Source organism: Psammomys obesus, unplaced genomic scaffold, assembly GCF_907164565.1.
Source record: "Psammomys obesus unplaced genomic scaffold, mPsaObe1.curated_primary_1811, whole genome shotgun sequence".
Lineage (NCBI taxonomy): Eukaryota > Metazoa > Chordata > Mammalia > Rodentia > Muridae > Psammomys > Psammomys obesus.
In genome coordinates this window covers 10,681,825-10,747,529 of record NW_026596240.1, presented here as the reverse complement: position 1 = coordinate 10,747,529, position 65,705 = coordinate 10,681,825, and the positions used below count along the sequence as shown (strand labels likewise).

General features: G+C 40.5%; 1 non-coding gene and 1 pseudogene across 1 annotated transcript; both read left to right on the top strand.

The window, feature by feature from the left end:
• Positions 1-13,238: 13,238 nt before the first annotated feature.
• LOC129668395 (AN1-type zinc finger protein 6-like) lies at positions 13,239-13,803 on the top strand (annotated as a pseudogene).
• Positions 13,804-56,267: 42,464 nt separating this feature from the next.
• On the top strand, positions 56,268-56,377 carry LOC129668479 (U6 spliceosomal RNA). The gene has a single exon (XR_008718918.1). It is a non-coding gene; the product is annotated as a U6 spliceosomal RNA (small nuclear RNA).
• The last annotated feature ends 9,328 nt before the right edge of the window (positions 56,378-65,705 follow it).

The following is a 65,705-nucleotide window of genomic DNA, read 5'->3' as shown; positions in this document are numbered from 1 at the left end:
ATCTATCTATCTATCTATCTATCTATCTATCTATCTATCTATCTATCTATCTATCATCTCCCTAAGTCATTTATATCTATGTAGATACATATATCTTTCATCTATATCTATGTATCCATATTACCAGCATCTATGCCTACATATATTCTCTTCTTGCAACAGTGTATTTCTTTCTCTCCCTGGCCAGGAATATGCCTGCCTTTGCCTCTCTAGCGCAAGGGTTACAGACATGTCTCCATTCTTGTCTAAGCCTAGATCTGTGAGCTTGAGGACAAACATTTCACCAACAGAGATATCTCCCCCAAACTTGTAAAGTGTTTTATATGCATCGCGAACAGTCCTCTTATTCTATGCAGGCAGCTTTGGAAAAGAGTGCCCAGTTAACAAAAGCAGGTTTCATCAGCCATACAGTATATCTGTGAATTCCAGACCTCACTGAAATGGATGGGAAAACAGGTGTCTGAGAAAGGGACTTGGTACTCCAGGAGGCTGTAGAGAGTATTTATTCTGATTTTTTGTTTGTTTGTTTTTGTTTTTTGTTTGTTTGGTTTTTTTGGGGAGCAAACAATGAGAAGTTTTCTTTGCTGTAAATGAACACTGAACTGTCATCCTTTTCTCCTCAGTGGTGGTTTAAACTATAATTTTTCTTGCTTTTTAAATGATTGTGTGTGTGTGTGTGTGTGTGTGTGTGTACACAACACATGTGTGCAGGTGCCTATAGTGGCCAGACGAGGGTGTAGGCTGGGGCTGGAGTTACAACACTGAGCTACCAGATGTGGCTGCTAGGAACTGATACTCTGGAAGAGCAGCCAGTGTTCCTTAGTACTGAGGCATCTGCCTAGACCCTAGGTGATGGTTCACATGACAGCCTTTTCAAATGGCTTACTCTGCTGCTCCTGACAGTGTGCTTCATCCTGCCACTGGGCCTAACATGCAGAAATTCACAGCAGCTTGCAAACTTCAATTAACCAAACCTGTGTGTGTAAGGATTCCCATGTCCTGGTTCTCTCACAGAAACACAGTAACTGTCCTCAGATTTTAATGGCATTTTAAAGTGTAGACTTGAGTAGTCATTGAAAATTTGCATCTATGTGTAATTTCTCACTTTATTGGAATGTTTTCTCTTTAGTGTAAAATTAAATTGTTCTTTTCAAGCAGTTCCTGTTTAAAGTGGCAAATTAATTTCGAATTGCTTATACCAAGTAGAGTTTTAAGTGTAACTTTTCTGCATAAATTTGCTTAGCGAAATCACGTCTATGCACTTAGACGCCGTATGCATCATTTTAATTAGATTACTTTCAGATTACTCCAAGATAGCAACTTCTCGGTAACTTACCCAGTGTCTTAGTGCAATGAAGAGGGTAGAGTGCTGTCAAAGACTCCTCCCTGGGCCAGATGAGGAACGGTACATATCTCATGTTGTCATTTGGGGGAAGTTGGAAAGAGGAACCACAGCTTAGTGACTCATCGTCAAATGCGCATTTTTACCAAGTGATGGGAAAAGTAACTTTAAAAACTATTGGACTTTGAGGAGCTGTAACTCCACAGAGAAACAGGATTAGCTCACTGTGAAAAGAATGCATGTGGCACCAGATACCAAAATGTTTGCATCGCATGTTGGCGCTTTGTCGTGTTTGAGAATGGAGTACGATTCCCCAGTCTAACTAAGAAAATTAAGCCCCTATGCAAGTAGAGGCATCTGAATACATGTGCTGGAAAGTTAATTTTCATTCTTCTATTTTAGTAAGTTCCCAGGCAGGATGATTTACTCAAGTCCCCGGACGAGACAATCAGAGTAAGTGATTTATTTCTTCAGTGCCAGGACGAGCCTGCATGCTCCTTTGGAAGAGAATTATGCACAAAATGCGCTTTTATGGTGTTCTTTAGAAGTAATGCTTTCCCTCAGACTTCCTCTATTTAGATCTCATCTAATGGTGTCTCCTGTCTTAAGATGTCTGCTTAATAAATGGACCAGATATACAAATATGTTTTCCTTTCTGAGATACAGCATAAGAGGCTGGAATGCACCAGCACTGTGGTGATGTGGTTACATGGTGATTTTTATAATTTTTGTTCAGCAATATTATGTGACTTCTTTTATTATTTACCTTTGAACTTGTTTAGCATCAAGCGTTTCACCTTTAAGCATATAGGGAGCTAATCTGTCACAAAAATGGGGGAAAATGAAAAAAAATTGCAAGTGGCAAAGATAAGGCAGATCAATCTACGGTATTATTGATGGAAGCATATGTCTGCTCATCTGTGTGAAAAGCTGGTCCGCAGTTATGACAAAGATGATACCTGTCCTCTAGCGTGAGACTTGCTGTTTTTGTTTGTGTGTATACGTATGCACAGTTTTGTCCATTAGTGTGTGCACATGTGAGAGACAGTAGAAAACCTCAGGTTTCCTTTCTTAGGGCCTCTCCACTTCTTTTTTTTGAGACAGCCTTTCATTTGGCTTGGAACTTGCCAGTTCAAATAGGCTATCTGGGATTTTTTTCTTTTTATTATTATTATTATTATTTATTATACTTTATTCATTTTGTATCCCCCCATAAGCTCCTCCCTCCTCCCCTCCCAATCCCACCCTACCTCCCATTTCTGCATGCATGCTCCTCCCCACGTCCACTGATAGGGGAGGTTCTCCTCTCCTTCCTTCTTTTGATGGAGACTGCATTGAATCTGTACATTGCTTTTGCTGGAATAGTCATCTTTACTATATTAAGCTTACCAATCCATGAGCCTAGGCCATCTTCTGATAGCCTCTTCAGTTTCTTCCTTCAGTGTCTTAAGGTTTTTATCAGAGAAGTATTTCACTTACTTGGTTACTTACCCTAAGATATTTTATGTTATTTGAGGCTATTGTGAAAGGTGTTTCTGTGATTTTTTTCTCAGACAATTTGTCATTTGTAAGTAGGATGGCTACTGATTTTTGTGTGTTAATTTTTTTAGTTTATTTTATGTATTTTTGTTATTCAGATATATTTTTATTAATGTGAGTTAATTTTATATTATATACAAATATATTATATATAAATATATGTTTTATATATATTGCTGAAAGTGTTTATCAGCTGCATGAGTTCCCTGGTGAAATTTTTAGGGTCACTTATGTATAATATCATATCATCTGCAAGTAAAAGAAACTCTGACTTTTTTCTTTGCAGTTTTTTTCCATGGCCTCCTATTGTCTTGTTGCTCTAGCTAAGACTTCAAGTACTATACAGTGATGGAGAGAGTGAACAAGGTGTGTTGGCCATGGTTTAGTTGGAAACGCGTTGAGTTTCTCCCAATTTCAGCTGATTGGGCTACAGGCTGACTGTAAATTGCTTTATTACATTGAAGCATGTCTGCTTTATGCCTAATCTTCCAAGGACTTTTATCATGAAGGGGGCTTGGATTTTGTCAAAGGCATTTTTTAATTAAATTTTTAATTTTTATATTAATTACAGTTTATTCACTTTGTATCCCAGCTGTGGCCCCCTCCTTCCTTCCCTCCCAGTCCCACCCTCCCTGGTCTCCTCTCATTTCCCTCTCCAAGTCCACTGATAGGGGAGGTGCTTTTTCCCTTCCCTCTGACCCTAGCTTATTAGGTCTCATCAGGACTGGCTGCATTGCCCTCCTCTTTGGCCTGGCAAGGCTGCTCCCCCCTCAAAGGCATTTTTTCTGCACTATTGAGATGGTTATGTGCTTTTTTTCAGTTTGCTTATATGGTATATTCCATTTATCAATTTATGTATGTTGAACCATCCATGCATCTCTAGGATGAAGCCTACTTGATCATGGTGACCAATCTTCTTACCGTGTTCTTGGATTCAGTTTGTTAGTATTTTATTGAGTAATTTTTTACATTTATATTTATAAGAGAAATTGATCTGTAAATCTTTTTCTTTGTTGGGTCTTTATGTGGTGTGGGTATCATGATAACTGGGGCCTCATAATATGAGTTGAACAATGTTCCTTCTGTTTCTATTTTATGGAATAATTTGAGAAGTATTGGCATTAACTCTTTGGAAGTATGATAAAATTCTGTGCTAAAATCCTCTTTCCCTGGGCTTACTTTTGTTTTCTTTTTCACTAGAGCTTATAGGTCTGTTTAAATTGCTCAACTGATTGTGATTTGACTTTGGTAAGTGTCATCTGTTGAGAAAATTTCCCATTTCTTCTTGGATTTTCAATTTGGAGTACTACAGTTTTTTTTTTTTTCTTATCTCATACAATGAATCTTGACTGCACCATTTCTCCTCCCCTCCTCCCAGTCCTCCCCATTCACCTGTCTGCCAGATCTACTGTTCCTCCATGTTATCTTCGGGAAGGAATAGGCTTCCCAGAGACATCAACTCAACTTGGCAGAACAAGATGCAATAAAACTAGGCATATATCCTCACATCAAAGCAACCCAGGAGGAGGAAAAAGACCCTACAAGCAGGCAAAAGACTCAGAGATACTCACACTGCCATTGTTAGGAGTCCAGCAAAGACTTCAAGCAAAACTGTTGGAGGTGCCCTGGTGGTTGAGGTTGCAGTTCTTGCCTGGACTGGATAGCCATTATGAGCTCATTGTTGAAGCCAAAACTCCCTCCTCTCGGTGGAGTTTGCCTGACCTCATTTGGAGAGTGTCTTTAGACACAGACTCCCCTAACCACACTTGATGTATGGACTCTGACACAGCTTCTTGCTAGCTCTACCTTCGCTGTGCTTATATGTTATTAGGTACTGAGATACTATTTTATTTATTTATTTTACTTTTTAGAATTTTATTTATTTATGTTATAATTACAGTTTATTTACTTTGTATCCCAGCTGTAGCCCCCTCCCTCATTCCCTCCAAAGCTCACCCTTCCTCCCTCATCTCCTCCCATGCCCTTCACCAAGTCCACTGTTAGGAGAGGTCCTCCTCCCCTTCCACCTGACCCTAGCCTATCAGGTCTCATCAGGTGTGGCTGCATTGTCTTCCTCTGTGGCCTGGTAAGGCTGCTCCACCCTCAGGGGATGGTGAGCAAAGAGCCACCATGAGTTCATGTCAGAGACAGTCCCTGTTCCCATTAATAGAGAACCCACTAGGATATCGGGATGCCGTGGGCTACATCTGAGCAGGGGTTCTATGTTATCTCCATGCATGGTCCTTGGTTGGAGTATCAGTCTCAGAAAAGACCCTGTGGCCAGATTTTTTGGATCTGTTGGTCTCCTTGTGGAGCTCCTGTCTCCTCTAGGTCTTTCTATCTCCCCCTTCTTTCAGAAGATTCACTGCACTCTGTCCAAAGTTTGACTATGAGTATCAGCATCTGCTCTGATATCCTGCTGGGTAAAATCTTTCAGAGGCCCCCTGTAATAGGCTTCTGTCCTGTTCCTCGTTTTATCACTCTTCAGATGTATGATATCTGTCCCATTTGCCTTTTTGATTGGGGATTGATCATCTTACCCAGGGTCCTCCTTCTTGCTTAGTTTCTTTAGGTGTACAGGTTTTAGTAAGTTTATCCTATATTATATGTCTAATATCCACTTATAAGTGAGTATATACCATGTGTGTCTTTCTGCTTCTGGGATAGCTCACTCAGGATGATCTTTTCTAGTTCGCACCATTTGCCTGCAAATGATTTCCTTGTTTTCGATTGCTGAGTAGTATTCCATTGTGTAAATGTACCACAATTTCTGTATGCATTCCTCAGTTGAGGGACATTTGGGTTGTTTCTAAATTCTCGCTATTACAAATAAAGCTGCCACAAACATGGTTGAACAAATGTCCTTGTTTTAAACTTGAGCATATTTTGTGGCTAAGATAAAAAACTCAAGTGACAATAATATGTTCTGGAGAGGATATGGAGAAAGGGGAACCCTCCTCCACTGTTGGTGGGAATGTAAACTTGTACATCCACCTTCGAAATCAATGTGGCACTTTCTCAGACAATTAGGAATAGTGCTACCTCAAGATCCAGCTATACCACTCCTAGGAGATTTTATTCCTAAGATAAGAGTGTGCTGTGTAGCACAAACTAAGCATCTCTGAAGTGCCTAGTTCCAACCAGTTATGTACACCTGTTCTTGGGGCCCCCTGCCCACTCCCAGAGGGGTATATAACCTTTGTTCTCTGGAATTAATGTTGAACTAGTCATAAGCTGTTCACTGGGTGTGTGATTCCTGTAAGTTCTTGAAAGCCATTCCAGGCACTCTTCTCATCTCCTGCCCCTCTTGACTTCCTGGGCTGCTGGGAGGCAGACCCCAGGCAGAAGGAGAACCAGACCAAACCACTATAGCATGTATGCAGAGGGCCTGGTGCAGGTCCATGCTGACTCTCTGGTGGCCACTTTCAGTCTCTGAGCCCCTAGGAGCCTTGCCTGGTGGATTCTGTGGGCCGTGTGCATGTTTATGTTTCCCTGGATTTCCTTAGTGTCTGCTGTTTGCCCCCTTTTCTTCTCTAATTTTGTTAATTTGGGTCTTCTTGTGCCTTTTGGTAATTTGTATAAGGGTTTGTGAATCTTAATGATTGTCTCAAAGAATTAACCCTTTGTTTCATTGATTCTTTATATTGGCTTATATTGTTTGTTTGTTTCTATTTTATTGACCTCAGCCCTTAGTTTGATTATTTCTTGCCATTTACTCCTTTTGAGGGTAATTTGAACTTTTTGTTCTAGAATTTTAAGGTGTGCTATTAAGTTTGCTAGTACTAGAGCTCTTGATTGTGTGTGTGTACGTGTGTAAGCACTTACTGTTACAAACTTGTCCCTTAGTACAGTCTTCATTTTCTTCCATAAGCTTGGGTATGGTGTTTTCATTCAATTATGGAAAGTCTTTGATTTCTGTCTTGACCCATTTTTCATTCAGTAGAGGCTTGTTCAGTTAAATTTTTGTTGTTGATATCTAACTTTAATCTGTGATGGTTAGATGAGATGGTGTTATTTTAACTTTATTGTATCTACTGAAACTTACTTTGTGTTGAGTATGCAAGAAAATTGAAGTAACACCCTGCATCCTTTTGTGTTTGGGTGAAATGTTCTGTAAATATTAGTTAGGTCCATTTGAGTTATACCTTCAGTTAGTTCTAGCATTTCTGTTCAGTTTTTGTCTGGATGACCTAGATGTCTCACAACAGAAGAATGAATAAAGAGAACATGGTACATTTACACAATGGAATATTACTCAGCCATTTAAAAATGGCACGAAATTTGCAGGCAAATGAATGGAACTGGAAAATAAGACATCCTCAGTGAGGCATTTCAGACCCAGAAAGATAAATATTCAGTATAACCATCATCAGAGAATCATTCTCCTGTAGCAAATGGAAACACATGTTGAGACCCCAGCCAGACATTACACAGAGTGAAAGAAATACTTATGCTATTGTTGTTCAAGGCTTGTTCAGTCTGCCTTCTTATAAAATCAAGGACCACTTGCCCACAGTAGCACCATGTCCTGTGGGATGGAGGGGCCTGCCCACATCAATCATCAATCAGGAAAGCTCATCACGGTCTAGCCATAGGCCAGTCTTGTGGGTGCGCATTTTCTCAATAGAAGTTTTTTCTTGCAAAATGACTGAAGCCTATACCAAGTTGTCATAAAACTAGCTGGGACAATGAGGTTGCCTCCTACTCAAGGAAGTGTTAATCATGAGATTTACAAGAGAAAAAAATCAATTCCACAATTTTGTGACAAATTTAAAGGAAACATTATTTAAATACTGACAAGAATGGGCTCTGGTAAGGACAACTCCCTGGAATTCCTAGCTGAGTTGTGACAAGACATGTTGTAGGGGCTATTTAAGGACAAATTTATTTGGCCACCATATTTTTCCATGAGGCATTCTTATTTTCCAAGAGTTACAGCTCCAGCATTCCAGGACGTTACCTGGCTCTTGGGTATGTGGGGTTCACAGGTGAACTTCAGGTCTTACAGGACCCAGCAACAGCAGAGCATGACAAGAGGAAGAATGGTGGGGAGGTGCCGGAGTTGAGTGAGCCATGCAGGGGATGTCTAGAGTTTCAGCTGTATAGCCAAAGAGACGGAACCTGGATGACTTGGTGTCCAGCCTGTGCCTCCCAACCAATTAGCAATAGTCCACAGAAGAATTTCCCCTGTGACCCCTGTTCTCACCCCTACCCTCTGTTTCAGGGCATTCGAGAACGTCCACACTGAAGATGAGCAGTAGGAGACTTCACAGAGAGGACCTGTGAACTTTGCTGCTAGAGTGGAAAATTATGACATTTAAATGAGTTTGTGATTAAAGTTGGAGCTTATAATGAACTTGTTGAAACTGAGAAGATTGCAAAATTACGGGATAGTACAACAGAATGAGTCAACCAACCTCCACTGAAAGTAAGAACTGGAGAGAGAAAACCATTTCATGTTTAGACTCTCACAGAACTGAGCCTTTCCAATAAATCAGTTGCACAAGAAAACAATAGTTATAAGCCTGTGGATTATAGACCCCTGGGGATAAGCAAGGGAGAGTCCTGGCTCCCATAACTCATTGCAAGAGGACAGAGGCAATACATCAAATATCCACATGCAGTAAAGAACATCTCACACATGCAGGTGAAATTCCTCCCTCAATGTATATTTATTGAGTCCACACGAATATAAAGAAAGTCATGTTTTCATATAAAAACATCACCAAGTTCTCAGCCTCATTTTATTTTGTATACTGTTCTGCATTACCTAACAACTGTTGGTCAGTGAGGGGACATGTGTTGGTGGTCCATACGATCATTGCAAAGCTGAAAAATTTATCTTGCTCAATGACAACATACCTGCCATGGCACAGCTCGATGAATTAGCTGTGTGGTGATGTAGTGGCAAACAAGCCTTTTGTTTTGGAGTTGTATAAGAGTATACCATGAAGAGAAGAAGACGGCTCATGCAGGAAAGCGGTTGTCATGTAAACATTAGGATCCAAGTTCAATTTCCAGAACCTATCTATAAGAATAACTGATGTGATGGATGAGTTGCATGCTTGTAATTTCAGTGCTTGGGGAAGCAGAGATGGGGCTTGCTTACTAGAGAGCTTATTCTAATAGTTAAGTTCCAGGCCAGTGTGAGACTGTGTCAAAAAACAAGGAAGCTGACATTTGTGGTTGTCCTCTAACCTCCACATGTGTGCACACACACACACACTCACACTCACATGTATCTATGATGCACATGTGCCTGCCCACACAGAAACACATGTACACATTTTATAATGATAATGAATGCTTGTTTTATTGGTTTATTATTCATGATAACATACTTTTAAAGAATAATTTTAGATATGTGTCTACTTATTAAAAAGGAGTTTGAGCAGAGGTACCCCACATGGGTAGACTATGCTGCTAACAGAACACAAGGGTTATTTATGAAAATCTCAGTGTCAGGCCTGGGATACTTCCTTATAACTTACACCCAAAAGAAACAACAGAAAAAGGCCATTGCCATTGCTCTCGGTTGCCTACCAGAACTAGACGGAAAATAAATGCTTAAGACGCCACACACTTGAATTGCAGGACGTAGAGAAATAAATCTTGAGCTGACTAGTACTCCATAGGTTACTTTTTTTTTTTAAGACATAAGATTGGTACGGAGTTGTGTTGCAGTAGGGTTGTGGGGAATTGGACTGATGGAATCAGGAGTAGATTTTGTTTTTTTTAAAGATTCCTCGTACGCGTGTATGGAAATTTCAAAGACTAGATACAGATTTTTTAAATTTTTATATTTTTATATTAATTACAGGTTATTTACTTTGTATCTCAGCTGTAGCCCCCTCCTTCATTCCCTCCCAATTCCACCCTCCCTCCCTCATCTCCTCCTTGCCCCTCTCCATGTCTACTGAAAGTGGAGGTCCTCCTCCCCTTTCACCTGACCCTAGTTTATCAGGTCTCATCAGGACTGGCTGCAGTGTCCTCCTCTGTGGCCAGCAAGGCTGCTCCTACCTTGGGAATGAGGTCAAAGAGCCAGCAATAGAGTTCATGTCAGAAATAGTCCCTGTTCCCCTTACTAGGGAACACACTTGGTTGGGTACTGAGCTCCCATGGGCTCCATCTGAGCAGGGGTTCTAGGTTATATCCATGCATGGTTCTTGGTTGGAGAATCAGTCTCAGAGAAGATGGCTGTGACTAGATTTATTTGGTCCTTGTGGAGCTCCTGTATACTCCAGGTCATACTATTACCCCCTTCTTCCATATGATTCCCTGCACTCTGGCCAAGGTTTGGTTATGAGTCTCAGCATCTGCTTTGATACACTGCTAGGTAGAGTCTTTCAGAGGGATTCTATGATAGGCTCCTGTCCTATTCCTTGTTTTCTCCTACTTCCAATGTCCATCCAAGTGAGGATTGATCAACTTACTCCGGAACCTCCTTCTTGTTTATCTTCTTTAGGTGTACAGATTTTAGTATGTTTATCCTATCTTATAGGCCTAGTATCCATCCACTTATAAATGAGTGTATACCATGTGTGTCTGCTTCTGGGCTACCTCACTCAGGATGACTAAGATCAAAATCTCAAGTGACAACACATGCTGGAGAGGTTGTGGAGAAAGGGGAACCCTCCTCCACTGCTGTTGGGAATGTAGACTTGTACAACCACTTTGGAAATCAATCTTGCATTTTCTCAGACAGTTAGGAATAGCACTTCCTCAAGATCCAGCTATACCACTCCTAGCCATATACCCAAAAGAGGCTCAAGTACACAAAAAGAACATTTGTTCCATCATAATTTGTAGCAGCTTTATTTGTAATAAGCCAGAACCTGGAAACAACCCAGATATCCCTCAACTGAGGAATGGATACAGAAATTGTGGTACAGTTACACGATGGAATACTACTCAGCAATTAAAAACAAGGAAGTCATGAAATTTGTAGATACAGTTTTTAAAGTGTTGTCTGTATATAGTGTGTGGTGTACAATGGAACTCACCTCAGACAACTCACACTGGCTGTGTCTTTTGGTTACTAAAAGAGGCTAGTGCGTGTGGCTGGTATCAACTGTCCAGGTTGCTGTAAGCATACCCCTGATGTTGACACATGACGTGACTTAGCAACACGTTGTTCAGAGCCTGTTCCCATCAGTAAGAGAAACCGGACTTTGCGCAAAGTCACACATGTGTGTGTAGATATACCTTGATTGTGTGCAAAGTCATAGGTTATGCGTGTTGACATACCTGATTGTGCTTAAGGCTGTGCAGTTGTTCTCAGTCACTTTAAACTGAGAGAGAGATCATTGTCAGCCAAAATGGCTCTCAACCGCCACAGGATGCAATAGAGTCACGTAGACTCGGGTCTTGGGAAACTTCAAGGTTCTATGACATTCATCCGACCCAGCAGCCATTTAGTTAGGTTAGCTCCCTCTGGGAGCCTGGAACTTGGCACTTCCCTGTACATGGGAATGGACTCTGTACATGGAGTCCCTGAAAAGCTGCCTCAGGAGATGGGTCCTATCTGCATTTATAGGCATCCTGGTCCCTGCAGATAGCTTGCCAACATGACTTATGCCTAGGAAAGAAATGCTGGTCTAGTATTCAGCAGTAACATTCATTTCCAGAGGCAACTGTGTCATTGTCTCATAGGCTGGCTGGTTTAAGCAATAAGAATTTATTGCCTCACAGTCCTGAAAGCTGGAAATATGAAGTCAGGATACAGTCTTGAATGGGCTCTGAAGAAGATTCTGTTTTCTACTTCTCCTGGAAGCTTCTGGGGCTGGCCACCTATCTATGGCAGTCCTTGGTTTGCAGAATAATTTTCCCCCTCCTTTCGAGCATCTTCATATGGTGTCCTCCCCATGGTGAATGTCTCTAATCCCAAATATTTTTGTGGCTGCTCACTCTGCTTTGTTATCACCTCAAATTCAACCATGACATCTGCAGGACCTGTTTAAAATGAGGTCATATTCTGAGCCTGTGAGAGCAGATAATTGGAAATAGTTTTTAGGAAAACACAGTTCAGACATAGAGAGGGGATACTTTGAAAAGTCTGGTTTCTGTATGCTTTGCAGATTTTTGATGAAACTACCATAGGTACTCATGCCTTTTGTGACACGGTTTGTTTTTTTGTTAGTTTTGAAGACACAACTGAAGAACAGGGGTCTGGAAACTCCTATCATGCCTGGTGAGTATGTACTGTGGGCAACAACCACTTTCTTTCACAGTCTGAATTCCTAGTTTACTCAGCCATTTTCACATGATGATTTTTTTTTTTTTTGGTGTTGTTATTTTTTTTTTTTTTGCTTCAAGGGCACATAGTAGCATAAATAACACCCTTTCAAGTTCTGGGTCTTACTTGGAATGTACAATACAGTTAAGCAATGAACAGTCAATGCCAACATATAGGTCTTCTGAGACAAAACAGGTATCACAAAGAACTCACCATAACTTCTTTATCATTTCTTCATTCATTCATTTGCTATCTCTCTCTCTCTCTCACTCTCTCTCTGTGTATATACATAAGTGATAATCAACTTCACTTTCTGAGAATGAATCTCTCACTAGCCTGGTACTCTCTAAGGAGCCTAAGCTAGCAGACAATGAGCCACAAGAATACACCTTTCTCTGCCCTCCTACTTTTGGGATAACAGGTTCAAAAAACTACACAAGACTTTTTTTTGATGTGGCTTCTGAGGCACACACTCATGTCTTTCTGCTTGGATGCAATCGCTTTTCCAACTGGACCATCTGCTTCACTTTTCTCTTGTTCTTCACCCATAAAACCAAACTCCTCAGTGAACACTTACAACATTTACCCTGGGCAAGGGGACTATGTGGTTGTGATCCTTTAGATACTTGTTTGAGAATAGTGGTATTTTTTTCCAGCTGTTTTTTCAGCCTTTTATTAATTTCCATTTCTGGTTATTTTGGATAGAAACCTATCCCCCCATTTTTTTAAGGTTATTTATTGAGACAATGTTCAGCACAACATTTATATTTCTGAAAATCGCTGTATTTGTTTAAAGAGTCAAAATGTTATTTGACATATTTTTCTTTAAAATTTGATTTTTTATGACATCCTATTACTGTATGGCTAAGGGTAACCTTGAACTTGTGAATTTCCTTCTTTGGTCCCAAAGTGCTAGAAGAACACCACCATGCCAGTCTTCTATTTTTCAACAAATGTATATGAAGGGAAAGTACATGCTTCTTTTTCTTTAAATATTAAGAAGATATAAACTTACATAGGTCAGCAGTTATGAGTCAATAACATAATAATTTAGTGGTGGTGGCAGTGTATTAGGTGGAGAGGGATGCGAAGAGAGGGTGGAGAGGGTGTGAACAGAGGAACATGGCTCAAGAAACTAATCATAGCCAAGCACCAATGCTTTGCTCCACTGGCCACAGAATTTATGGAAACACTTGTACAAATGGCATGTGTTCAGAATGCTGTAAAGAACAGCTTCAATGACAGAACAGTAGCAATGGTAGAATAAACTCACCTGCAGCTTCTGTCAGAAGTCTGTCCTAATTCTTTCCAGTACAGTGTGCAGATGGCATTGTCCCAGATGTTCAGTCAGCTTTAGATTCTGCATCTCCATCTAGGCAGCCATGCCCTGTATCAAATTGGTCACATTTATAAGAATCTTTAGGACCTTCCTAAGTGGACAGTACATCTGTGGACAATACAACATACAAAACAGAAGACCCTCAAGGACCCATAGCCCAGGTTCATGCTCCTCTTGAATGAGAGAGAGGGAGAGAGGGAGAGAGAGACAGAGAGGGAGAGAGAGAGAGAGAATTGCTGTTTCATGTACAGGAAGAAAGTGGGACTTACTGGGTTTGAATGCTGGTTGTGGTGGCACACACCAGTAAGATTTGCAGAAGGAGAAGGTGGTATCTTTTGGGAACTGTAAGAAAATTGGGATATTGGCCACATCCTCGGAGAGCCAGCTTTATTTTTTGTTGCCCAGTCTTTGTGGGAAAGAAAGTGAAGGGCTTAGCTGAAGCCCTGGGTGAAACAGTCTGTGAAGCAGGACCATCTGAACGAGCTGTTTTGAAGTTGACCTGGATGCAAATTTTTGAAGAAAACGTAACTGAGGGAGTCTGTGAGGCTGGATCATCTGGCTTTACCTTCATGGGTGTCTGGTCTTTTTGTTCTGAAAACACACAAACTTTTAAAGGTAATATTGTAGGAACATTTCTTCATTAACATATGTATGTAATGTGCTGTGTGCACAAATCAGCTAAAGATAATTTCCTGCCCTATGTTTGAGCAGGTATAAGACATCTGTCAACTTTGTAAGTCTGTTTGGACTGTGTAACCAAACTGTAATATAAATCTCTATCCATGCTACATAATAGGGTGACTATAACAATCAGTCATGAGGACCAGGTATCCAAAAAGATTCATTGGCTATGATGAGACATTCATGTCTTAGTTGGCAGGAGGTCTTCCCTGGCAAAATATAATCTTTATAAGTTTTGATGGTAACCATACTGTTTCATTCCCAGTAGAAATATAAACTAACCTTTGTCTCCAACACAAAACTATCTCAAGTTTCCATTCTGATGTTAGCACATCCTTTTGATTTAATTCCACAGTTTTTCTACAACCCAGTGTCTCTAGGCTGCTAGTTAGTTGGCATGGTGGTGTACCTTGTAATAATCACAGCAGTCTGAGAGACAGAGGCAGGCAGATCTCTGTGAGTTTGATGCCAACCAGGTCTACAAAGTGAGTCTAGGACGGTCAAGGCTGCACAGAGAAACCATGTCTCATAAATCAAACAGAGAGGTAAAGAGAGAGTTGAGAAGGAGGGACGGAGGGAGGGAGAGAGAGAGAGAGAGAGAGAGAGAGAGAGAGAGAGAGAGAAAGAGGAAAATTTAGTACTCACAGAGCATTATTTAGTCTTTCTCTGGGCGTCTTTACACTTCCTTTTTAGTTTATAAGCATCTCTATGAAAGTACAATTAAACCTTTTTACAAATGTTTATCCTGTAGTATTGTAATGTGTTTTATATTATAAAGTTCAAAGAATTGCTTCATCTTACCAGGTACATATTCAGGGGCATTATTAGTCTAATTTATGTAGGTCTTCCTGTAATTGCAGAATCAGCTCTTTAAGAACTCAAAGGAGTTGCCCCTTGAAGTCCCAAATACATATTAATGGTATGGTCTACAGATTTTAGTTTCCCAAATTCTGCAAAAGTGAAGCACATCCATCTGCCATTTTCATTTCTTTTGGTATTCCTAAGGGTTACTTTCAGTGGGTAATGGAGTTTGGTTATACAGAGAAAAAATAGGACATTTTCTTATAATTTCCTTGGCTTGTTCCCAATTCAGGGATGTTTTCCTTTAAACCTTTACTGTTAACACCGTTTTTTCATGAAATTTTGAGGCTTCTAAACATTTCCTATTAATAATTGGTGAATTTCTTTATTTTTTTCTGACAATGAACCAGTATGAGACTGAATATGAGTAACATATTTGGATAAATTCTATTTCTGATTGCCTACACCTGTTGCATAAATAACAAAGTTAATTCTAAATTATAAGGAATAAATTCAATAGATTCCATATGCAAAACAACTCTTTCTGCACACTGAGAGTCAGTAATTATATTAACAGATTCAGGAAAATGTGGTAATACCGGTTTGCATATAACTCTGATTTTTGAACTGAGGTAAATGGGCTTTGGATCACTTTTTCTATTTTGTCTAATTTATAACCTGCCACTCTCAACCTATTTGCATCAATATAGAATGTAGGTGCTTTAGGAATTTGTGTTTCCTTTACAATATAGTATAATCCAATTAGTTCTTTTTATAAACTGCAGACCCTTGCTTTTAGGATATTTATATTAATTTCTCCCAAACAGTACCAGCTTTTTGCCAAACTTCATTGATTTCCCAAGCCACTGCTCTGGCAGCGCACTTAGCTCAAGATTAGCCCTATCTCATGAGTTTTTTCCTTCTTTTTAACCCTGTCTCCCTTCCTGGCCTCGTCTTCCTGGTTCCCTCACCCCCCAGGGGTTGCAGGTATTTGAAACGGAAAGTGTGCAGTGTTCTGAGGGGTGGCCATCTGCCTTCTAGCCTAGTCTGTTTCCCTCTTCCATCCTGCAGGAACCTCCTTCTTCCAGGCACCACGACGGAACCCTTTGTTCCCCTCACTCTGGTGCTACACACTTCCCAAGTGCTTCCATATCGACTTATAGCCTCTCTAGTTGCACATCCAACTATGCAACCCTTTCAAAAATGAGAAAATAGAATGACCATCTACCTTTCCTATTTTGTAACTTTTTGCACAACTTTTGCAATTGCTAAGGCATCCTCCTAACGTCTTTTAAAATAGAATACAGGATGAAGAAGAAGAAGAGGAGGAGGAAGAGGAGGAGGAGGAAGAAGAAGAAGAAGAAATAGAAAATGCTCTCTGAAAGCAAAGCAAGGGAAAACCCAGCAATGGCGGCAGCAGCAATAAATTTTTCTGCTGACATCCTGAAGCAGAGTATCCATTCCTTCATCCCGGCCATCTCCTCTCCAGCATTAGAAACCTGATTTCCCATGATGCCCAGTCCCGCATGTGGAGCTGCTTGTAGACATACTTCTTAGCTGTTTCATTGGGTTCTTACACCTACCACCTTTGCAACCCTTATTCTACCCTAATTCCTTCCAACCACCCAACATTAGGTAGGAGAGAAAACAAGTTAGAGGGAAAAGGGGGCATAGGTCTCTTTGGATCGCTTACCGCTGCTTAGGGACCTCGGGTCTCAGGAGGCGAGTCGCATCTTCGTGGTGAACATGCGGCAACCTAGCAAACCAGTAATCCAGCAATAGCAGAAGTATCAGCAGGAACCACCAGCAGTGGAGGAGCAGCAGCTGCCACAGGCCCGCTCAGGCTCTCCCATTCATACACTCCCAGAATCTCCAGAATTAAACTATCTGCACCTGGCAAAAATCACGCCCCTCCTAGAACATGAGACAATCATAGTTAGTAGCTGTGGACAAACTGAAGCAGACCCACATCCTACACCTGGGATTAAAACAAAAATATTTATATAACATAAGTGTGTTTTTAAATACAGCAAAATTCTCACAACAGAAATTACATGTTACTTTTTCTCCAAATAACATAACAATAAAATGACTCCTAATGAAATTCTGCTGTCCACTTAGGTCAGTGCCTTACTCAGCCAGGTTCAGAGAAGTTTCCTCCTGAAACAGATTACAACAAACACAGAGATCCGCAGCTAGACATTACAAAGAGACAGACCTTAAAACACACGGCTCTAAATGGGATGGCTCAGTTAAATCTCTTCCCCTCAGAGTTCAGGGAATCTCATGGAAGAGGAGGCAGAAAGGGTGTAAGAGCCAGAGGGGCTGGGGGACATCAGAAGATCAAGGCCCTCTAAATTAACTGAGCAAGACTCATATGAACTCTAGAGACTGAAGCAGCAATCACAGGAGTACCTTGGTCTACACCAGGTCCTCTGCAGATATACTGTAGTTTAGTATTTTTATGGGACTCCTGACTGTGTGAATGAGTGGGTCTCTGATTCTTACGCCTTCTCTTAGTGCTCTTTTTCTCCTGTTGGTATGCTGTGGTCAAGTTTGGCATGACCAAACAGTGGATCTGAATGGAAGAGGAAGTGGGAGAAAGTTGGGGGAGCATAAAGAGGGAAAACTATAACCAGGATATACTGTATGGGAAAAGAATCTATTTTTAATAAAAAAAAAAGAGAAGAATTGAATTTCGAAACTAGAACCACCCCGAGAGCCAACAATCTCAAGACTGTGTATAAGCATAAAAGAAATTAATGAGAACATCAAGGAGACGTCTACACATGCACAGTTACTGTAGCAGGGGTTGAAAAAGCCTACACATGAAAAGAACCTATGTATCTCTCTCCTTGTGGATAGAAAGATAGATAATCTTACTTACCTTTTTCTGTGGGTGTGTGAACTTTTGTTAATGAAGTTATGGGTAGTGAAATACTCATAATTCTTGCAAAAAACGTTAGTCAGCAACTGGTTGTCAGTATGGAGAGAGCCCTGAAAGAAGCACCTATGTTTGAAAGTGATTGGCCAGAAAACTGACAAATAAGAGAAAGATTTGACATAATAGGATATACCCAACTCTCATGAGGAGAGAAAAGGAAAGCTACTCTCTCTCCCCCCCTCTCTCATTTTACTGTGACAGTAATAGAGAAACAGAGTACACAGAGAGAACTCAGGTGAAGACAGAGTTAGCCAGAGAATGAGAAGGAGCTAGAAGATTAGAAAAGATTGTTGGTGTTAATGTGAATCCAAGAAGCACAATTGAAAAGCAGAGAGAAGGCAGATTGAGTCACTCAGCTTGGAGAGGAGCTTGGGCTAGAACAGCTCAGTTAAACCAGCCAGCCAGAGTTTGAAAAGAACAAGAATGGGTGAGCTTATTCAGCAGGGAGTCTCAGAGGCTGAAAGAATTCTAGGCCTAGATTAGATTGTACAGAGGCTGGAAGCTTCCAGGAGCAGGCCTAGGTTAGCAGACAGGCAGTAAGCCTTCAAGACAGCAACTGAAGCAAGTGAATAAAAGTTCCTTTTACAGTTCAAGATTATCCTCTGCTGCATATTGAGTTTGAAGTCAGCCTGTGGTACATGAGACTTCATCTCAAAACAAAAAATAATGACAGATTTCATTATGATCTGTAGGTCCATCCATGTCGACATATATAACATGACCTATTTCTTTAGGGCTGCATAATATTCTATCATGTACGTTATGATTTGCTCATCTGCTGTAGTTGATTCCATGTATTGGTTACTGTAAATGTATTTCCTTAATATTGGTGAACATATATGTAGAATAAGTAATTTGTAACACGTGCCTCCAGCACTGGGGACTAGACTCCGAGTAATATAATTATTGTCTAATTTAAAGATTTTCATTTTATTATTATTATTATTGGTTGTGGTGGTGGTGATGGTATTTGTGAGTGTGTGTATGTGTATGCCTTTGTGTATGTGTGGATCTGAGTGTGTGGGTGTGTGACTATATGTGTAAGTCAGGATGAATTTGTGGCACTGGTTCTCTCTTTGACTTTTACAGGGATCCTGGGGATCCACCACGTTCTTCTTGTTAATATGGCAAGTAGCTTTACCACTAATCTGTCTCACTGGCCATTGTGTCTTTTAAATGCTTTTCTTATTTAGTAGTCAACATAATCCCTTTGAGGTTCTTAAATTTTGTTATTCTCCTTTTTCCCTTTTCCTGTGTTAACGTTGTTCTGTTATCAGTAAATAATTGGACATGCTGAATTGGGTGGCTACATACTGTGAGAAAGAAATGGAAAAGGGCATTTCCCCAAGGTTTCCAACTGGTAAAACAGACTGACAATTATTAAAAAGGAAGATTTTTCTGATTGAAGTTCCAGAGACACCAACAGTTCTAGTGCACAAAGTGGGCCCACTCTGCCACTGCTGTCCTGGAATTCTAAACAAGTGCTTAAAAAGAGATCCACATTCTGAGCTAACGCGGAGGCAATCAATCTGTGGCTCCATTGCTTGAGACAGTGAGAGCTCAGTTTGTCTGGGGAGCAGAGGTACCATACTCAAGGATGAGCATGCAGAGCAGATCCCGTTACTGAGCAAGCTGCTGCTCACCTGTCACCGACTCCTTCCCTGTGGTCATCAGCTGAGGCAACCCCAAGCTCCAAATAATGATAGGCAAACAAACAAAGTGAAATGGAACGGGGTGCAGGGTGTAGCAAAGTAATGAAAGGGGAAAAGAGAAAGCTTGCTAGACAGGTGTGTAGAAGGACGGCTGAAATGGAGCCCAGGGGCTTGGCTGTGCTGAGTCATGAAGGATGGATGGATGCATCTGGAAAACTTCAATTCCTGGCAGCAATTTCTTTTTCCACATAAAAACAGAATTAGGGGCATAATGAGAAGTCATAGAATGTGACAGACTCTGTAAATAACCTCAACAGCCACAAACAAGAGACAGTATTTAAATAAGTAAATGGGAGACAGCTGGTCATGATTTGGTACTAACAAGAGCCTACATCAGTGAACATGTCAGATATTTCCAGATGAAGTCATGCGTACAGAGGGCAGTCATCTTTAGCTTATGAATAAAATCATTTTGTGTGTCTGTGTGTATGTAGAGAGAGGGAGAGAGACTGTATGTTGAAAGTCCATGTGGGCTAAGCAAGCTCTGTACCACTGAGCAGCAATCCCAGGGCAATGGTTTTATAAGATTTAAGAAATAGTATATATGATATTATGTATACACATGTGGTATGCAAATTTAAGGCACAAGGAGGAAGAAGTCATTTGGACTTTTTCTTTTCTTCATTCATTATTTTGTTTCACTTCCTCCTTCTGCCCCATTCAATTTCACTTCATATAGTTCCCTGTTATCTTGGGAACTTGGTAGCTATCTCAGCTGATTATCAAGATGAAGTAGTCAGTGACAGGTGAGCAATGGCTTCTCATCAGTGGACTCCGCTCTGTATGTTTGGCCCTGAGCAGGACACCTCTCCTCCCCCGACAAGCTTTTTCTCAGTCAGTGGAGCTGCATTTTGCTTGGCTCCATGCAAGTCACAAATGTGGGTCTCTTTTTACAAACTGGCTTAGAATTCCAGGACAGCAGCAGTGGAGTGGGCTCGTGCCTTGACTATATGTAGGTCAGAGGATAACTTACAGGAATTTGTTCTGTGCTGCCATCATTTGCATTCCGGGTATCAAACTCAGGTCATCAGGCTTGACTGAAAGTATCTTTCTGTTCTGAGCCACCTTAGCACTCTTCTGACTTAAATTTTCTTGTATCCTCCTAAGCTGTCTGAGCATGTATCAGGTAGAACCATCATCTATGCAAGTTAGGCAGACATGCAGGCCAGCAACATAGGGTCCCCAAACATGCTAGCTGCCAGAGAAAATCACTTCACTGGTCAGAGGCCTGACACTAGCTCAGAGCCACACTATCAGGTTAGCACGTCCTGAAATCAAGCACAGCTTATGAAGTTTCAGTGTCTGGAATCCTACTTTGTATGCACGTCATCTAGAGACTCCACAAAAGGCAGATTTTGAGGCATCTGGCCTGATGAAGGCTTGGGATTTTATTCTTTCTTTGTATGTGCGTATATAACGTATGTATGTATTTGTGTGTGCATTCACGTGTTTGCATATTCTTTACTATGTGGGTGCACATACATGTTTGTACCTGTGTTCTTAGAGGACAGTGTGCCATATCTGGGTCATTCCTCAGGCACCATCCACTTTGTTGTTTCTTTTTGATTCAGGGTCTCTTGTTGAACCTGGAACTCACCAGTTAGGCTAGGACGACTTCCCAGCAAGTATCAGGAATGCCCCTGCCTCTGCTCGACCACTGCTGAGATTTCTGCTTGTAAGGCAGTCACCTTCCGGAAGCTACCTTCCCAGCCTGAGAGACAGTATCTTTCTAATATGCAGATGAGGGGCCGAGAAGATTGCTCGGTGGTTAAAAGCTTTGACTCTACCAGATGACCCAGGTTCACTTTGCAGTACCCCCATGGTAGTTTACAGCCATCTGTAGTTCTGGTTCCAGAGGATCCAGTGCCCTGCTGTGGCCTCACAGGCACTTCATGTTCATGCATGCAAGCATACATACATATATACATACACACACACACACACACACACACACACACACACACACACACACACAAGCAAAAAGCCATACACAAATAATGAAATAATAAGCCCCTGAGTGCTGCTGATGTTGCTGGCCTGTGGATCATGCTATGGATGGATGGACACCTCCCTCACTATTTATGACTTGACGTTCATTCACTCAGTGCAGACTTACTTTATTTAAGTTGTGCTATCCGGAGCTGTGTTGTAGAATGTTTGAGGCCCAAAGCCCAGAATCTATATTTTCATATAACTCTTTTTAGGTGGTCCCTGAGCGAGAAGCAATGTGACACACAGATGCTGCCGCTGCGACAAAATGAGATGGAAAATGCACCATCTTGAGGTGTTGACAGAGGAACATGGAGAGACCCCAGGGCCAGAGCCCTTGGATTCTCATCCATGAGGATATTTAAGCTTCTTCATGAACACAACATCGAGTTTTGCATCGGCACATGCCTGCAATTCCAGCACTGGGGAAGCAGAGACAGGAAGGGTTCTGGGGCCTGTTGGGTAGGCAGTCTAGCCTAACTGTAAAATCCTGGGAGACTCAGTCATAAAGGAAATGGGCAACGTTACTGGGGAAGATACCCAAAGTTTTCATCCACTCATAACAAACACGGTGGTGCACCTGCCACACAGCAACATGCAAACACACATGTGTGAACACACATGTCTTTTAAAGTTTAAATTCTTGCCACACTTTTTGCAGATTCTTTCAAAGTCCACATTGTTTCTGCATGCATTCTGGACTCCATACCATGCTCTTGTCTCTTTTTGTTTGGCCTGAATTTCCAATGGTGGGTAGAATTTGTCTCTAATACTTCCCTGGGTTATATTAATCTGTTAAGAATACATATTCCCTTGAATAATATGGGAGCAATTGGAGAGGAGGGAATGGAGATTTTATTGATCAAAACACACTGATTATGTTTGAAATTCTCAAACAAAAAATAAAAAAAAATCTTACCCCATGTCTGCTCTCTTGATTATCTTTTTTAGGTGTATAGATTTCATTATGTTTATCACATCTTATAGGTCTATATAAGTGAGTATATACCGTGTTTGTCTTTCCCCTTCTGGGATATTTCACTTAGGATGATCTCCTCTAGATCCCACCATTTGCCTGCAAATTTCATGATTTCCTCCTTTTTGATTGCTGGAGTAGTATTCCATTGTGTAAAAACACTACAACTTCCATACCCATTCCTCCGTTGATGGACATGTGGGTTGTTTCCAGGTTCTGGCTATTACAAATAAAGCTGCTATAAACATGGTTGAGCATCTATCCCTTTTGTGTACTTGAGCAAACTTTGGGTATATATCTAGCAGTGGTATAGCTGGGTCTTGAGGAAGCACTATTCCTAATTGTCTTAGAAAGCGCCAGATAGATTTCCAGAGTGGTTGTACCAGTTTACATTCCCACCAGCAGTGGAGGAGGGTTCCTCTTTCTTCACAACCTCTCCAGCCTGTGTTGTCCCTTGAGTTTTTCATCTTGGCCATTCTGATGGGTGTAAGGTGATATCTCAGGGTCGTTTTGATTTGCATTTCCCTGATGGCTAATGAGGATGAGCATTTCTTTAAGTGTTTCTCTGCCATTCGATATTCCTCTACAGAGAATTCTCTGTTTAGCTCTGTTCCCCATTTTTTAATTGGATTACTTCGTTTGTTGCTTTTCAGCTTCTTTAGTTCTTTGTATATACTCGATATTAGTCCTCTGTCAGATAAAGGGTTAGTGAAGATTCTTTCCCAATCTGTAGGCAGGCGTTTTGTTTTGATGGCAGTGTCCTTTGCTTTACAGAAGCTTTTCAGTTTCATGAGGTCCCATTTATTGATTGTTGCTCTTAGAGCCTGTGCTGTTGGTGTTCTGTTCAGGAAGTTGTCTCCTGTGCCAATGAGTAATCAAGAGAGCAGACATGGGGTAAGATTATCAATCCTCGTTTTGAAAGACAGATGGGATGCACATTGAACATTGACAGCAGTCTACTGAGCTCATTTGAAAGACTCTAACTAGCAGTGTTTTCAAAGCAAAGACTCAAACCTTTGGCAGAGTACAGGGAATCATAAGAAAGAAGGGGAGTTAGTCTGATGAGGAAAGAATAGGAGCTCCACAAGGACCAAATATATCTGGGCACAGGGTCTTTTCTGAGACTGACATGCAACCAAGGACCATGTATGAATGTAACCTAGAACCTCTGCTCAGATGTAGCCTGTGGTAGCTCAGTAACCAATTGGTTTCCCATAGTGAGGGGAACAAGGACTATTTCTAACAGGAACTCAATGACTGGCTCTTTGGCCTCCCCACCCCCCAAGGGAGGAGCAGTCCTGTTAGGCCACAGAGGAGGACTTTGCAGCCAGTCCTGAAGATACCTGATAAAACAGGATCATATGAATAGGGAGGAGGTCCCCCCTATCAGTGGACTTGGCAAGGGGCACGGTGGAGATGAGGGAGGGAGGGAGGGACTGGGAGGGAATGAGGGATCGGGACACGGCTGGGATACAGAGTTAATAAAATGTAACTGATAAGAAAAAAATAAAATTCAAAAAAAATTAAAAAAAAAAAAAAACAACCAGTACACACTTCTGCAGCTCTCATGTCACCTAGAGCCCACGTCCTGGAATTCACTGAGGCATGTTCAGGTCAAGCTCAGCTGTTTCAGGCTCTGTCTGCCCAGCAGAGACCTTTAATAATTTCTCTGCCTGGCAGATGATACCATAACCAGACTGAGCTAGCATATGTCTCACCAACAGTGGCCAGAATCACCCTGTATATCTTTATGCTGTAATAATCAATAGGACAGATACCCCAGACTGTTTCTTGTGCTAGAGGAGTGTCATTTTGTTGTTAAAGATGGAGTCTTAGCTGCGTAGATGGTTATGGAATAAGCAGACCTCAGAGGACACAGAGGTCTTCTCCAGGAAAGCAATTTCCCTCTGTAAATGAGAAACTTCCCAAGCAAGAAGAAGGCACAGGAGCTTGAGTAACATAGAAAGCTATGTTTAGTCTATTTTTTAATCAAATGTTTTAAGGTAAATTTAAGATTCTTATAAAACAAGAGAATTCAAAGCCTCTTGGAATTATCTGAGGTAAATGAACAAGTATCACTTAATCCTAAATAGAACACGCATTTTAGCTATTTATACACAGAGGTTTTTGTTTCATGGATGCTATCTTTCATCTCACCTCTGACATCCAGCACCCTTTGTCTTCCTGAAGTGTAATGGTAACAGAAATTTCCAAGATTTAAGGGCCTTTCCCTAACAGCATAGGCCAACAGTGAATTAATCTCTCTCTCTCTCTTTGGTTTATCGTTCTATCACTTCTCAACTAGACAGTGCACATCCTGATTCTATCTTCTAAATATTGATCTTACTGTATTGGTGCATTATAAATGGGTAGGTTTATGCAGTGGTGCACAGTGCTGGGATGGGATATATCTCCATGATATAGTGTATGCTTAGCAGTGTTCAATATTGCTGTATTAAGTGTTATTATCTGATTGAACTATTTGGCTTGTATCACTTGAAAAACCTTTATCATTTTTTTTGTGATAAAAGCATTTAAAATCCTCTCTGTTGGCTATTGTGAAACTTTCAATTCATTCTTGTCAGTCAGAGTAATCCCACTGTGCTATGGAAGATTGAATATTACTCTCCCGCCCATCCGGAACCTGGACTGCCTGGCATTAACTTTGCTTTTTCTGTCTTCTTCCTCACACCCAGGTGCTGGTGTCACTGCTTATCTTCCACATAACCCCATGTTCATTATAAATGGAAATTTACTGTATTATAGCAACAAATATTTATGTATTTCTCTTCTATATGTTACATTGATATTTACTGGAGATATGCAACAAAACAAGCCAGGTAAAACTTTAGCTTTCCTAGGTTAACGTTCTGGTTGATTTCATCTTCAACTTTTCAACATGGCTGTGGATGGCCTTCCAGGTTTATGCCACCTGAGAGCTCTTTACATATGGAAAAGTGTCTTTCCAAAGGAGTGGACAAATAGCTTTTAAGTTAAACAGCTCTAGGAACAAAGAAATTCTAGGAACTATTCCCTAAATTATAGAATAACATGTGACTAGTGGGGCTCCAATATGACCATAATGAAGAACCATAGTACATACATGGGGACTTGGAAAGAAAATCTTGGAGCATTAGCTATTTAGGAGTCTGAAATATCTTCAACAAATGGTGCTGGTCCAACTGGAAGTCTACATGTAGAAAAATGAAAATAGATCCATACTTATCACCCTGCACAAAACTAAAGTCCAAGTGGATCAAAGACCTCAACATAAAACTAGATACTCTAAATTGGTTAGAAGAAGAAGTGGGGAAGACCCTAGAACTCATTAGCACAGGAGAAAACTTCATGAACAGAACACCATCAGCACAGGCCCAAGAGCAACAATCAATAAGTGGGACCTCATGAAACTGAAAAGCTTCTGTAAAGCAAAAGACACTGTCATTAGAACAAAATGACAGTTTACAGATTGGGAAAGTATCTTCACCAATCCAACATCTGACAGAGGGCTGATATCTGGAATATATAAAGAACTAAAGAAGTTAAAAGGCAATAATTCAAGTAACCCAATTATAAAATGGAGTATGGAGCTAAACAGAAAATTCTCTGTAGAAGAATATAGAATGGCAGAGAAACACTTAAAGAAATGCTCAATGTCATTAGCCACTAAGGAAATGCAAATCAAAACGACCCTGAGATTTCACCTTACACCCATCAGAATGGCCAAGAGGAAAAACTCAAATGACATCACATGCTGGAGAGGTTGTGGAGAAAGGGGAACCCTCCTCCATTGCTGGTGGGAATGTAAACTGGTACAACCACTTTGGAAGTCAATCTAGCGCTTTCTCAGACAATTAGGGATAATGCTACCTCAAGACCCAGCTATACCACTGCTAGGCATATACCCAAAATTTGCTCAAGTACACAATAAGGACATTTGTTCAACCATGTTTACAGCAGCTTTATTCGTAATAGCCAGAACCTGGAAACAACCCAGATTGCAATCAACGGAGAAATGGATACAGAAATTGTGGTACTTTTACACAATGGAATACTACTCAGCAATTAAAAACAAGGAAATCATGAATTTTGCAGGGAAATTGTGGGACCTAGAAAAGTCATCCAGAGTGAGGTAGCCCAGAAACAGAAAGACACACATGGTATATCCTCACTTATATAGATCTATAAGATAGGATAAACATACTAAAATCTGAACACCTAAAGAAGATAAACAAGAAAGAGGTCCAGGAGTAAGATGATCAATCCTCATCTAGAAAGACAAAGGGGATGGACATTGGAAATAGGAGAAAACAAGTAACAGGACAGTAGTCCAGCACAGAAAGCACCTGAAAGCCTCTACCTAGCAGTGTATCAAAGCAGATGCTGAGACCCATAACCAAACCTTCAGCAGAGTGTAGATAATCATATGAAGGAAAGATGAATTAGTATATCCTAGAGAGGACAGGGAGCTCCACAAGGTCCAAATATATCTGAGCACAGGGGTCATATATGAGACTGTTTATCCAGCAAAGGACCATGCATGGATATAACCTAGAACCTCTTGTCAGACATAGCCCATGGTATCTCAGTATCCAAGTGGGTTCCCTAGTAAGGGGGGCAGGAATTGTTTCTGACATGAACTCATGAGCTTCCCCTCCCCTTGAGCGAGGAGCAGCCTTGCTAGACCACAGATAAGGACATTGCAACTATCCTGAAGATACCTGATAAGCTAGGGCCAGAAGGAAGGAGAGGAGGACACCCCCTCTCAGTTGACTCGGAAGGGGGTGAGGAGAAGATGAGGGAGGGGAGGATTGGGAGGGAAGAGGGAGAGGGCTACAGCTGGGATACAAGTGAATGTATAAATTTATTTAAAAATAAAAAAATATTTTAAAAAAGAAGTCTGAAATAGTAAGCAAGCATTTAACAAAACAGCATGAAGCCAGAGACAGCCACATGGCTAGGTTCTGAGCTTGGAAATCATCTCAGTGAGATTTGGTATTGCTGAAACCAAATATTTGATACAAGAAATTTAAGGGTGGAAGAATTTCTTGTGTCTTGCAGTTTGAGGGCACCGTCCTTTGTCAAAAGGAAGTCACAGAGGAATAAGCATAAACCGGAGAAGGCTGGTGCTCAGCTCACTTCCATCCTTCCGCTCAGCCCTGGGTGTAAAGGTGCCTTCCTACTTTTCAGTGTAGGTCTTCCCACCTTCCCACTCAGTTAACCCAGTCTAGAAAGTCCCTCACAGACGTGCCCATCAATGGGTTGCCTAGACCGTGCCTAGCTGATAACTAATATTAAGCAGTAGGAGGCTTCTTTAGAGCAGGCTGACTCTGTGCCGTATGCAGATGGATACAGTCAGTAAGAGAGGGAGAGCTCAATGCTTTTCATACTATGGCCAGAGTCACATTTCAGTCTTGACATTAAAGAAAATATTGCTGAGCACCAGTTTAAAGTAGTCTGGATGAATGCTATTTGCTGAAAAAACACTGTGAGTAGAACTCCATAGTTTGTTGGTTTTGCCAGCATAACCCAGAAGGGAAATGTCTCAGTGGTAGAGTGCTTGCTTTGCACTTGAGCGTCAATCCTTAGTACTGTCATTCTGCCAAAAATCGAGTCTGATAAGAGAAAGTGCAGAAAAGCTATTTACATTAGCTAGCCCTTAGGGAGCAATGGCAGCTAGTTGCTATGGAAAAAAGCATCTATCTTATCTCTCACTTTAATTACTAATATCCCAAAATATTTCACGTTTTCAAAGTGGGATGCCAACTGCTCATTTGAGATTAATAGACCTTAACTTGTTACAGAACAAGTCATTTGGATAATAGTTAATAAAATACAAACTTAACTTTGCAACCATGAATGGATCCCCACAACATATATAAATAAACCTCTCTTTAAGGGCATCTGTCAATATAATGATAATTTCTATCAAATTATAACTCTCAAGTCTTTAATAAACCATAGCATTTACTATAGCACAGCTGGGCTAGAGTTCTTCTTGGTAACTGGATTCATAAATAGGAATGGCTTAAGAGTTTATTGATTATTTTTACAATATCAATACAACTCACCAATAAATTGAGTTAAATTCTTGGGTTGGGGCAGAAACTTTTATAAAGGAAGAAGAAAGGAAAGAAAGAGAGAGAGAGAGAAGGAGAAAAGAAGAAAGAAGGAAGGAAATAAAGAAGGAAGAAATAAAGGTAGGAAGGAAAGAAGAATGAAAGAGCGAGAAAATAAGAGGGAGAAAAAAAGAAGGAGGTGTCGTAGAGGAAGGGAATATGGCTGTGATGCATAAAATCATCACCTTGACAGGATCTAGCAATACTTAGGAGACAATCCAAACCTCTGGCTTGTCTCTGAGGAAGTTTCCAGGTTAGATTAACTGAGAAGGGAAGACATACTTTTAATGTGTGCTATTTGATGGTCTGGAGTCAGGACTGAATGAAGAAAGAAGACAGGCTGACTATCCGCCTCCGTCTCTCTGCTTCCTGGCTGTAGACTCAATGAAAGCATTGGCCACAGGCTCCTACTGGTATGCCCCTGTGCCACGGCAGACTGTGCTCACAGCTGTGAAGCAAGACAAACCCACTTTTTAAAATATCCAAAATAGGCTCAAGTATACAACAAGGACATTTGCTCAACCGTGATTGTAGCAGCTTTTTTCGTAATAGTCAGAAGCTGGAAACAACCCAGATGTTCTTCAGTGGAGGAATGGATACAGTTAATTGCAGTACGTTTAAACAATGGAATACTACTCAGCAGTTAAAACTAAGGAAATCATGAAATTTGCAGGCAAATGGCGGGAACTGGAAAAGATAATCCTGAGTGAGGTATCCCAGAAGCAGAAAGACACACATGATATATACTTACTTATAAGTGGATATTAGACATATAATACAGGATAAGCATACTAAAATCTGTACACCTAAAGAAGCTAAGCAAGAAGGAGGACCCTAGGTAAGATGATCAATCCTCATTCAAAAAGGAAAATAGGATGGATATTGGAAAGAGGCAAAAACAGGGAACAGGACAGGAGCCTACCACAGAGGACCTCTGAAAGACTCTACTCAGCAGGGTATCAAAGCAGATGCTGAGACTCATAGGCAAACTTAGGGCATAGTGCAGGGAATCTCATGAAAGAAGGGGGAGATGAAAGACCTGGAGGTTATAGGAACTCCACAAGGAGAGCAACAGAACAAAACAAAATCTGGGCCCAGGGGTCTTTTCTGAGACTGATACTCCAACCAAGGACCATGCATGGAGATAACCTAGAATCCCTGCACAGATGTAGCCCATGGCACTCTGTATCCAAGTGGGTTCTCTAGTAAGGAGAACAGGGACTGTCTCTGACATGAACTCAATGGCTAGCTCTTTGATCACCTCCCCCTGAGGGAAAAGCAAGCCACAGAAGAAGACAATGCAGCCAGTCTTGATGAGACCTGATAGGCTAGGGTCAGAGGAAAGGGGAGGTCCTCCTCCCCTGTCAGTGGACTAGGGAAGAGACATGGGAAGAGAAAAAAGAGAAAGGGTGGGATTGGGAGGGGAAGAGGGGAAGAGGGGTACAGCTGGGATACAAATGAATAAATGAATAAATTGTAATTAATAAAAAGTAAAGAATGAAAAAAAAAACTAACAATAAAAAATCTACTTTTGTCATAGCAGCAATAAACATAACTAATTAGATGGTTTCATATGTTCTCTATGTTTTATTGAATTAAAATTTGTATTTAAAAGTCAGCACTGAAATAACATCTTGAAATTATGATGCTTTAATGGGATGTTTCATATAAAGTATAAAACAGCACTGAGAGTGTAAAATTTATTTCTAGGCATTCATTTGTTTATTGAGGAGTTTATTATTAAACCCAAGTTCTTGGCAGTTGAAACAAAATTGTAGCCGCTAGACACACCTAACTCATTTGTAGAAACTTAAAGAGTGGTCAGAACTGGAGCCCAATTTTGTGTAGGAGCATATTGTTAATTTCTCATTTTGTTCTACATTTATATTTAAAATATTTATATTTAAAACATTTATACATTTATATTTAAAATATTAAATATATTTACTTTGATTTTTAATTATGTCCATGTGCACACCACATCTGTGGGCATGTCTATATGTTGGTGTGTGGGTGTGAATGTAGGTGTCTGCGAAAGCCAAAAGACAGTATCAGATTTCCTGACACTCAAGTTATAGGCAGTTTTGAGCCACTACAGAAGCAACCAAATGCTCTTAACGCTAAGCATCTCTTCAGCCCTAATGTGATATTTTGTTACGTGAACGCAGCATGAAAACGCATGTAGCACAACATGGCTGTTGTGATGATCACGGTCGCTGAAATGCCTGTCGTTTTTGTCACGAGGACATTTAAACTCCTCTCTACTTGCTGGTTGAAAGTATGCTGCACTCTCCAGTTAACTTCGGTCACTACACTGTGTGGTAACTCAGCGGAGTCCCTACTTCTAGCTCTGTACTCATTGGTTAACGTTTTCTTCTACGCCAGGTCCCAGTAACTAGACTCATTTCTCCTGTGGTTCTACATACTGAAGCACATGGTGTCAGTCTCTCTGCGAACTGCTTACTTAGTGTATTATTCTCCAGTCTGTCATGTAACCACGCTTGTGTATTAGCATTAACAACTTGTGCTTTTAGGGTCTTACTCAAAAACGCTTGGCCCTGCACACTGTTGTAGCATCTTTTACTTCCTTTATTGTGTTTTATGGTTTTGAGTGTAAAATTTATGTCTTTATTTATCTAGGGTTAATTCTTATATAATTATGTGATATGTCTTTTTTTTTGTTCTGATTTTCTTAACTGTATTATATTTTGAGTACTTTTACAGTTCTTGGAAGAAATTGCCTTACTCTGATATTTTTAAGTATTTTAACCTTACATATTTGTGGATGTTTTAAAAACATTTATTTATGTGTTGTCTGTGTGTATTCCACATGCATGCAGGTGCCTGTGAAGGACAGAAGAAGGTGTCAGCTTCCCTGGAGCTGGAGTTACAAGTTGCTGTGATTTACCCAGTGTGGGTTCTGGGAGCCAAACTCAGTTTACTGGGATGAACAACAGCACTCCTAACCTCCAAGTTACCTCCCCAGCTTCGCTTAAAGATTTTACAGAGACCGATACCCCAACCAAGAACAATGCCGGGAGAGAACCTAAAACCCACCTCAGATGTAACCCATAGACTCAATCTCCCAGTGGGCTCCCTAGTAAGGGGAGCAGGGGCTGTCTCTGGCATGAACTCAGTGGTAGGCTCTCAGCTGATTCCTGGCACCATATTTTTTTGCTTTTGGTTGGTAGCTACTCTTCTGCCTCCTCTTCCTTTCTTCTTTCATTGCTTTTCTTTCACAGCAAAGATGAATCTTGAGTGAAGGAGGAACACCATGTGGGTTCAGAAACTTGGCTGGTGATCTGGGGGTCCCTGAGCCTCTGTGTCTCAGTGAAGTAGCTCAAGCTTAGTCTTTCCTGAAGAGCTGGTCTTGGGAGAAGAGCTGAGGCTAGCTGTACTGGCAGGCCTCGGGTGTGCTGGAGAGATAATAGATGCACATTTGAAGTTAATTAATAACACACATCAGCAGAAGATAAGTGACAAATAAGTGACGTAGACAGCTAGCATTGAGAGTGGAGAGAGGTGTAATAGCTGTTTGTGGCTGGCTTGCATAGAGACAACTGCCTGCTGGCTCACACCTAGCAATTACTTTTCTCTTAACTTCGTCTGTAGGGTGGCCAAGTGCCCGGCATTGCTCATCGCCTCGCTTAATTTCACCATTTTTATTCTAATCATATTGCAATTGGAAATGTTTGGACACCAGCTTCTAAGTATTCCTTTCTTTAGAAAATGAGGACAATAACTTTCACCATGGGTCTTGTAACCTTGTTCCACCACTTAATTTTCTTCTTGTAATTATGTCAAAGAAAGCTTAATAGCCAATACCTTATTTGCTTGGAGAATGGTCTGAGCTGATACCAGGCATTGTTTCATGTCTCTGATTTTGCTTTCTTTCCTTCAGAATGGGAATAATAGAATGATAAGATTTTTCTGAACCCTAAACATGCTAACATACTTTGAAATATTCTGCACAAGAGTTTATTAATAGGCCATATAGTTCAGGAATTCTGAATAGTGACCTCATATCCACATTATGCACCAGGATTTTAGGTGCCTTTAAGTTTTAATTAACATAATATGCAATTAAAGTAAATTATAGACTGTGATTATGCCTGCATTTTAGAAGCAAAGAAAATAAGACTCAGAAAGTTTGGTGAAACTCAGAAAGTTTTTCTTGGAATATATGCACAGAAAAAGGTCCAGTCTGAGATTAAAAAAAAAAAAAAGAAAACCTGACATTGTTGGATATTTAGAGCCTCAGTTTCCACAATAGCCCTGAACTTACTCCAGTGCCAATGAACTTAGAAATGTTATACTAGAAAAGGTGCTGAACAAACCCAGAGCTTGAATCATTCTTTAAGAATTCAGTGCATGAGAATTTCTTGGTCTCCAGAACTTTTAAAATCCTGGGAACATGGCTCCTTTGTGAGTATCTGAGTTGAGCGGAAACTATTATCTACTTTGAACTGGTCATGACAGGCAATGTTTCTGGAAACAGGAACACTTAGATCTGAACAGATAGTCTCAGATTCAGAAAGAAATTCAGCTTGAGAGCAAAGTCAGTTCAGAGGCAAGGTGATGTAAGCAAGAAAGGTATAATGCACATCTTTAGAAATGGAGACAAAATGCACTTCCGGCTCTGAGCAGGTGATAACATGCAGGAGCTGTATGTGAATCCAACTTCAGAAGAATTCATTCTCAACTTTGAGCTTAGCCAGCTAGGTCAGAAAGGAAATGGCACTGAATATTTACACAATAATAAGATGTGAGCCACAAAACTCGGCATACAGGTATATTGATCCAACACAAGAATGACAGGATTTTGAGCGTGGGATGACAGGCAGGAAGGTGGATCAAACAAGCTGGGGAGATGCCTCCATGCCTTATAGTTAGTAGCTCTCTGGGCCAAATGATCTAGTTCCTAACACTGTGGAATTTAATATGGGAAAATTTCTCCACTAAATTTCTAGTATTCAAAGAGTTAGTTGAAGGGGCTGAAGAGATGTTTCAGCGTTTAAGAGCCCTTGCCGTTCCTTCAGAGAACCTGAGTTTGCTTAGACTAGTCATACAGCTCCCAACAGGCTGTAATTCCAGTCCCCACGTAGTCAACGGTCTCTTATGATCTCTGCAGACTCACATACACATGTTTGCATAAATGCTTTTTTCTAGTAGTGACACATACATAGATTGAAAGGCTATATTAGGAAATACATATGTATATGCATCTATGCATGCAACCAAAAATTAGTGTAAAAGGGAGGCCATGAATTTAAAAGAGAGTGGGAGGGAGATAAGAGAGGATACGAGGGGGGAAGGCAAGAAAGAGATGTTATTATAATCTCAACAAATAAAAAAAAAGTGTTAGTTAAGGCTTGCTTTCTATAGAATGTGGAATAGTGTCTGTGATCTTTCTGTCACATGGAGTTAGTGCACACATATGCGCACACACACGTTACTCTGTGACTATTTCATGCAACTTTATTTAGGGGGAAAGGGCTCAGAGAAAATGCAAAGGTTTAAATTTTCTGTGTTGTGTTACTGTTTACATTTTTACTGTTTTTATACATGGGTGCAGTTACTGCCCACTCATCCATTCTGTCATCCTCTCCACCCTCCTGCTGGTCACCTTTTCTTTTTCTTTCCCTTGTCATCTAGCTTCTCCCTAGTTTTCTGTCTTTTCTTGAAGATCTGGTGTACATGGCCACAGCTAAACAGTGTCTGTTATTACAGTGGCCGTGGCTTACCAAGAAGACTGGGTTTTAGATTACACCCTTCCATCCCTGGCTATTACGTTCTCTTTGACCCCTCTTCTATAATGTTCCTTGTGTTTTATTTCTTATTCCTACTTTTATTCCAACTCACGCATTTTAGAGATTAATAAATTAATCCAGGAATTTCTAGTCCTTCCAATAAATTAGTAAGATGAACCTTTTGGGAAAAAAATGCAAATAATTATTTGAGTTTATTCTACTACACAGGTGCTTTAACCAACTAAGTAACAGAGATAGAACATATTTTTTTCTTTTTTTTAATTTTATTTTTCTCATTAGTTACATTTTGTTAACTCTGTATCCCAGCTGTATCCCTCATTCCCTCCCCAATCCCACCCTCACTCCCTCATCTCCTCCCTGCTCCTTTCCAAGTCCACTGATAGGGGAGGACCTCCTCCCCTTTCATATGACTCCGTTTTGTCAGGTATTTTCAGGACTAGCTGCAAAGTCCTCCTCTGTGGCCTAACAGTACTGCTCCTCCCTTGGGAGGTGGGGAGGCCAAAGAGCCAGTCATTGAATTCCTGTTAGAAATAGTCCTTGTTCCCCTCACTATGGGAAACTAATTGATTACTGAGCTATCACGGGTCACATCCAAGCAGAGGTTCTAGGTTTTTATCCAATCATGGTCTTTGGTTGAGTGTCCATCTCAGAAAAGACCCTGTGCCCAGATATGTTTGGTCCTTGTGGAGCTCCTATCCTTTCCACATCAAACTCCTCTTCTTTCATATGATTCCCTGCACTCTGCCGAGGGTTTGGTTATGAGTCTTGGTATCTACTTTGGAACACTGCTAGGTAGAGCCTTTCAGATGCTTTCTGCGGTAGACTCCTGTCATACATTCAATGCATATCCCATTTGTCTTTCTAAATGAGGATTGATCATAATACCCCGTGTCCGCTTTCTTGATTATCTTCTTTAGGTGTATAGATTTCATTATGTTTATCATATCTTTTAGGTCTATATAAGCGAGTATATTCCATGTTTGTCTTTCTCTTTCTGGGATACTTCACTCAGAATGATCTTTTCTAGATCCCACAATTTGCCTGCAAATTTCATGATTTCCTCTTTTTTGATTGCTGAGTAGTATTCCATTGTGTAAAAATACCACAATTTCTGTACCCATCCCTCCATTGATGGACATCTGGGTTGTTTCCAGGTTCTGGCTATTACAAATAAAGCTGCTACAAACATGGTTGAGCAAATGTCCTAATTGTGTACTTGAGCAAATTTTGGGTATATGCCTAGCAGTGGTATAGCTGGGTCTTGAGGAAGCACTATTCCTAATTGTCTGAGAAAGCGCCAGATTGACTTCCAAAGTGGTTGTACCAGTTTACATTCCCACCAGCAATAGAGGAGGGTTCCCCTTTCTCCACAACCTCTCCAGCATGGGTTGTCACTTGAGTTTTTCCTCTTGGCCATTCTGATGGGTGTAAGGTGAAATCTCAGGGTCGTTTTGATTTGCATTTCCCTAATGGCTAATGATGTTGAGCATTTCTTTAAGTGTTTCTCTGCCATTCTATATTCCTCTACAGAGAATTCTCTGTTTAGCTCTGTTCCCCATTTTTTAATTGGATTACTTGGTTTGTTGCTTTTCAGTTTCTTTAGTTCTTTATATATACTGGATATTAGCCCTCTGTCAGATAAAGGGTTGGTGAAGATTCTTTCCCAATCTGTAGGCAGGCGTTTTGTTTTGATGACGGTGTCCTTTGCGTTACAGAAGCTTTTTAGTTTCATGAGGTCCCATTTATTGATTGTTGCTCTTAGAGCCTGTGCTGTTGGTGTTCTGTTCAGGAAGTTGTCTCCTGTGCCAATGAGTTCTAGGCTGTTCTTCTAACAGATTTAGCATATCTGGCTTTATGTTGAGGTCTTTGATCCACTTGGACTTTAATTTTGTGCAGGGTGATAAATGTGGATCTATTTTCATTTTTCTGCATGTAGACATCCAATTAGACCAGTACCATCTGTTTTAGATGCTATCTTTTTTCCATTGAATGGTTTTGGCTGTTTTGTAAAAAATCGAGTATTCATAGGTACATGGGTTTATTTCTGGGTCTTCTATTCAGTTCCATTGATCCTCCTTTCTATTTCTATGCCAATACTATGCAGTTTTTATTACTATTGCTCTGTACTACAGCTTGAGATCGGGGATGGAGATACCTCCAGATGATCTGTTGTTGTACAGAGTTGTTTTGGAGATTCTGGGTTTTTTGTTTCACCATATGAAGCTGAGAATCTTTTTTTCAAGGTCTGAAAAGAATTGAGTTGGTATTTTGATGGGAATTGCATTGAATCTGTAGATTGCTTTTGGCAGGATGGCCATTTTCACAATGTTAATCTTACCAATCCATGAGCACGGGAGATCTTTCCATCTTCTGAGATCTTCTTCAGTTTCTTTCTTCAGAGACTTGAAGTTTTTCTCAAACAGGTCTTTCACTTGTTTGGTTAATATCACCCCAAGGTACTTTATGTTATTAGTGGCTATTGTGAAGGGTGTTGTTTCCCTAATTTCTTTCTCAGCCCTTTTGTCTTTTGTGTACAGCAGGACTTCTGATTTTTTTGAGTTGATTTTGTATCCTGACACTTTGCTGAAGGTGTTTATCAGCTGAAGGAGTTCTCTGGTTGAATTTTTGGAGTCACTCATGTATACTATCATATCATCTGCAAATAGTGACACTTTGACCTCTTCCTTTCCGATTTGTATCCCCTTGATCTCCTTTAGTTGTGTTATTGCTCTGGCTACAACTTCAAGTACTATGTTAAAGAGATATGGAGAGAGTGGGCAGCCTTATCTTGTCCCTGATTTCAGTGGGATTGATTTAAGTTTCTCTCTGTTCAGTTTGATGTTGGCTATAGGCTTGCTGTATATTGACTTTACTATGTTTAAGTATGTGCCTTGTATCCATGATCTCTCCAATACTTTAAACATGAATGGGTGTTGGACTTTGTCAAATGATTTTTCAGCGTCCAAGGAGATGATTATGTGGTTTTTCTCCTTCAGTTTGTTTATGTGGTGGATTACATTGATGGATTTCCGTATGTTGAACCACCCTTGCATGCCTGGGATGAAGCCTACTTGGTCATGGTGGATGATATCTTTGATGTGTTCTTGGATTCGGTTTGCAAGTATTTTATTGAGTATTTTTGCATCAATATTCATAAGAGAGATAGGTCTGAAGTTCTCTTTTTTTGTTGGGTCTTTGTGTGGTTTGGGTATCAGGGTGACTGTAGCTTCATCGAATGAGTTTGGTAGTGTTCCTTCTGTTTCTATTTTGTGGAATAGTTTGAGGAGAATTGTTATTAGCACTTCTTTGGAGGTCTGGTAAAATTCTGCGCTGAAACCATCTGGCCCAGGGCTTTTTTTGGAGGGGAGACTGTTAATGACTGCTTCAATTTCCTTGGGGGATATAGGGTTATTCAGTCTTTCTACCTGATCTTGACTTAATGTTGGTAGATGGAATCTATCAAGAAATTTGTCCATTTCGTTTCAGAGATAGAACTTTAATTATTGAGATTTTAAGCAGAAACATTCAGTGTGAGTTTAATAACACAGTAGAATTCACTTGTATACATCGACATTTCACTTTTTAAAAGTGAAAAAGTGCAAAATTATAGTTCTTTAAAAGATGAAATATGTCTGGAATTTAAAATCATTTTTCCCCTTTCTCCTCCTTTCTTTTTTTTAAAGTCTATCCTTTACAGTTTCTTACTTCCAACAATCAAGGTGCTACACACAGAACTAACTCATTTTTATTACGATGCATCAGGTGAAAGTCCCCTTATTTTATTCAGTCAATAACATTAGCCTTTCAACTTCAGTGGCACAATCAGCCATAGAAATGCTCTCACTGTCAACCTAAGCACAGAGGGAGATGTGGCTTGCAGCAGCAGGAACCACAGCTTTGGCTTGCATGTAAATCAGTACGATGGTACCTAGCAAACTGGTCTGAAATGAGAAATAATAACCGCTTCAATTTACATGATGCTCTTCCTCCTGCGGATGTCAAGGATCCTCCAAGATGTAAAAGTTTGGAAAAGCTAAAAATCACAGAGGTCTGGGCCAGCATTTCACAAGATATGAACATCTGTTCTGTGAACAGAGCACAGGACTCTCACATATTATTAATTTCCTGCATTTTTAATGTGCTATGGACATGTTTTGAAATAGATATTTCTGATCATTACAACTGGAACCAATTGTTCACTGGATGTTGCAACAGACAGTATTTCCATGAAACCTGCAGAAATAATCAGTTCCTTTCTACACAGACAGAAAGTCGAGCCCATGGCCTCTCAGTGTCCTGGTGATCCATTTCCTGAGGTAGGTCCCCAGAGAATGCTTAAACAGTGTGGTCTCTAATGAACCTCACAGACATGTGCTTTAAAGAAGAACTAGTATTTTAACAGACCTGTCCAATGGTTACTGCTTGATCATGATATAGAAAAGCTACTTAGTTGTGTTAGAAGAAATAATCAGCTCATAAAGAGAAAATATACATTTTGTGAGTAAAGCTGGTTGTTTAGGATGCTTTTATGGTGGATTATGTATATATGTGGGGCAGGGGTGTGCATGTGAGGGGGGGTGTCTTCAGATCCTCCAGATTTGGAGTTATATGTGCTTGTGAGCCTGTGATGGGCATGCTGAGACCTGAACTTGAGTCCTTTGAACACTGAGTCTCCTCTCTGGTCCCTCTACAAGTGACTCTTAAAAGAAACACCTTAACCTCATTTTCTTAATGTGATTATTTTAAGAGGGTAAACCTGTGCCCGGATATATTTGGTCCTTGTAGAGCTCCTATCCTTTCCATATCATACTAACTTCCCTTCTTTCATATGATTCCCTGCACTCTGCCGAGGGTTTGGTTATGAGTCTTAGTGTCTGCTTTGAAACACTGCTAGGTAGAGTCTTTCAGATGCCTTTTGTGGTAGACTCCTGTCATACATTCAATGCACATCCCATTTGTCTTTCTAAATGAGGATTAATCACCTTCACCTGTGTCCACTTTCTTGATTATCTTCTTTAGGATAGGAGCTCTACAAGGACCAAATATATCCGGGCACAGGGTCTTTTCTGAGACTGACACTCAACCAAGGACCATCTATGGATATAACCTAGAACTTCTGCTCGGATGTGGCCCGTGGTAGCTCAGTAACCAAGTAGTTTTCCAAAGTAAGGGGAACACGGACTATTTCTAACAGGATCTCAAGGGCAGGCTGTTTGAACCCCCCCACCCCAGGGGAGGAGCAGTCTGTTAGGCCACAGAGGAGGACTTTGCAGCCAGCCCTGAAGATACCTGATAAAACAGGGTCAAATGAAAGGGGAGGAGGTCCTCCCCTATCAGTGGACTTGGAAAGGGGCAGGGAGGAGACCAGGGAGGGAGTGTGGGGTTGGGGAGGGAATGAGGGAGCGGGATACAGCTGGGACACAGAGTTAACAAAATGTAACTAAAAAGAAAAATAAAATTAAAAAAAAAAAGAGGGTAAACCTGCGTTTGCTGATCCCTTTACAAGGCTTGGACAAAGTAATCATTTAAACAGAACAGAAAATGAGGTAGGGCATTCTCTGCAAAGTCCTCATTGTTCCCAGCATCAGGGAGCCAGGAGAATATTAAGTCATGAGGGATGCTAGCTTGTGTCCCTACATTATCATGTAAAGTACTTTGCAATTCCTTAACACAGCAGCTTGTTCTACCACTGAACTTCCTGTAATGAACATGAACACAGTCAAGGGATATTTTTCAGTGTAATAAGATTTGAAAAGTAAATAAACACCTCCATGAAACCTCTGACACCCAAACTTGATGTGTTTAGTCTTGAAAGGCAAGCTGCTCCTAGGAGTACTATTTCTGCTCTTTTTAGCCTGTGGAGAGCTATTTACCTTTTAGAAGTGACACGTTTTAGATACATTAAGGAGGAAATTGATGACTGAGAAGATCAGATACCATTTGAATGACAGTAGATTTAGTGTAGATGGTGATCTTGGTTTGGGTTGAGATAGAGCTACGAAACTGGTGCATTCAGCATCAAAATCAAGAGAGAAACAGGAAACCTTCTAGTAACTACGTTGTCCGAAGGCCCTGGGGTCATCTTAACCACCCAATTTTGTCTAAATTTTGATCTTCAAATTATTTGAAATGGAAGTGGGAGATATATTGTCTCTGGGATCTGAGAATTCTGAGGACTCCAGTACATAATTGCAAGCAGAAGGTCTGGATGCCAATCTGCAGCTATTTCCAATTCAGTGAGTTCAGGAGTGTGTTAGTGTTTGCACTGTTGATGTTATTATCAACTCATGTCTCAGGAAAGAAAAGAAAAAAAGAGAATTTGGGAGCTGGAGAGAAGGCTCAGCAGCAAAATACATTACTCTCTAAGGGGAACAGTGTTCCATTTTCGGCTCACATACCCACTCGGGGTAGTTCCCATTTTCCTGAAACTAGCTGCAAGTTATCTGACCTCCTCTCCTGGACTCCCATGGGCACCTATGTTTGCATGCTCCTACCCCCACAAAGGCATTATTTAAAAACATAGCACATGTTATAAAAATATTCTGGCCTATATGGGATGTTTAAAGATATTTTGAAGTAAATGAACACCTTGTAGAATGAGATGTGAGACATGTAGACAAAACAGTGACAAGGATGTATCAAAGACTATCGGTGTCTGTAGATTTTAGTATGCTTATCCTATATTGTATGGCTAATATCCTCTTATAAGTGAGTATATACCATGTGTGTCTTTCTGAGTCTGGGTTACCTCACTTAGGGTAATCCTTTTCTAGTTCTATCTATTTGCCTGCAAATTTCATGAAGCTAAATAACAAGGGGGAACCTTAGGGAGAATGTTAAAATCTCTTTCAGAATGGCAAACAAGATAGACCTAGAAGTGGAGGAAGAGAGGAAACAGGACAGGAGCCTACCACAGAGGTCCTCTGAAAGTCTCCATCCAACATGGTAACAAAGCAGATGCTGAGACTCCCTGCCAAACTTTGGGCAGAGTGCACGAAGTCTTATGGAAGAAGGGACAGGAGATGGAAGGACCTGGAGAGGACAGGAGCTCCACAAGGACACCAACAAAGCTAAAAAAATCTGCGCCCAGCAGGCCTTGCAAAGACCGATGCACCAACCAGAGACCATGCATGGAGAGGACCTAGATCCTTTGCTCAGAGGTAGCCCATAGGCAACTCAGTCTCATGCGGGCTCCCAAGTGAGGGGAGCAGGGGCTGCCTCTGTCTTGAGATTGGTTTCTTGCTCTTTGATTATTCCTCTTTGGAGATGAGGCCTTGCCAGGCAACAGAGGAAGTGGATCTAGGCAGTCCTGAGGAGACTCAATAAGTTAGGGTTGGCAGAGGAGGAGAAGTCCCTCTTCCAGTGGACTAGGGGAAGGGGGTAGAGGGAAAGAGGGAGGGTGGGACCAAGAGGAGATGAGGGAAGGGGCTATAGTTGGGATATAAAATGAATAAATTATAAATATAAAAAATAAAAAATAAATAAAAGGAGAGGGGGAAAGAGACTATGGATGTTTATGGAGAGATCTGTATGATGTTGCAAGGATTTCTTTTACCAGAACAGAGAACTACAACTATAAGTTAGTAAGTTATGAAGGGAGAAGAGGAGCAAGGACTGAAGAACACTCAACAAGCCCAGATACATATCAGGGCTGCTGTGGCTGTATTGAAAAAGCTTCCCCCCCAAAAGAAGGGGCTATGCTGCTAAGTGGCTGGCCTTTCGGGGTCAGGTGGAACTGAGCAGCCCTGTGTGACAGAGGAAAGACAATGGCAGTTCAAGGACATAAAAGGCTAAGCTACAGAAGGACAGTTAGGGAAAAATGTACATAGGCATGATGGAATTTTATGGCACTCTAAGGTCAAACATAATCATGACATTGATTTAAAAAATAGATGCAAACGGAGATCATAAAGTTAATGGAAATAAGCCAGGCTTCGAAAGACGAATCCATTTTCTCTTATATGCAGAGTTAAGGTTTTAAATTATATGCACATATGTAGTTATTTACATGTGTGCATGTCTGCTGTGAAACTGGAAAGCAGATCCAGAGAACGAAAGAAAGGGTTTTAGGGTGGCAGGGAAGGGTGGATGTAATCATCTGCTAAGCAGGGGCTAGAGAGAAGGATCTGCAGCTACCAGCACTCTCGCAGCTCCTGCAGAGGATCGTACTCAGATCCCAGTACCCATGAGGCATACCTCACGGTCACTTACAGTTCAAGCTCCAGGGCTCTTAATACCCACTTTTGGCCTCCACTGGGCAGCTGTAATCTCTCTCTCTCACTACAAAAATAAATAATCTTTAAAATAATAAAAAAAAGAAATCAGAAGGTAGCATTTTTGTAGAGGAGAAAGGGGCATCAGTTAGAGGACGTCAGAGGACACAGGGGTCAGGAGTAGAGAAAGGGAACGCATCAGATGGCGTTTGTGTTGAAAATGCCATAATGAAACCCATTGCTTTCAACACTCTGTTAATAAAAACAAACAAACAAACAAAAAACAAACAAACATGAAAGGCTAAAGTACAGATAAGATTCGTGACTTTGTGGCCACAGGATAGAAATCTTGGAACTGTAATATTATTGAGAGGTCCCATGAGGCAGAGATAACATCTCTTGTAAGACTCTTTCAGACCTGTGATCTACCTTGTACTCATATCTGACTTTCTAACATCCTCTCTTTCACTTAATCACTTGTTAATTTTTTCCGGGAAGGCATTATGCAAATCCAGATACAGTCTGCCATCTTTCCAGGGGTTTCCATGTCTCTCTTTTGCGATCCAACCAGCAGTAAAATATTTCTTGTGTGTTCAAGATGTTCTTCCATTCTGTTGTTTTCCTTCCTAGTTGAACACACAGACGGTTGGCTTAAATTCAACCCTGCAATTCGCCTGCAGTTGTGGATCTCTGCTTTACAATTTGCTACACCTAATGATTTCCATATTTTTCCCAAAGGAATTAAAATAGTATTTCTTTTATTAAAATTGTAAATGAGAGGAAAACATTATAAAAGGCAACATGCAGGATCTGTTCTCAAGTGGCTGTTATCCGAGGGAACCGTGGACGCATCACAGTAATTGGAACTCCAGTCCTGGGAGCGCGTTTCTGTCTGTTTCTTTCTAGCGGTGGGACCTTGGGTCATGTGTTTGGCCTGTCTTTCCCCGTGTTTCCTCTCACACAAAACGGGAAGGGCAATATTGGCAACCTGCCACATCGAGGTTTTAGCAGTCAAGAGTTAAGAGATGTTAGACCCAGGGAGCAACACTGTGCAATGGTTAATCTCTCGGGATGTAGAATCACCGTAGAAACACACCTCTGGAATTACCTGTAAGGACCATTCTGGATTAGGTTAATTGAAGCAGAAATACCCACTTCAAAAGTTGGGCAGCAGCAGCCCACAGGCTGGGCTCCAGACTACCCGAGGAGAAAGACCCGGGCAGCTGCAGTCCTCACTCAGAGCTTTCGCAGCGGCTGCCCTGTGAGCAGTGGCCTCCCGTTGCTGAGGCTGTGCCTTCCCTGCCTGGGTGGACTGGAGCTTCAACTCTGAGCTGAATTAACCTTTTTTTTTCTGCTAAGTTGCTTCCTGTTTGGTCTCAGCTATGACAAAAGTAACTAAAAGCTTTTGTAAGGCTCTGCTCATGGAAAGTAGCTATGTCACCAACTATATTAGCATGATACAAATGTCACAAATTTCAGTAATTGACAGCAATAGTAAAGTTATGGCCACACCTGCTTCAGGCTTTATTTTGTGTGCATGAAATGTAAGGTTTAATTTTTTTTTTTGTTTGTTTCTGTCTCAATAGTTTTTATTCCAGTGTTATTTACTGAATAATTCATTCCTGTTAACCTTTTGTAATCATTCTAATTTTCAGTTGCTTCATATTTAATGTGATTCTAAAAGTAATCATGTTAAACCATGTGTTATTTTTATCACATGAATTATAAATGTTCACTTTAGAATAGGTAAAAATGTGTCTGCTTCTCATATCTAGAGCTGGGAGATGACTCAGTGGAGAAGGAAGTTGCCACACAAACATGAGTACCGTGCCTCCATCAGCAACACCCACATGAAATCCAGCTGAGCATATAGGCCTGCATGCAACTCTGGGGCAGGTGGCTAGCCAGATTGGCTAAACTGGCTAGCTTGTGGCCCAGCAAGAGGCCATACCTCAGTAATAAAATTGAAAGCAATTGAAAAAAACTTGGTCAGGATATTTTCTAGTTCCCATCATTTACCTGTAAACTTCATGATTTCCTTGATTTTAATAGCTGAGTAGTAGTCCATTGTGTAAATGTACCACAGTGTCTTTATCCATCCTTCAGTTGAGGCACAACTAGGTTGTTTTCAGTTTCTGGCTATTATGAATAAAGCTGCTATGAACAGAGTTGAGTAAATACCCTTATGGTATGGTGAAGCATTTTCCAGCTATATATCCAGAACTCGTATAGCTGGGTCTTGAGGCAGAGCTATTCCCAATTTTCTGAAAAAAGTGCCAAATTGATTTCCAATGTTGTTATACAAGTTTGCATTCCCATCAGCAGTGGAGGAGGGTTCCCCTTTCTCCTCATCCTCACAGCATAGGTTATCACTTGAGATTTTGATCTTAGCCATTCTGAGGGGTACAAGATGGAATCTCAGAGTCCTTTTCATTTACATTTCCCTAATGACTAAGGATTCCTTTAAGTGCTTCTTGGCCATTAGAGAATTCTCATTTTAATTGGGTTATTTGCTTTGCTAGTGTTTAATTTCTTGCGTTGTTTATATATTTTGTATATTAGCCCTTTCTCAGATGTAGGCTTGGTGATCCAGAAAGATAAACATGTTATGTACTCACTTTATAAGCGGACATTAGCATAAAGTACAGGATAACCATACTAGGATTCACAAACCCAAAGAAGCTAAGTAGCAAGGAGGCCCAAGGGAGGATGCTGGAATCTCATTCAGAAGGGTAAATAGAATAGAAAACATAAGTGGTTGAAGAGATAGAACATGATAAGAGAGAGAGCTTGGAAGGAAATTAAGGTCGGGATCAGATGTGGGTAGAGTAGGGATAGAAAGACAGAGGGCCTGCTGGGAGAAGAGAAACTTGCAGAGAGAAGAGGAGCCATCTCTGAGACAATCTGGAGATTGATGACAGGGTAGGGTCCTGTTAGGATATCTGGGTGACTCTAGCTGAGATCCCAGTAGTGGGGTCATGGAGACTGAAGGACACCCTTTAACTAGACAGGGCTCTTAGTGGAGAGAGGGGAACACCAACTCACCTATAGGAACTTGACCCAAAATTTACCCTGCCAACAAGATGTGCAGGGATAAAGATAGAGCAGAGATGGAGGGAATGTCCACCCAATGCCTGGCCCAACCTGAGGCCCACCAAAAGGGAGAGAGCCAACCCCTGCCACTACTAATAACGCTCTACTCTGCTCGCAGATGGCAGCCAAGCATAACTCCTCTCAGAGGCTCCACCCATCAGCAGGTTGAAACAGATGCTAAGACTCACAGCCAAACACTGGGCGGAGCACAGGGAGTCTTGAGGAAGAGTGGGGGGAAGGATAGAAGGACCCAGAGGGGACAGGAGCTCCACAAGACCAACAGAGCCAAGCAACCTGGGCCCAAGGGTGCTTGTGGAGACTGAAGCACCAACAAAAGGTCCATGCATAGACTGGACCTAGTCTCCCACTCACATGTATCCAATGGGAAGCTTGGTCTTCATGTGGGTTCTCTAGTAAGAGGAGTAGGATCTGTCTCTGACATGGACTCTGTTGCATGCTTTTTGATCACTTCCTTCTGGTGAGGCTGCCTTGACAGGCTGTGGCAGCCAGAGTGGATTTGACTAGCCAAAATGGAGTTCATATTTGCTGTTTGGTACTGAGCTTGAGTAGTGGTCTCTGGCAAATAAATTTTTGCCTTCTGACTTTGGCATTCAGTCAGCTTCTGAAAGACTGACTTGGCAAGCTTTGCGTTAGGGAGCTCTATTACCTGGAACAAGATAAACAAGCTCCAGGCAACCCTGGAGCCAGAAAGCGGGTTCCATGAAACCTTGAGTGAATCCTCAGACGAGCTGCCAGCTGATGCAGATGGATGTTACAGTGAGAAAGTCCCTCGTTCTCTCTCTCTTTCTTCCAGCCCTCTCTCAGATGGTGTCTAAGTGTGTCTGCAGGCAGCCACACAGGCCACTGTGAAGAGAATGTGTGTAGTCCTCATGCATGCAACTTTATGTGTTGGGGTAGGTTAGTGGGGAAGTCCACTTTTCTGAGGGGTAGGAAAAGGTGAATAGGGTGAAGAGGCAGGGAGGGTAGGACTAAGAGGAGGGAAAGGAGGGGGCTACAATTGAGATATAAAGTGAATAACTAAATAAATTAATTTTAAAAAGAAAAACAATGACTTGCAAATTGAACCTCTGGCCTCCATATACCTGCACCCACATGTTAACCTGCACACATATAAATATCCATAAGCACACACACACACACACACACACACATACACACACACACACACACACACACACATACACACACACACACACAAACATACATACACACACACACACACACACAAACATACATGCACACACTTATTAGTTGTATTAAGTACTTTCCTGTGGTTAAATGCCATAGACAAAAGCAACTTAACAAAGGAGGAAGTTAGTTTTGCTTATGGTTTCAGAGATAACCATGACAGTGAGGAAGCCACGACCTGGTAATAGAAGCAGAATGGTGGCTGATCTCATGTCCATCCACATACAGAAAGGAGATAGACAGAGAGAGACAGAGAGACAAAGACAGACACAGAGAGAGAGACAGAGGAGACAGAGACAGAAAGACAGAGAGAGCAGTTCCTAAAATAATAAACCCTTCTTTCATGAGGCTGTTTTTGTTTATGGTAATTTTACCACAGTAAAAGAGAAAAACTAATATATCGCATTTTTAACCTCTTAAAATTCCACAAATCATGGAATTTATGATTTTTAAGATTGTGTAGAGTTTTTAATTATATGTTGATAGTTTTCTGAAGCAATGATTTCTTTATTTTTCCAGTTTTAGCACAGTCTGAACTCACCAGCACACTCCTGCTCAAAATTTCTGCCTTACTTCTTCATATTGTTACAGATTTTCCAATAACATGATACTCTGTGCAGAAGCTCCAATAAATAATTTCTTAGAAGTTTAACATCCTCTTATTGTGGACACTACCTTTCATCTTTCAGTACCTTTTTCTTCCCTCTATAGCCCTGAGCCATCACATAAGCCATCTTGGTGGCGGTTGTTCCGGATCTAATTACCTAATTACGTCCTAACAGTAGATGTGCCTCAGTGGTCTAGGCTGGGTAATGTTGCTGTTGATCATCACCCTCAGTGTCTTCACTCTTACACCGATTGGTACAGACTCCTGTCAGCATTCTTACCAGTGAAGAGGTACATAGCATGTCCACACTGGCTCTTAAACTTCTCCAAATGTAAACTGAAATAGCCACTCATCAGTCATTCCATCGAGGAGAGTGAGTAAGGTGGCTATAGTTCAAGGGCGTGAAGATGAGACTCAATGTGCTTCTGAGGACTAACAGCACCAAATGCACTTCCCTTCTCTTTCTTTGTATTTTTAATTTTTATTTTTATTAATTACACTTTATATTCTGCCTGTAGCTCCTTCCTTCCTCCCCTCCCAATCCCACCTTTCCTCTCTCTTCTTCCAAGTCCACTGATAGGGGAGGTCTTCCTCTTTTGATCTCTCTAGTTAACTCCACTTGTAATTTTGTAGCTTTTTCTCTGGTTACCAGTTCCACTGTATTTTCTTGAACCATTGAGATAACTTTGGAATGAGGATTAATTTAGAAAAACAAAGTAGCAGACATTAGATGCTTTAAATCCCAAAGTCAGCTTAACTTTATCAGGCACAGCATCTCCCCTTTAAGGAAAAAAAAAAAACTCTAAAACATGTGTGCCCCAAACATTTTATTTGTCTTTGTACATTCTGGTCTTTCTTTCTAATCAACTTCTGTCTCCTGAGGAGCATGAAGAACCATGGAGGCTCAATCCACAGAGATCTCAACAGCAGCTACTTGTGGATACTGGAGTTATGAGTTAGTGTTTCCTTGTGTATTCATTTGTTATAGGAAACTCTAGGTGCTGGACTGAGCAGGTGCTAGTCTACATGGCCCTAAGTCCCTGAAATTTTTATGACAGAAATATACTAATGATTAAAATACAAAGGATCACTCAAGACTTTCCTATACCTGAAAATTAGAAAATAGTAGCTTTGGGGGAATGCAGAGCAACAAGTATTTAGTGCCCAGAGTATGACTTCCTAAATAAACATAACATACAGGCACCGAGACAGTAATATCCACATCCACCCGGGGAAAGGGCGTGTAGTACCCATGATCACATCACTGCAGTAGTTACTGCCATGCTCTGTGTAGTAGAAATTGAAATCGAGCAGCAGGCAGGTCCCGGTGTTTGCTGATGCATAATGAGGGTGCTCAGACCTAGACTGTTTATTCCCGAGAGTCTCATTAAACTAAATACACTTGCCTTAAGCCACCTGCCTTTGGGCAGCCGCAATAGAAATAAAATCAGATTCATTTCCCATCTTGATAAATTGGCATTAACTACTACTTTATCTGAAATAAGCTTGATAATTAGTGCCTCTGATTACATGGGGAAAACTATTGAATCTTTTAGAATGCCTTAAAAAAAAGTGTAGCCTTTCTAAATTTGCTGCTGTTGAGGGAGGGGATTGAAATCTCCGAGCCAGTCATGTTTTTGATGAGTGCCATTAAAATAGCAATCTTTTTTTGGAGCTCATCTTATCCCAAGTAAGCGTGATTTAGGAATATGAGAACACCTGTTCTAGGGCGGCAGATTTTACCTTAGTGCTCTGATTTGCAGTAGGAATGAGGGCTGGAAAGGAAGAAATTGATACTGTGACAGGTCTATTTGGCTGACTAATCAGAAGGAGGGAAAGGGGCTCCAGGAATGGGACTATCACAGGGCCATGTCCATCTCTGTTTCTGCTTTTATTCACAGCCAGCTACAAATACACCACTTTAGAGATATTGCAATCAGTAACATTGACCACACACAATGTGCTTTCTGCCCTCAGTGATGTGGGGACTATTTCTCAGTTGGGGTGTGTTGGCTTTTCAGAATACAATGGTGGGTTTTTGTTGTCTCTGTCTTCCACAGAACTTTTTCTTCTATCTTTCTGGAAGCTTCCTTCAATTGCACACATATCTTGCCAAGGCATTAGCCTATGTCAGGAAGAAGAGCCAGAGAGCAATTCCTGCCTGACTATTGCCTGAATGAGGCCATGCAGGACTGTGATGACAGAGAGAAGGGGAACCTTGGGATGATGCAGGCCTGAAAGAAGATGCAGGATCCTGGAAAGGGTCAGGGGAATTGGAGAAGAACAACAGTGCTTGTACCATGAATTATCTGATCAAACTGATGATTAGAATACTTACATTTCTAAAATATTTACTATTTCTAGAAAGTTTGCCATGTCCATAGCTACTCTAAAAATACCATAAATATAGCACTTGATTAAATTCCACAGCAATCTCATGAGGCCTATGTAAGATATAAAACAATGACTCAGTTTCAAAGTGGTTTGAGCCAGCTTAGGTGGAAACACAAGTAAAGAGGAATTCCTGATCTCCCACCCAAGCTCTTGATCTTATCTACCCTCCAACCAAATGCTGCTACCTACTCCTCTCATAAAAATAAAAATAAAATTTATCATAAGAAATTACCAAAGCCAAGGTTGCCTGAAAAGTCATGTGTCTAATAAGTTTTAAAAAAAATCAAGTGTTAAAATATTGTCTATGTGAACACACAAAGGTAAGAGGCAGAGGAAAGACTTGGGTGACTGACAGTTAAGATTGCAGCCCCCTGATAATTCTCCCCTGAGAAAAGGGAGGGAGGGCATTAGAGGACGACACTGGACTTTGCAAAATCAAATAACTCCCTTTGCTTTCCCCCAAGAGATTCCAGTGCTCTTAATATGAAGTAAAGTTTCATGTTTTTTTGCAGTAGAGATTGCCATTCTGCTCATAAAAGTCATTGTTTTCTCTAGATGACAGATAAGGGATTGGATGTAAGCATGTGGTACCAGAGTCCCACCATTTCTCCCGGGGTGGCTTTGTCCTTACATCACTATCCAACACAGGGAGTATGGTTGTAAGAGATGTGGAGATCTTGGTAGATTTGGAGTCTATGTCCTGGTAATCTTTTGGTACTTTTCTGTGGAATTAACATTCCTGAACTTTTACAGGGTGATGAGGTTTTATATGAACTTGCTGACCTCCTCATTCAGTGTCACGATGAACAGCTAGCCAGAGATAATGAGAGAGAGACTTTGAAGAAGTGAGTTGATTCAAAATATGTTTATTGTTTACAGATAATGGATCTGGTAATATCCAGTCTGAAGATTGGAAAAAAGGGAAGAAATTGAGTATTTTCAACATTAATTCCTTTCTTTAAAAACAGAGAGATGTTTACTTCTGCCCAAGATGTTTTGGAAAGCAACAAACTATGCATATTATTTTCATAATTAATAGACTGAAAAAATATAATTAAAAAGTAGCATTTAACCCAAGGTGGCCAGGCTTTGAAAATACACTCACTCTATAATTAAATCTTCATTCCTGTCCATCATCTGGGTTAAGAGGGGGGACAAGTTACCATGTTATTTTGCTGAACCCCAGGCAGGTGAATGGAAGATGGGGTCAGGAGTCAGGGGTCAGGGTAGAGTAATTGTGAACACCCCTAATTACAGCCTGAGTGGGATGCCATTTGATTACTACTGTATATTCCTCTGAGAAATACTGAAGAGACCTTTGTAGACAGCTCTTGTTTCATTAACTTTGTTATTATGAAAACTTACTTAAGAGTGGGAGCAACCCTCTCCTGCTTGTACGCAGCCTAACAGAGAAGAATCAGGATTGACTGGATAAGGATGAGTGATGATTTGAGATATGATGGAACAGCAACTCTGAATGCTCCAGTAAACAGAGGCCCCACCATATTATCTTCTCATTTTTTGACATCTGAGAAATGAAAGTTTCTGCTGTTTGATCACGTGGGGGCAGAGAAACCATGTGAACACAGCATTTTGTGCGTATCTAGTTTTACAAACTAGAATAAGATTTGAATATGCTTGTACACTTTATTTTTCTCATAATAGGTGTTCAAATAAAACATATGAAGTGGTTGAAATAATAAAAATGGGATATAAATGTCTTTGTGGAAAAATACAAGCCATATGTCAACAAATTATGTCAATGGACAGCTTAGCCTCCTATGTAAACACATGTACAGAGGTGAGCCAATACTCACCAAGTCCTCCTCAAATGGATGAGTCAATGAAGAAAATATCAACAGAATTATAAAAGACTTTCTCCTTACATATTTAACAAGTTTTTATTCATAAAATACATAGTTTTATTGCCTAGCCTGGGAAGAGAAAATTTTATGATAAAGAAAAGGTCATATGCTAATTCTTATTCTATGAAAAAGATGACGTTTAAAATTCTTAACATTTTCTTCTTTGAACAGCTTCTATTCATACATTGATTTTTATTTATTTCATTTTATTTATGAGTGTGTGTGGGAACTCACATAAGCATATTTGGAGAGGAAAGAAAGGATGTTGTGTGTCCCCTAGTATAGGGTCTAGAAAACAACCTTGGTCATTTGCATGATAAGGAAGAGTCTTAATCCTTAATCCACATCTCCAATTACTACATCATACTTTAAGCATTTCATCACTCCTACAAGCTATGTATATTTTAATGATATTTCAAAATTATTTATTTGAATATTTTTGTTTTTTAATTTTATTTTTTAATTAAAATTTTATTTTTATATTAATTACAGTTTATTCACTTTGTATCCCAGCTGTAGCCTTCTCCTTCCTCCCCTCCAAATTCCATCCTCCCTCACTCATCTCCTCTCATGCTTCTCTCCAAATCTGCTGATAGGGGAGGTCCTCCTCCCCTTCCCTCTGATCTTAGCTTATCAGGTCTCATCAGAACTGGCTGCATTGTCCTCCTCTGTGGACTGTCAAGGCTGCTCCCCCATCATGGGGAGGTGGTCAAAGAACCAGCCACTAAGTTCTTGTCAGAGACAGTCCCTGTTCCCATCACTAGGACACCCACTTGGATACTGAGCTTCCATGGGCTACATCTCTACAGGTTTCTAGGTTATATCCATGAATCCACCATATTTATTTGAATTTTGAGAATATAATTACATTATTTTCCCACTTTCAAACTCTCCTATGTACTACTCCTTGTTCTTTTACAAAAGCATGGTCTCTTTTTGCATTAATTTTTGCTACATCCATACATGTATATATAAAAAAAAGAGTTAAAACAAAACAAAACAAAATCATCCAAATGACCCACTCGAAAAATGGGTCTGGAACCTAAACATCGAATTCTCAAAAGAAGAAAAACTGACCAAAAAATGTCAAAAATGTCTATGTTTTTTTAAATTGAAAAATTGTGGCATACAAACATAAGAAGTGTTTTGCTCAATGTCTTGGATTTTGGAAACTGTTTAAACTGTGGATAATTTAATTGTTATAATTTATTCCGTGGTATATATGTAAAAGGTTTGTAATTAAAGCTTTATCTTACTGTTAGTTATATACATGTGTGTCTATGTGTGAATCTACTTCTCTTTCTGTGTCTCTCTGTGTATGTTTTTGTATATGCGTGTCTGTATGTTTGTGTGTGTGCCTCTGTTTGTGTCTGTGTATCTATACTTGTCTGTCTGTCTCTGTGTGTGTGTACTTTGTGTGCAGTGTTATTAGAGGCTGGAGGAGGGCATTGTTCTTCCTGGAGCTGGAGGCACATGTGGGTGCTTTCCCTGATTGGGTGCTGGAAAGCAAAGTTGGGCTCCTGCAAGAGCAGTGCATACTCTTAACCACTGAAGGGCTACCTCCCCAACCTTCTGGGTTTTTTCTTTTAATTGCCTCCTCTTTTATGTTTTTCTGAGACTTTTAGAATGTGAAAACCCAAATCAAATCTATAATATTAAAAACACAAATCTATTAAATCACATTAGTTATATTATACTTTCCACCCCACATCGTATAATAGACTTTATGAAGGCTTCTTTGATATTTAAAGATCATGCAGAGAGTGACTGGGAAGAGAACTCAGTCAGTGAAGTGCTTGCCTATCAAGTAAGGATGTGAGTTCAATCCACAGAGCCCATGCAAAAAGGCTGGGCATGGTGAAATGTGCTCCTAATCTCAGAGCAGTCGTGACAGAGACCATGAATCCCTGGGGTGTTCAGGCCAGTCAGGTTTATGGCCAGCAGGGAGCACTGCCATTACTCCATTGCACATTTCCCTTTTCCCCATGCTTTCATTGCTTAAATGGGATGTCTTTGATGACTTTAAAAGTAAGCTTTATGGGAAGTGAATCACTTAACATAGAGGGCTGAAAAAGTCTCTCCCTCCTCATACAATCATACATTTATGGAGAGAGGAGACTGTTCTTTCCTCTTCCAACAATAAGACAACAGGGTTTAAAGCTGAAAAATAAATGTTTCCAGACAAATTAAGGGCTTAGAACAGTTAACATCCAAATGTATGGTAACTACAGCATGTTTTCTTTACCTATTTATTCAGTGAATGTTCTGGGACATGTGTGCTGGTGTCAGTACTAGGTACATTAGTGGCATTAAGAGAGTACACTGATAATATTTCCATGAAAATTTACCAGAGGAAAAGCAATTATTTCACTGAGTGAACACTGCCACTTTTAAACCATTCAGAAACAATTCTCGACATCATTAGCTATCTCGTATGTTAGGAAAGGTATAGCATTATTCTGAAGTAATTTGTTTACGTGTTCTCTGCCATCCACACATCTGGGTATGCTTGATAAGGTGTACGAGGCAATCGAAAAGACTCAAAAGGTGAAACATATATGCATGCATGCCTAAATATTCAGTCATCTCTAGTTTGCTGTTTACAGTTATAAAACATCTCCAGTTTTGTAAAAACTTCTTCAAGGATTTTAAATTGTTCACACACAAAAAAAAAAATCACCAGTTGAATTCAAAGAGCAGATGACTAAATCAGGGGAAAAAAAACTGTAACTTTAAAAAATTCTTTTATTTTTATTTGTTGTGTAGGTGTGTGTGTGTGTGTGTGTGTGTGTGTGTGTGTGTGTGTTCGGGTTCCTGCAAAGGGCAGGAGAGAGCATTGGGTCCTCCTGGAGCTGGATGTGCAGGAAATTGTGAGCTGCCCATTGTGGGTGCTGGGAACCTCACTTGGGTCCTCTACAGGCAACTATTCACTTTTAACCACTGAACAACCTCTCTAGCTCCATGTTTTTTATTTTTTTGGGGGGAGGGGCATTTGGCCTCTTAGTTAAGATAGATGACTGCTGAATGAACCTTTTGTTATGAATTTAAGCTACTACCTAAACATAAGGAAAATGGAAATGAAAAGAGGAATCTGTTTTCCTGTGTGAAAACTAGAGGAGGCATGTTATAGAGAGTTACACGGGGGAAGGGCTAGTTGGATGCACATTGGGAGAAAGATCTCTAAGAAATAGTTCAGGCTCAACTGAAAGCAAGAAGATGGGTACTGAAAGTTCACTATTGGGTGTTAAGAGATCATTATTATTATTATTATTTCTGTTGAGCAACAAAGCAGGCCTCCAGAAAATCTCAAAGCCTATGTCACATCATGTCACCATGTTGTGTAAAGAATGCTTTTCTAATAAAATAAATTAAAAACTTAAATTAAATTTTAAAAAATTAAAAATAAGGGAAGTGCTCCAGCAAGGATGAAGTAACTTTGCATCAGGAATGGAGATAATAACAAGACAGACTTTGAGGTGTACATGATCCTACAAAGGTAACTCTTCCTCCAAGATCTCCAAGGATACCAAAAGGACTGCCAATGGAGTTGGCAGTCACTTTCCATAGAGTTATTTTGAGATATTTAGTTGCATTTTAAAACTAAGATGAGCCATAGCTCTTAGTAGTCAGGCATATTTCTCTATTATGAGAACGATACAATAATATTATAAAGTTTAAAGTAGCATGCATCTTTGATTTGACTGAAGTTTGTAGAGATGGTACAAGGCATCCTTTATCAATAGAGGGTCAAAGTGAGGAGGCTGAAGGGGCAGCAATTTACCTCTGACCAGCTGACTATTAACAGATAATGGAGATGGGAGAATCACATCTTTAGTTGTGTGTGCAGTGTTCAAGCCCACAAGACTCCAACAGAAAGCTACAACAGCATTGATCTCACAGACAGTACTGGTTACTCTTAATGGTTCATGGAGAAAAATGGCTAGATATGAAAATGAAAGAGAGATTTGTAGGAAGAAGAGAAGGTTAGATAGAAATGATTAAAGGGATGAGAATAAGGTAGTGGGAAGCATGCATTTTTCACATGTATAAAATTGTCTAAATATTTAAGTAACTACAATAACAAATTTCTTTCTTTCTTTTAACATCCTTTTTGTAGCTCGATTCCTACTTTCCTCCCAATCCGACTCTACCTCCTCCCCCTTCCCCCTTCCCCTTTTTCTCAGAAAAGGAGAGCTCCCTTTCCCATCCAGTCCAGCTCATAAAGTTGCATCAGAACTGAACATGTCCTCTTCCCTGTGGGCCTGACAAGGTAGTCCTGCCAGAAGAAAGTGATCAAAAAGCTGGCCAAGTGAGTTCTTGTCCAATGCAGTCGCTGCTTCCCTTACTAGACGACCCACATGAGGCCTAAGCTGCCCATCTGCTAAATCTTTGTAGGGGTCTTAGGTCCAGTTCATACATGGTCCTTGGTTGATGTTTCAGTCTCAGCAAGACCCCATATATTAAAGTTGTAATGATACAGATCAGAGAAGATTAGCATGGTTCCTGCACAAAGATGACATGCAAAATTGTGAATAAATTTATCTTATTGACTAAAAAGCCCACAAATTTATCACAATACATTGATATAGAAAATCTCAGTTGAAAATTTGAAAATGCATACATTTTTTAAAATCTGAAAACAGTGTTATAAAATATTGCTTTTTGCACTTTTTAATTCTTAAATTTTTTTATATTGTATTATTTTATATCTCATTTGTAGCTCCTTTCTTCATCTCCTCCCATCCCATCCTTCCTCCCTTCCTCTTTTTCCTATCCCCCTCCCCTAGACCATAGAAAGGTGAAACCCTCCTCCCCTACCATCTTACCCTAGTATATCAAGTCTGATCTGGACTGCCTGGATCCTCTTCTTCTGTGGCCTGGCAAGGCCACCCCATCAGGGGGCCATGAGGAAGTGATCAAAGAGCCAATAACAGAGTCCATGTCAAAGATAACCCCTGCTCTCCTTACTAGGAGACCCACATGAAGACTGAGCTTGCCTATGGGCTATAGCTGAGCAGGGGGTCAAAATATTGCTTTAAGAATATATCTTCTAGGGGCTAGAGAGAGGGCTCAGTGCTGAATAGCATGTTCTGTTTTTCTAGGGAGCCCATATTCAGTTCACAGAACACGCAAAAACATCTAACTGTCTTCTGTATATCCCGCCCCAGAGGATCAGATGTGTCCATCTATTCTTCCCCAGCACCAAAATGCATAAAAAACAAAACAAAACAAAACACCACAAATTTTATTAAGCTTAATAAGTAGTTGTTTGCATGAAAAAAGTAGCATAAACAGGCCTTAGGTAGATTCTGTTATTTGTTTGGAATGTATTACTTCATTTGTTACATAATGTTATTGATAGCAAATATTTTTGCAAAATAAGAGAAAGCCAGGATCTCTAGCTCTTGTTTACATGACTCTCTATGTATAATTGATGGGGAATATCCCAGTGGATTTAAAACAGTTTCATAGAGAAATAACAGTGAAAGATAATACTAGATGATCAGGCTTGGGATATTATAGCAGCGGAATATGCTGCAGCAGCCTTCCTCACAGGATGTCTGAGAGAAAGTCTTCTGGATATTTTTTTAGGCAAGAGTTACTGTGCAGGTCCTACAAACATTTATTGTCTCCAAGAAAATCAAAGAGCCAACTAAAATATTTTCAATGGCTTTAAAAAGCCAAATGGCAATTAGGCTATACTTTGAACTAATCTCTTGCCAAAGTTAATATTTGCACTTAGATATGCCCTCTGAGAGAAGTAACTCAAAGCCAGTAAATACTAGTTTTAATATTTATGAAAATGAATCTGGCTAAAGCATTCATTTTGATTTGGAAAAAAAAATCTTATCATGTTGATTAGCCAAATCCCATCTCAGCATGTGTATTAGTCAGATTTAAAACCACCCTGCAAATGTTAAAATATACCAACGGTCTCAAAACGATTTTGTAGGTCATTAAATGAAATAAATCAAATATCAACGTTCTCTTAAAGTGAAATATGCCAACAAATGTTATTCTTATAATGATTATCGTTTGGCATAAAACTTGTGTAAAGAAATCTGTCTGGTGGGCATAGCAGGACGGATCCAATGTTGACCCATGTTTGATGTCAACATGAAGAGGGGAATAGAACTGGGACCACAGACTTTATTAGGCACATTATCAGGCAAATTGTGTCTTCATTATGTGTGTCAGTGTCAGAGTTCTTTTTCCCCATGTGCCTCAGCATTATATACTGAGAAATGATAGCCACACTACCTTAGCCAGACTTAATATGAAATAAGAAGAAACACATATACACAGACAGAGATACACACACAGCACACCACAACACACACATATATTCTTGTTATACAAAATATTTTTATATTTTGATGCACACATATCCAAAACTGTAATAGCTAATGATATAATATAAATATAATATATAATATAAAATATAAAATGGGTGCTACTAATTTGTAAGCATGCAGAAATTTATTTAAGAGTTTTCTTCCATTTATTAGATGTTTGAAAATGTCATTCAATTTATTTTGATCATATTCACCCCTGACATAACTCCCCCTAGGTCAATCTCTACCTAATTGTGAGCTGATTTTCCCCTGTGAAGTCTATTTTGTGATGCCCACATACTCAGAGCCATACGAAGAGCATGGTTGACCTACTAAGGACCACACCCTTAAAGAGAACTGAATCTTCTCCCAGAAACCATCAACTGCCAATATTTGTTCGTCTATAGGAGAGGCTTGATGCGTATATCCCACCCCTATGCTGGAATTTCGACCTGCTTGAGCTGGCACATGTCTTGTGAATGCAGTGAAAACATCTGTGAGTTTAAATGTGCAGCTGCCTTGTTTGGTCAGGAAAACACTGTTCTCTTTAGTCATCCTCTGCCTCTGGCTCCTACACTTTTTCTACCCACTCTTTCTTCTGCAGCATTCTCTGGGCCTTGTGGGAAAACAGGTGTGACACAGATGTTCCATTTACACCTGAGGATTCAGTAATATTATTCTCTTCACCTTCACCAATTGCTGGTCTCTGTTTTAATCACCATCTACTTCAAAAATTAGTGTCCCTAATGAGAATTGACAGATGCATTGATCTATGAGAATAATGACAATCCGTCAGGAGTTGGTGTAATAATGGGTCCATTTAGAAACAAACTCATAGCAAGCTTTTCTTTAGGCCTATGATCTGTCTAGTCATTGGTTTTTAGCCGTGATAAGAAAGCCAGTAATGGGTTTCATCTTCTGCGGCAGTCCCTATATACACTCAAAAAATTCCTGGCTACTCTCTGACTTTCATGCTGACTATTACGTTAGTGGGCATGTCTCAATAGATCAGTTATTACGGTGGCTCAAGGGGCTACAGCTGAGTAAGATTGGTAATTACTGCTTTTCGTCAGTAGCATGCATAGCACTTTCCAGCACTCTGAAATATAGCCAGTGGGGATTAAGCTTATATAATATTTTATGATTTGATTATGGTTGCCTTTACCAATACTGTCTTGCCTTCAAGTTCTAGAGGGTAACAGAGATTATTGTCAAAAACTTTTAATGTTTGGGACATATGGGACCAAAGAGGTGACCATTCCTGACACTGATATTTTGTTGTTGTTGCTTTGTGGTGTCTGGTAGGATATTGTTTCCTTGCTACTGAGTGATGTTATTTAAGCTCTCTCACTTTTTATTTTCTTTCTGTGAAGTTTTTATAGTAATAGATTTCCATATGACTTTTTCAAAAAGACTTTAATGTTATTTATCCCTCCTTGTGCTCATTCTTTTATCCTGCTCTCTCAACTCCACCCTATTTAAACTATTTGTTTTACACTATGCCTGCTTTCTATTGTGAATGCTGGGGATTTGAACTCAGATTCTTCTGCTTGCCATCTCTCTAGTCCACATAATATCTTTTTATTTTTAATTATCATGTCCAAGATCTGTGATGAATTCCAGTAAGAGAAAAGGAACCATAATCAATTTGATGTAATAGATTTAGGTGAACGTTTAACTGTTTTGCCTGTGTAGTTTATGATTATCTAGAGAGCCCACTGTGTTGACATCGTCCTCATATTGGTTGGAGACTGTTTTCAGCTAAGTGTTTCAAATTATGATGCACTGATGCTAAAATGGCATGAGGGTTCAATTCATTCTGTAGAAACATTTGGAATTTTGACATCGTCGTGGCTTTTGCTCTGTCATTGGACATACTCTTGTATTGTTGGAAAGCAGCAGGAAGCTTCAGCCTCCGATAAGCATAGGGAAGCAAGGACAGTTTATCAATACTGTGTTGATAGGTTGTGGTATTTAATAATTTAGACAAGTCAGGAAATTTCCAGCCCCATGGTAGGTGGCACCATTCCCTAGGTATGGAATCCCGAACAGGGTAAGAATGAATAAATTGAGCTGAGCACAAATAATAAACAAGCATGCATACATTCATCTCTCTCTGTTCTTGACTAAGGATGTGATGTGACCAGCTGCTTTCAGTTCCAGCTACTTTGACTTACCTGCCAGGAAGAATTGAAACCTGGAATTGTGAGCTAAATAAATCTTTTCTCCCCTTAGCTGTTTAAGCCAGATATTTTATCAAAGCAGCAGAATGAAACCAAGACAAGGGATCATTTTATGTGAAGCAAAATCCAAATGTGATATCACTTACTTAAGGTAGCACCACATATTTAAAGAGTAACTCTCAAATCATTGAAACAGTCCAGAAAATGAAGAGTGGACAGATGGGGAGGTGAAAAGTTAAGCTAGAATCTTAAGAACTTTACTAAGCATCAGATATAAGCTTATACCTTTCTAAACTTGGATTTGATTTTATTTTAAATTGTGTGTGTATGTGTACGTCTGTGTGTAGATGTTTACATGTGAAGCCAGTGCTTGTTAAGTGAGAAGAGTGCATCCGAGCCCCTGCATCTGGAATCAGAGGGTGTTGTGAGTGGTTTCAGGGTGCTGGGAGCTGCAGGCACTCTGCACCACTGAGCAGTATCTGCAGCCCCAGGTTCTGTAGCTTTTTAAATGCAACACGAACTTGAAAGTCAATGTCAACATGCACTCGGTCCAGCAGACCCTTTCTAGAGCTTTTGCATACATATAGAGGATTCGGTTTTTATTTTTGAGATCACGGTCTCTTTTAGTGCGTATATTTTCTTTCCCATGAGCCTCAGGGAGGGCTTTTTAAAGCCAGCAAAGTGAAAATGTGTGAAACCAAAATACGTCTTAATGCAAAGGAGGAAAAATAATTCAGGGCCAGAGTTTAATTGCTTTCAGATTCAGTGTTTCATTTGGGCCGTTGCTTACTACTGAGAAAATTATTTGAAGAGCTTAGAACAGGAACAACTTGTCTTATTAACAACTCGGGAAAACTCCAGGAAAGCAGTGGGCAAAGGCTGACTTTCTTTAATCAGGATTGAGTTGTCTTCATATTCTTTCAAGTTGCGTCTCAAATCCTGTTCACATTCTATCTAAGTTCACTTTCCCTGGATGAGATTCTACATTAACATCAGAGATTGTTGACCCAGAGTTTACATTCTTTAAAAACATTTTTATAATGTGACTTCTGCTAAAAGCCAGTGATACACAGAAAAGCTGTTCTCCTGTGGAGAACTTGAAAGGTATTTAATTTGAAATGCTTTCAAGTGGTGGAAGAAAATAAGAGGATTATACCTTGACTTCCCATTTTGATGACCCAAATCAATAGCAGAGATTTCACCCACAAAAGTTACCTGTGTAGCTAGAGAAGGGAGGGTCTATGCATATTATTTTTATACTCCTTGACATCAAGAAAATTTCATTGCATTGTCTGTTTGAATCAGCAAAATAGCCAGCAGGCAGCATTATTTTATTAATAAAGAGTCTCATGTTCGACACCTGCCACTAGCCATGAATGGAAGAAGCTCATCGTGCCTTTGATCATAGCTTCTTGTACCCAGTCTTAGTTATTCTGATAAAAAAAAATTCTGAGCATCTGCTTTAATACCCTGCTAGGTAGAGTCTTTCAGAGGCCCTCTGTGGTAGGCTCCTGTTGTGTTCCATGTTTTTTCCAAGGTCTATCCTGTTTGTCTTTCTTAGTGAGGCTTGATCATCTTACCCAGGGTCCTCCTTCTTGCTTAGCTTCTTTAGGTGTACAGATTTTAGTATGTTTATCCTATATTATATGTCTAAAATCCACTTATAAGTGAGTATATACCATGTGTGTCTTTCTGTTTCTGGGCTACCTCACTCTGGATGATCTTTTTTAGATCCCACCATTTCCTGCAAAATTCATGATATCCTTGTTTTTTAATTGCTGAGTAGTATTCCACTGTGTAAATGTACCACAATTTCTGTATCTTTTCCTCCCTTGAGGGACATGAGGGTTGTTTCCAGGTTCCGGCTATTACTAATAAAGTTGCTACAAACATGGTTGAGCAAATGTCCTTGTTGTATACTTGAGGCAGATTGCAGGGGATCTTATGAAAGAAGGAGGAGATAGAAAGACCTGGAGGGGATAGGTCTCCACAAGAACAACAGAACCAAAAAGACACCTGGGCTCAGGTGTCTTTTCTGAGAATGATACTCCAACCAAGGACCATGCATGGAGATAACCTAGAACCCCTGCACAGATGTAGCCCATGGAAGCTCAGTGCCCAAATGGATGCCCTAGTAAGGGGAACAGGGTAGTCTCTGACATGAACTCAGTGGCTGGCTCTTTGGTCACCTCACTCTGATGGTGGCCTCTTACCAGGTCACAGAGGAAGACAGTCATGATGAGACCTGATAGGCTAGGGTGAGATGGATGGGGAGGAAGACCTCCTGTAAGTGGACTTGGGGAGTGGCATGGGAGGAGATAAGGGAGGAAGGGTGGGACCGGGAGGGGATGAAGGAGGGGGCAACAGCTGGAATAGAAAGTGAATAAAATGTAATTAATAAAAAATTTTAAAAATAAAAGAATAAAAAAATAAAAGTCTGAAGTATACTAAGCAATGCAACTTGGAACCAAAAGATAAATACTATGTGTTTGTCATCTCTTGCACAGGCAGATCACACACATGTGTATATAAGTGGGGATGACTATAGATACAGGCTATGAAACTCAAAATCAGACTTTGAGAAGGGAAAGGGAGGAGAGGGCATGGAGAATGTTGGGAGGATAACAGAACATGTGTGATATCAACGATTTCTACTGGTATGAGGGAACAAAGGGAACAGGGAAGAATTGAATCAACATGCTTGTCTAAAAATGCCATAATGAAATGTAAGTATTGGACAATTAAAATTAAAACAGTGGCCAGGGATGTGGCTCAGCTGGGAAAGGAATTTGGCTGTACATTCAGCGACCTAAATTTGATCCTCAAGATGGGCTTGGTAGATGGAGAGAGCTTGTCCTCTGAATAACTTACATGATACATCCTTATACTTGAGCTGTACACACTCCCCACCGACATGCACAAGTATGTGCACACACACACACACACACACACACACACACATGCATAAGATTAATGAATGATAGTAAAAATAAAAATTTTAAGAAACACACCAAAAGCAAACCAAAGATAATTTTCAATGTAATAACATTTTGGCAGATTGAGTGTGAGTATTCCCCAAGAAGGGCAATAGAAAATTATAGAACCTGACTCTTTCAAGATATGCATTAATAGAAATGTGTCAATAGTATGAAATTAACTAAACAATTGATACATTTTAAAGCTGTTGGTGAGGCTGGACTTTTTGAAGATTAGCCTGATGTTAATAGGTCATATTTCTAGATCCTGGGTCATTAGCAGTGTGGATTGTTTTTATAGTCTTGTTAAGTTTTTATTATAGTTTTTTAAAAATAATTTCAATGTATCTAAATTAAAGATGAGTTCTCTCTTAGCATTCTCACAAGTGTAGATAATCTTCATTTCCATCACCCTTTCATGTGCCCCTTGTAGTCAGCTGATTTTTTCTTTCCTCAACTATTCTTCCTTCTACTTCTGCTAGTCTTCCTTCCTTCTACTTTTTAAACTTTAAAAAATTTAAAACTTGGTTCTTAGTGCATTTCACATTATGCATAGCAATTCCACCCATCTCTCCCTCCCATCATACCCAACCTCCACCCTTTCATCCTTCCCCCAGTAGAGAAAGAAAAAAAAAAAAAGCTTGTTGTGGAAGTAGTGGTGTCAGAGTGTGTTCTTCGCTAGAAAATGTTCATTGAGTGCCAAAATGGTGGACCAGGAGAACACTGCTCTGAGGAGCAGGACAGCATTTTCTGTACAGCAACCAAGAGACTGACTCTGGGCCCTAAAACAACAGCGATCGTGTTTCCCAGGTGAGAGGAAACCTCCACAGCATGGGAATCAGTCGGGATCACGCTCAGGCCACCCAGCCAGAACCCAGAAGAGATCCTGGGTGGCATAGGCACTCGGTCGCCTGACCAGAGCCACACGCCTGCGTGCCTGCATGTACTGATCGCCTTCCCAGGCTGATTGGTGGGTACAAAAACACCAGAGACAGGGAGTCCCAGTCACCAGAAAAATCCCACAGGGAAGGAAAGTAGCAGGACAGGCCACGGGTCACCCAATCTTTCCCTGGAAAAAGTGTCACAGACCGGCGGGTCCGAGCCGCCATCACTGAACTGGTCTCAAGCCGCCAGCACGGAGAGGGGCTGTGCGCCCAGCTCTCTGGCATAGACAGAGCTGCGCGCCCCAGTGCAACAGAATCTGGGAGGCCCTGTCGGGAGAGGGCCCCACAGGGAAGGAAGGAAACAGTGCTGACTTGGACCACCCAGGCTTTGCCAAGGGAAGGTCTTGCAGACCGGAGGGTACGAGCCGCCATCACTGACCTGGCCCCCAGCCGGAAGCACAGAGAGTAGTTGGGCACCCAGCTCCTGCAGACTAGCAGGCAGGCGAGCGTGCCACCAGCCCAGAGACCTGCTTTGTACCAACTATTCCTCACAGACAGAACTGTGTGCCCCAGGACACCAGAGACTTGGTGTCACTATCTGGAGAAATCCTCACAGGGAACAAAGCAAAGGGGACAGAGTTAGGCCACCCAGTATATCCCCGGAAAAGGTCCCAGAGACTGGCCCAAACCAGGGACCTGCTGTGCCCAAGATAGCCTGCTGTTACCAGGAGAGCAGTACTCACCCGCCACAGATTACTGCTTGGGTACTGGGGCACAGAGCCCCAACCTCAGACCTACAAAAGTCCGGGATCCCCAAGATCAACCCCCGGATACTGCTCCAAGGGGCAACCAGTTATCCCTAACAAAACTGACCAAACAGGACACACAGGTTACAGCAGCAGATCACTAAATTCACAGCAAGAAACAGGGCAGCTGTCTTCAGGACGTCTCCAGGTGAGAGAAGAGCCCTCTCAACTAACAAGGACCACAGTTACCATTCAAGTCTCTACACCTGAGGTGAGCAGCAGCAACTCCTGAAAAAGACCAGCCATCCAGTGACTATACCCAAAAAGCTGAGAAGGTTTCCTTCAGGAAAAACCATCTTCCTGCCAAAGGGATTCTCTCCACCACAGGATTCCAGGAACAACCAGAAACTAACTCCAAACACCTAAGATAACCCAATGTGTAGAAGCTAGTGTAAAAGTTCAACCAACAAAAGCCAGAGCAATATGGCATCTCCAGAACCCAGTTATCCAGGGACAAGTAGCCCTAGACACCCAGCATAACTGAAATTCAAGAAGATGACCTAACATCTATGATCATGAAGAAGATAACAGAGGAAACAAATAAAATGCACAAAGAAATAGAGGAAGATAAAAACAAACAGATTATAGCTACCCGTAAAGAAATAGAGGAAGTTGCAGACAGTTTGTGGCCTATAGAGAGGAAATGCTTAAATCACTGAATGAAATAAAAGAAACAGAAGACTGTCCAAACAA